This window comes from Parasteatoda tepidariorum, chromosome 10 (genome assembly GCF_982258835.1).
Source record: "Parasteatoda tepidariorum strain Cologne lab strain chromosome 10, Ptep-v5.0, whole genome shotgun sequence".
Lineage (NCBI taxonomy): Eukaryota > Metazoa > Arthropoda > Arachnida > Araneae > Theridiidae > Parasteatoda > Parasteatoda tepidariorum.
In genome coordinates this window covers 11,114,366-11,173,618 of record NC_141764.1, presented here as the reverse complement: position 1 = coordinate 11,173,618, position 59,253 = coordinate 11,114,366, and the positions used below count along the sequence as shown (strand labels likewise).

Below are 59,253 nucleotides of genomic sequence, written 5' to 3'. Positions count from 1 at the left end.
ACTATGCGATTCAGATAAGTGTGGAATGCGCGCGAAGCCCAAACCACAAAGTTTATGCTCGTATTGTTTGACAATGAGCAGATCAACTGACAGAGAATAAAATAGTTCGATCATACTCATCCCTGTAGCTATTGATAATGACGTCACGCATCCAAAAAACCGGCTACTAAAGGCATCAGATTCATCGTCTGCTTTTTTGTTTAACAAAAATAAATAAATAACTTTTTCGCTTGAATTGAAAAGAGTGAAAGCGAAAACTATCGCTTTCTGCGCAAGTCTGTTCTAGCAACTAATTCACGTCACGAACTTGGGAACCGCTGGAGCAAACGATTTAGAATTTTTTTTCCCTCTCCATCACTTGTCCGCAAGCAGAGATCTAAACGGTGTGTGTTTCTTCAAGAGAGATTGTTGACAGCTGGTTGTCATGGAAACCTCGCGATATTACATCCTCATCTGCATCATCTTTGGAATGCACAAACACTTAGGATTCGCAAGTACACATAAAGTACCAGCTGCAGGTATTTTAATAATATTTTCTATCAATATGTTTAAATGCGTGTGTATTTATATTTAAAATTAAGTTTTATTAAATACCCATAAGCATGCATATTGGTTTGAGAATCAATATTGAATAACAATATAATAAACTTTAGTAGTAAATTTGAAATTTTAGTAATTAAATATGCGTTATTATGCGCATGGATAAATATGCGTTTATCCATGACTCAAAATTTTAGTTTTATTTCCCCCTCTTATAATTAAAAAATTAATGAAACAGATAATATTATCTTAATCTAAGATTAATTTTCTTAATATTATTTTCCTTTATTTTTCTTTACTGGTTGTTGGCCTTAGAGGTTAACAAAGCCTTGTAATAGTCACCTTCGCTTCATTGAAAATTTGAACAAATATTGACAAAATATTTTTATCATACCTATTTTTTATCCTAAGTTTTATATTTAAATTTTTCAACAAAACGTTTGCAGATCAAATCAAATTCCAAAATAGTTATTGAAAAATACTTCGCTTTCGAAGGTTTGTTTTGTATTCCTGAATAAAAGCTTTCAACTCCAATTTAGAGTTGCTTGTTTCGCTTCATTTTGTTCTATTTCCAAAAAGTTTGCAACTTTAAATAAGTGTGTATAAAACTGCATTTTATCGTTTGTAGCGAATATCATATCTCCTAGTGTATTAAAAACATTTTTTACACTGATTAATTTTGTTAATTATAGAACTACTTTCCAACATATTTTTTATTACTTTTTTTGTTTAAGGGAAGAGATATAGTTTTAAACTTAACAAATTTTAAAAAACAAATTGAGTAAGGAAAAGATACGGTTTGCAACCCTAAAAAATACGAAACTTTGTTTTAAATTATTGTTAACAAAAAAATTTTGCTCTTTTAAAATAATTTAAATTAAACTTAAATTATTTAAGTTCATTTATAAACACTAGAATACAGTGCTCACCTATCCCTGTAGTGGCTTCTCATTCATATTTATTTATTTATTTATTTATTTTTAATCTTAAAAGTCTGTACTTAAAAACAAAGTAATTATGTTTACAAAATATACAATGTAATGAAAATTGAAAAATGGAAAAATGTGCAACGTATTGAAAAGAAGAAAAAAGTGAGAAAAACCACAAATAAACTTCAAATAATAAAACAACTTCAGAATAAAATAGGATTTCAAAGTAAATAAATAAAAAACTCATGTTAAATTCATTAACAGAAAATGGATTTTTCAATATCTCAAATTTCATTTTCTATCTGCATATCCATGCCCATAGAACAACCAACTTTTTTCAACTGTTTATTTCAACAGAGAATATTTATTTTCAACTATTTTAACAGTAAATAGTTCTCCAACTAATTATCAAATGTTAAATTCTTTATTCCATTGTACTCTCTATACATTTTTGAATTTTCTACATAACTTCGCGATTTTAAGTTTATGTTGTTGTTGGTGGTTTACGTCTCACTAGAGCTGCACAATAGGCTATTGGTCTGGGAAACATCCCTGAGGATGATACGAAGACAGGGCATCGTATGTTTTTTATCCTCTGGAGAGGGGTAGGTTCCTCTGCTTTGGTAGCCCGACGACCTAAGCGCGAAGTTGAGCACTTTACTGTAGAACAGTTTAACGAGGACCAATACCGTGCACCCTCTATCCCTACGCAAGTTGATCAAAGAGGTTGTCCACTCGGTGTTCTACTGGGAACCGTGTCTTTACGATCAGTCCACTACGGGACTATTTCATGGTAATTTTGTTATACAGTAATATTGGAAGTTTTTTCGTTATAATTTATGTGCAAAAAAAAAGAAGAAAAAAACGCTCAGAAGTTCCTTTCAAGATATGTTTTCTTCTTCGTTATATTTTAGCATATAACATTTTTTTCAAACTTATTTAACTGTTCAAACGTATATTCTTATTTATTTAAAATAGTTTTGAAACTTAAACATTAAGACGAGTTTTCCTTTAAATAAGTTATAATAAACTTTTTTTTTAGCATTTTTGAGTAACTGGATGGTTAATTTCAAGCTAAGGATATCGTGTTATATAGAAAGGATATCAAATAATAGTCAAAATGGAAGTTTTGAGCAATAATTAAATACCTTGAAAATGACGATACCTTAAATACATTTGGAAATAAGTACAAAAAAAGTTTTGAGATTTCTAAGGCATTTAGAACTAATACAGTTAATAACATGAGAAATATTATTAACTATGAGTTATACAATATTTTGCAGCTTTAATTTAAAAATGAATTATTTGCTAAAATTTTGATTTCTGAAACTGAAAATTTTAATTCTATAAAATAAAATTCTTTCGGTCAAAATATTTAAACTGAGTATTATTCAACTATTAATAAGTTTTTAAAGAAGTAACTATTAAGATCTGTTAAAGTTTTGATGTTAATCCATCAGAGTTATAAAAAAAAAGGTTTAATCTCATTTTACCACTTTTTTAAACTGCAAGAAATTTTTTTATTGTGCAGAATTTTCTGAGTTGTAAATTATACCTCGTAATACCTATTTTTATTTTCTAAAAGCTCAGATTTCTTTTTGATTTTGCTAACATGAAGTAGTCATATGAAATTCCTTATTTTCCGGACTTTAGTTTGCTTTAAGAAATCATGTGATCCCTTAAAATTTTAACGTCCAAAATTGTACATTTGTTTTAACTTTCTTAAACAAAGTTATCTGGTAATCTTTTTTAATGTAATTTTCCAGTTACTTACACGAAATTTATCGTTAATTTAAGCACCAAACGACTGGAAACTGCAATTACACATTTGATATGTTAAGAAATAAAAATAATAGGTTTCCCATTTTTCGTATCAAGTTCTAATATTCTGAGTACCGCAGTGGACTGATCGTTAAGACACGGTTCCCAGCAGATCACCGAAGTCAAGCATCGGTCAGTGTGCGGGTGGGTGAAAACTTGAATCAGTCTGCGTAGGGACCGACGATGTGCGGTATTGGTCCTCGTTGAATTGTTCTACCGTAAAGTGCTCGACGTCGCGTGCAGGTCGTCGGGCTACCGAAGCGGGGGTGCCATCCCCTCTGCAGAGGATCAAAATTGTGATGGCATGTCTTCGGATCATCCTCAGGGATGTTTTCCAGACCGTCGCCAATAGCCCATTGTGCAGCTCTAGTGCGACGTAAATGAATTACAAAAACTCTAATATTCTGAAACAAAATGAAATTGCGAATGATCTAAAATATTTTAAAGCGTTATCAATAAATAAACTGTCGTGTAGTTTTTTTTTATATAACCGCCATATAACAGCCGACCCAATTTCGCATTTACAACTACCAATGCTCAACTCCGTAACCTCGTAATTTTTAACCCAATCCAGAAGACAAGGGAAGTCCTGGATCAAATATTGGGAGAAATTTTGCCTTCATGGAGGACATTTTTATGGAAGAGGAAAACCACAAAAAACTTCCACGGTTAGCCTCTAACCCATGATCCGTCTATCACTGAAGATAATTTACGTCAGCACTATGGTCGATGCGAGACGGATGCGGAATTCGTATCGATCAGCCATCGCTTGGATTCGAACCCTGTTCACCTCATTGGAAAGCGAACGCCACTGCAGCTAGCAGCATATTTTTTAGTATTTAAACAATGATTAATCTCAATTTCTAAAATTCGACTACCTCTGGTTTCGGAAATAATACTGAAAGTCTCAACAAATTACCCTTTTTATCTTATACTGACAAATCAAAGTCACTTTATTTTACGCGGCCCTTTATTTTTTAAAAGAAGCTCTTTGCTCTAAAATTCATTATTTATTCAGGTCTTAAAAAACGTTAGTTTAACACAGCCCGATTAATATCGCGTTACTCATAAGACCTCATCTGATAAATAAACAATGATTGAAATATTTTAGACCATGTCTTTTAAGAAAGATAAAAAATTGTTGTGATTTTATTTTTTAAGCTTCACGAGTCTTATAAATTTTTTTATTATTTATTAAAAATTAGTTCAAGTTTTTTGCCTTAATGTTTAATAAAGGGTGATATTTTTTATATATTTTTTTCAGAATTTGCATATATGCATTAACGTTAATATTTACAAATTATCGGGATTTTTTCTTCTAACATAAGGCTATTAATATTTTTAGAAAATGCAGTTGGACCTCGATTTAACGAATTGATTGGAACCGACAAATCCGTTCGTTAAATCGAAGCAATTCGTTATGTCGAATATCAGTTTTTGTAAAGAGTATGGTATAAAAAATATCAATGCATTATACCCTTAGATATACAGATAATGAACAAAAAGTGATTGTTTACTACTAGCTTAAAAATTATAAGTTATATGTTAGGAAATCAACTTTAAAATGATCTTAATTCTTCAATATTACTTGCGTTTAAAATTTAAAATATAATACATACATAATTACACACTTCAGTTTTATGTGTGAATATTTTTTCAGCGAATGTTGTTCGTTAAATCAAAGCTTAAGATTAGTTAAATGGGAGCATTTAGCACCCTTTTTGTCGAGATAGAAAAAACATTCTTTAAATCGGAGAATTCGTTAAATCAAAGTACGTTAAATCGAGGTTCGGTTGTATGTTCGTGGTAAATTTAACACCACCCACTGCTCTAAGTATGAAGGGGAAAAAATTCTAATTTTCACTTGTTAATGCGACAGAGAATCTCTATTTTGTAAACAACTGACATTTTTTTATTTATTAAGTCGACATGTTTTCGATCATCTCAGATGAGACATGAAATTTAGATGTTGGCCTCAATGTGTCATTCTTTTGAACTCTTTACAATACCCATTGATAAATGCTGAACAAATCAATTGGTATTGCTTATGATTGGCCATCATCTCATGAAAAACACTTTCTGTTGCTAGAATTCCTTCACCCCAAAACTTTTTTTTTCTATTATTATCATTTCCATTTTGACGACATTCTGTTTCTTGAGCATTAATGGAGTAATACTTTTTAAAATTTAAGAAAAAAGCACTTTTGAAAATTGTTAAATTGTAGCACAGAGTTTGAAGGTGAGTTTTTTGAAAAGTAAAAATTTGTAATCAGATGACACTTTGGGAACAGCAGCGTTAAATGTTTATCTGCTCTAATTATTTAGTTATTTAATGTCTTAAAAGCAATAATAAAAAAATAACATCCGTATTATTTGCATATTTGGAATTTGTTTTTTCTCTTTTAGGCATTTTTTAAGTCTTTGAGGTATTGTTTTTTTTATTATTTCTTTGTCTTTTTTTATTGTTTTAAATTTATCAGCAGTAGATATTGAAAGAAGGTTCTCTAAGTATTAAATTTTACTTTCAGTAAGTATTTACATTAAAACTAAAAACAATATCTAAAAATATTCCATTGTAGGTAAGTAGGTACTTTACGTCACTCTAGAGATACACAATGGGCTATTGACGATGGGCTAAATCTATAATATAGAAAAGTCCTGTCATTTCTTTAAATTTCTCCCAATAATAACATTTTTGCTTTAAGTGCGACAGCCAATCTCAGACTTGTATTTGGGAGGAGTTCTCATGATGGCTGGAGAGTACAAACATAGTTCCTATTAAATAATACTGACTTGAAAAAAATTATCTTTTTTTACTCATAATTTGCATTTATTGCCAGTTTATAAACAAACACAAACTGTTTTAGTAGCGGGTACGAATCCTTTAAGGGGTAATAGAATACAAAGGGATGGTCCTTTTTGCTTAAGAACATGGAATAGTGTATGTTTTTTTTTATAACCGTCGTTGAACAGCCGACCCAATTTTATGGGTTTACGACTCCTAGTGTTGATCTTCGTAGCCTTGTAAATTTGAACCCAATCCAGAAGACAAGGGAACTCCTGTATCCAGTATTGGGAGAAATTTGCCTTCGTGGAGGGCTTTTTGATTGAGTCAACTTGCATTTGCTTTACATGGAAAGGAAGACCACGAGAACCAGCCACTGTTAGCCTGATGGCAAAGGGTCTTCCGTCTACCACTAAGGATCTTTCAAGTGAGCCCTGTGGTCAGTGCAAGCGGGACGCTCTATCCTCTGAGCCTTCCCGGATCATAGTGTATGGTTTCCAGTAATTAAGGAAGGAAAACAGTTGTAAGTTTCGGCCCCTGAACGTTACTTTAACTTTAATCACACTGAATAGCAATAAGAGAGCCGTATTATGAATTCTCATTTCTTAAAAACTATTTGAACTATTTCGTATATATTTTGAATTTTGTCTTTTGGACATAACTAGTTAAAAAAAGACGTAAACCTTTGAAACTTTATTCAAAAAAATTTTTCGATCACTATCGAATTAGATAATAAATAATACTAATACTATTTTGGATACTTTAGATGAACGTACTTTACATAAAAGAGCGAAAATTTGTTTCTGTAGCAGACACCGTTTATATTTGCTGCATTATGTTTAATTTCTTATTGTTGTCATCGAAAGCCATTACCGCAGTTGAGAGGTTCTTGTTTTCTAGCGGCGCCATCTATGGCCACGAATTCGACTTCTCCTACACCCATGCGTCACGCACCCGTTTATAGGGCTGACCCATTCATACATCCATTCATTCATATACAAATCGTAATTTTCAATTGAACCAGCGAGCGATCCATCTCCGATTCAGTACTCCCAGAGGTATAATTTGGAACATGGAGGACTTTGTGACCCGACAGATTTGACGTGCGCCAGTCACCCGTTTACTACACAGGGAGTGTTCATCCGGCTGGATTCGAACACCCGTCCTCACGAACGTGAGTCCAGCGCCCTACCAACTAGGCCATGCTTAATTTCTACCCGATATATATGCTTAAAAATTACACAATAAAAATATATAATGTTATTGATAAAAATAACATATTTGTTCTGAAAAAAAAGGCGAAATAAATGAATCATATAATTGATCTCATTAATTTCTGTGCGGAATTTTAAATATTTTTTTCTGAGGGGGGGGGGACGAAGGGTACCGCAAAAAAGGGCATACTCAAAAGGCCTTGGAATGGGAAGATATTTTGTCCAAGGCCCGATAAGTCTAACAACGACCCTGAGAGTAAAGCAACTATTTGTTGCGTGTTTTTCCCTTTACCATCGCTATTTAAAACAAAGTATTGAAGTCACAGCAAAATGAGATAGATTTCACGCGAAGTGAAGTCAAACTAAGCACGCGCGATTTCGAAGATTGATATGTGGTTCCATTCACTCAAACTTTGCTACAATTTGTTCCACTAAAATGCTATTACACACGCGATCTTTCAGAGATCTCTTATTTCACGGAATATTGATTTATTTCCTTCTAAAAAAAACATCCATCTTCATATCTCGCTATTGATCGATTGAGATATAATTTAAGATATATTCGTGTCAATTTAATTCCTGATATCAAGTTCTTTGCTCGTCGTATATTACAGTGTGTATATATTAATATTTTTATTGTGTAGAATTCCAATGTTTAAAAAAAAGCAAAATGCTATATATAGGGGAGAGTCGGGTAGCACCGCCCAGCGGGTACCCCCGCCCACAGTCAATTTCATGTGTATAGAATATTTTTTCAAGTCAATGGGCCATCGGACATTAATTGTTATATTAAAAAAAGATTATTTTCAAAGTTTCAAGCATTTATGCAGCTGGTAACATGGTAAGCAATAGTTTTGAAAATATGTTGAATACAGAAGTCATGAAATTAAGAAAAATTGATTGAATGTTTCGATTAAACTTCATTTTAATACTAAAAAAATAATTTTTTTTATACATACAGCATTAAAGTATGTAGTCTTAAGTTTAATTTGCACAAAGAAAGAAGTTTGTATGTAAAAAATTGTTCTAGTAATAACAAATTTACAAAAAAATTGGATTTCGGGTAGCCCCTCCCAGTTACAAAAATTGTGTTTTTTGGCTATTTTTTCAGGTGTAAATGAGAATGACCAATGTATTGACAATAGATAAACCTTATTTATCATTTTTATCACAAAATTATCTTATTTATTACATATTTATATACTTTTAGTGAATTCTATCATTTAATAACAACAAATGTCATACCTTTTATCATTATTAATGTATTATATTAATATATTATAATATTAATATATATTTATATTAAATATTTAATGAAAATAATTTAATTTAAGTAACAATAATTAATAACAATAGTTGTTTTTCAATATAAACTTATTTGGTTGATCTCTTCTTATAAACATAATATAAAATACTTCTTATAAAATTACAAATTCACTTTGTATTTTGATTGCATTCAAATGCTTCTGTAGATTGATTCGTTAACAAATGAGTGAAAATAAATAAGTAAGCAAGTAGCTTATCATAATATTTATGATTTCTTGATATTAAATTTAATTTGGATATATCAATTACCAATATGTTTTAATATTATATGAAACATAAATTTATCTATTTAAAAATGCAAAAATTTATATATTTAAAAATGCAAATTAAATATTTTTAAAATGTAATTGATATATCCTAATTAAATTTAAAATCAAGAAATCATAAATATTATGATAAGCTATTTGCTTACTTATTTGTGAACGAATCAATCTACAGAAGCATTTGAATGCAATTAAAATACAAAGTGATTTTGTAATTTTATAAAAAGTATTTTATATTAAGTTTATAAGAAGAGATCAACCAAATAAGTTTATATAGAAAAACAACTATTGTTATTAATTATTGTTACTTAAATTAAATTATTTTCGTTAAATATTTAATATAAATATATATTAATATTATAATATATTAATATACATTAATAATGATAAAAAGTATGACATTTGTTGTTATTAAATGATAGAATTCACTAAAAGTATATAAATATGTAATAAATAAAATAATTTTGTGATAAAAATGATAAATGAGGTTTATCTATTGTCGATACATTGGTCATTCTCATTTACACCTGAAAAAATAGCCAAAAAACCCAATTTTTGTAACTGGGCGGGGCTACCCGACACATCTTGAAAGGAGCTAAAAAAACATGTTTTTTTAAATTTCTATTTTTTTAAGTTAAACTATTCTTTTTTTGGTTTATTCTTTTTGCATTATTTAACTAGATGGTAAAACAATAGAAACATACAAAAATATTGATTATTACTCAATATTATACAGAAATATAAGCAAAACTCCTTAGGTGGGCGGGGCTACCCGGCTCTCCCCTACCTGAATATTTAAATAAGTATTACTAATATGTAATGAAACGAGCCACATTTATGGAAATCAGTTTTAAGAGTGTTTTGTTCTAAAATGTTGAGTTAATTTTTAATCAGAACTCCCTTTTTAAATTGAGTAAAAAAAATTTTACATTTGTTGATGGATTAAAGACATTTCTTTGATGAATTAAAGGTCTATCACTTTTCAAAATTATGAGTAAACATGATACATAACATTTCAACTATATTTTGTGTCAATCATAACTGGAAAATACTCAGTTTTTCTAATTTGAGGACTATAAGAATCCCTAAAATTCCCTACGTGCAAAATATTTAGTTAATTATGCAAACGATTATTATGAAATTTATATTATTTCGTAAAACCTACTTGAATTTTTTCCTATACCATGTTGGAATCGATGGACTAAAATAATTTTTTTCATACTTGGTAACACTTTCTGTAGAACAATTCTTTTAACCTCGCATATTTTATGGTATGGGCATTCTAACCATGCAAATTAGCCAGAAATGCGACGCGCTTCGACCGTCAAGCAAAAGCTTCTCACGTGAATACTCCAGCATATTCCAAATAAATAAGAAAAATGGAACAATTCTCCAAGTTACAACGAATTTAAACTGTAATTATCCCTTGTGAATATCTCAAAACTCCTTAAGCAAGCAGTCCACACACTTTACTCTCCACGGTTGCCTGCTTCCGTTATGGCACGCATTCTTACCGCGCCCCCTCCCAGAACATCGACATCTCATCTTTCGAATTCTTCACCTGCCACTTCGAGAGAAAAAAAATTGTTCTAAACCCTTTTATTTTTGTACAGAGATTAATGTTCCCATTCAATGAGCCAATTAAAATGTTGGATATTAAAAGCATGCCAAATAAATTGTGAGGGGGGGGGGGACATCCGTTGTAAATTAGAACAATCGAAAGTTCCACGCGAATGTAATATTTAGTACAACGGGTCCTTGACGGTCTCCCACGAAGAGTATTTAATCTTTCTCTTTGGCGATTGCTGGACGAGATAAATATAATGGATTGTAGCTACTATGCTTATTTGCAAGTATTTAGTCTCTGTTTTCTAATCTTTATTTATATTTTTATTGTGGATAAATATCTCAAATCAGAAAGAGGGATGGATAAAATGTATATATATCTATTCTTGTTTCGGAACACTTTCTTTTCGTCATGCAACAAAAGTTCTTTATTTTTTCTGATGAGAAAAGCCTAACGATGCGAGTAAAGTATGCTGTGATTTCGTTCTATTTTGTCAACGTGGTCGTTAAAAAATAATCAAACATTGATTCTGGCGGTGAGCACGAGGACAATGTTTGTTGTTTGAAAACGCACGCTTTGAATCATATTAGCACCACTTTGGAAGTTTGATTCGTTTGTTTATTATTTTATTTTTAATGGAAAACAATATTATTGCGATTTTTAAATACAAGTTCAAAAGGGGAGAAAACGTACAGCAATCCATAAGATTTTCATCAAATACTCTAATATCAAGGATTCTTAACCACTTCCTCTTATTTTACTTTAATTATCAATATAAATTTGAAATTATCTATACAAATCGAGCCCTATAATCTATTTGTTTTACACATATACTTTAAATACAAAGCATAAAATTAACGTAGTTGTTTAGTTTATGAAAAACAGTATAGTTAGCAATATCTTATATTAGATAGATAGATATTGTGGACACGACTATGAGCTATGTTATCAACGGATGCATTTTATGCCTACCTCAAATAATTTTATAAGCACCGTTGAACAGCCGACCCAATTTTTGGGGTTATGACTATTAATGTTCAACTCCGTACCCTTGTAATTTAACCCAATCCAGAAGACAAGGGAACTCCTGGATCAAGTATTGGGAAAAATTGCCTTCGTGCCGCATTTACCTTACAAGTTGAGGAAAATTTCCCACCGTTAGCCTGACGGCAAGGGGACTCTAACCCATGACCCCTGGGGATATTTTACGTCAGCACTGTGGTCGGTGCGAGCCGGTTCCTGAATTCGAATCTCAGCCATGACTGGGATCGAACCCGGGTCACTTTGTTGGGAGACGAGTCCTCTATCCCCTGAGCCTCCACGGCTCTACCTAAATTGATTAAAATATTTAAGTGAAATGCATTAGTGAAGTATCGAGAGCCGATTAATTTTCTCTCTATAAAAAAATTGTAAGGATCTCCTTCGACACTGTTTTGGGCCTTCAAGTTAAAAAAAAAACATTTTGTTTTCGTAGGTGGAAAAACTATGAAACTTGAAATTATTACATTGTGTAGGAATATGAACGAGAAGTAACATGGAATAAAAAAAACAGATAGATTCGATAATTAGTTCAAAGTTTATTCGAAACTTGTGGAAAAAAAACAAAAAAAAAACAAGAATGTTAGACATGTTTTTTTATGAACCTAACACGATCATCTTTTTTTTAAAAAATTTCAATTTGTTCGAAAGTTATTGCAATTGTAAGTTCCTTTCTTGCGAATTTTTTCACTTTTTTTCTTTCTTTTTGCTTTACATCGCATTTTGTTTCGTTAAAAAAAGCAACTGCGCAACTTGAAACTACGTAGCGTAGAAAAATGTAGAAGGAGAACAACTAACATTTGATAATTAGTTTGTGAACTATTATATGAAGTAAAAAAAAAATTATATGTAAGCCATTCTGCGGTCCGTAAAAATTCAATAACAACGTTGAAATTTGACGCGCCAAAAGATGATATTTTCCATTATGAACTTAATTTGTTCGAAATTCAATGCAATTTAAAGCTCCTTTTTCAGCAAATTTCTTCCCGCCTTTTAATACATAAAATAACAGCTATTTATTCATTCTAGTACAAAAATGTCATTCTTTGGCAATCATAAGCTCACGCGTGACTTGTAGAAATAAGAATGATAATAGAGTGAAAGTTAAGATGTCCGAGATCTAAACATTTGTATCGAAGTTTAAATGGTCCCCAAATATCTAACGAAATGTAGTACATGCTCTCCTTTTCATTGAAGTTTGAAATAAATATTATATGCTAAAATAAAAAAAGAAGAAAACATATTTTGAAAAGAAAAACGGACCGCAGAATTAAATTTTAAAACGTATTATTCTATTAACGCTTAAGAAACAGAATGTCATCAAAATAGAAATGATTACGGTTATTTAACCATATTAAACTATACGGTTATAAAGCAATGAAATTCCTTAGTCCTGGTTAGTTAATTGTACTAGGTGTACACGGTTGCAAAACCGTTAGTTTTGTTACCATGTTTTTTTTAACCGCTTTTGTTGTAAACTGTTTCAAATCTGTAAAGGTAAAGAAATTTTCTCAACCTTAGACTTTATGATTAATTGGATGGAAAGACTGCGGCCATTTATTTTATCATTATTTTAGAAAGAAATTTCTAACAATGCATTTTGAGTTGAGTATATTTTCGAAATCTACAGTCACTGATCAAATTATTAGATACACTCTAAGATTCTGTGTAAAATCTTAATTATCAGATGATACTATACAGTTTTATTGTTTTTACGCGGTTTGTATTTGTTTACGTTAGTGTATCAGTTGGTTAACATTGTAATACAATAAGTTAAAAATAAATACAAATAGGAAATATATAAAAATCTCCTGAATAAAAACCCATTACATGTATGTTTAAATATAAAAGTATTGCCTATAAACTCGTGCAAAGCATGTCATTAACACTACAGTGCGTCTAATAATTTGGTCTAATTATTATAATATGCTAATATAATACATGATATAACAAATATTCTTATTTATACAATATATCGTTCAATTTATCCAATCGTAGAATTTATATTACATATCGTCGAATTTATATTATATATCGTCGAATTTATATTACGTATCGTCGAATTTATATTATATATCGTCGAATTTATATTACATATCGTCGAATTTATATTACATATCGTCGAATTTATATTACATATCGTCGAATTTATATTATATATCGTCGAATTTATATTATATATCATCGAATTTATATTATATATCGTCGAATTTATATTATATATCGTCGAATTTATATTACATATCGTCGAATTTATATTACATATCGTCGAATTTATATTACATATCGTCGAATTTATATTATATATCGTCGAATTTATATTATATATCGTCGAATTTATATTATATATCGTCGAATTTAACCAATTGATGCACGAATGTAAACAAGTACAAACCGGTTTCAGTTGCGTAAAAACAATAAAGATGTATAGTATCCAGAGCCTGACTAAGGCAGGGGCATACGGGGCAGTTGCTACGGACCCCCACATCAGCTGGACCCCCCATATCAAATAGAAAATGTATTTTACATTTTCTTCTTTAATGAGCTTTTTTTTAAACAAAATATCAGTACAGTGTAAAATCCGTCAATTTTTCTTTAGCTTCTTCGTTAGTCTATATTTCGTAAATCCATGGCTTTGTAGGACACAATTCAGCTAAATTTCCGCAATCACAATGGAAAAATTTGGCCAATCCAAAGCCTGCATTTTTACGTCTCGCAAAATGCAATATGTTAACAAAAATAGAGGCTTTTGATTGGCTTAATTGTGCCATCGTCATTGCGAAAATTTAACTGAATTTCGCCCTAATATCAACAAGGATATGAATTTTTCCCAGCTGGATGACAAAGTTGACAAAATCAGAAAACTGCATTCGTGATGATGGACATTGAATTGTCAGAAAATCAATAAAATGGGCAGAGCAACATCTCATCTGCCATTGAAGAGAGGGGGGGGGGGACATTTTCATAACTGGACTCAGACGAGTGAATTTGATCAATAATGGCATTATTGGTATGTAATATTTACAAATAATAAGTCAAAACATACCATGCACAAAGTAGCCCCCAAGTGGGGCTACTTTGTGCAGCGATAGGAATTCAGTTTAATAATCATGTTTTTAGTAAAATATTGATATAAAATTGTTAAAAAAGTTAATTGTTGACATTTTAATAACAAAAACATCGAGATATGTAAAGATATTAGTTTGAAAATAATTTTCAGCGTTAAAAAACCACTTTTTATAAAGAATTTTTTCTTAAAAAGAATGTTTATTTCAAAACATTTGAGTTTAGACAAAAGGAAACCATATACATTTTTGAACATTGAAATGGATGAAATTTCAAAAATAATAATTATTTCATATTCATTAACATTTATAATATTGATAAATTTGAACATAATATGCTTGAATGAACACGACAGAACTTGCTCTTTTGTTTCTGTCAAAATCACATGATGTCCTATGAAATATATTTTTATGTGTTAAATCGTTTGATTAATTCATTAGAAAAATCTTTGTAGAAGAAAAATAATAGTTTACCAGCACGTTTCACGTGTTTCTTGTGAATTTTATAATAGATAGTATTTCTGTGGATTTTGTACTTCCGAGAAGCTTCTGCAATCGACATACCACCACCAACTGCTTGCAAACATTGTTGCAGCTTTTCTAAAGTGTAATCGCGGTAATTTCTCGTTTGAGGTATTTTTTTTTATAACGCGTGACAATTTTTCTGTTGAAAAAAAAACGCATGAAACTCTGCACAAAGTAGCCCCACAGTGCATTTTTTTTCATTGTCCGTTTATTTGTTATTAGTTTTAAAATTTTTTAACGCTAATATAATATAATTGTTTATTAATGTACAAATAAAAAATTTTGCACTTGCGACAATTGTTTTGTCAACGTCTTTGCATTTCACAGCTAAAGTTTCCACGCACACTTTTCGACGTCCGACGTTCTCGGAAAGTTGTTAACATTGGATAAACGAAACACTCTCTGAGATTGCTTTAAAATTCGAAAAAATGCTCGTAGTAATAGAGGAGACTTCTATCTTCAAATTACACCTTTTTTAACGGGGAAAAAAACATAATGATGAATAACAGCACTTGAAAAGTGACAAATTCGAATTTGTACAAAGTAGCCCCACTTGACGGTACCCAAATAAAGTTCGGTTCTTCATTACTGAAGGGAACCCCAAAGACGTTTTTGTCCCGGGCCCAATTAGGCTACGTCGGGCACTGATAGTATCCTCTGATAATAAAGATTTTACATAGAATCTTATAGTGCGTCTAATAAATTGGCAAGGAACTGAATGTTTAAAATAAAACGCTCGCTGTTTCAATAATTAGAAGATATCGTCTTTGTAATATTTATAAATTGTAAGTAATTTCCAATGAAATGTTTATAAATTGTGAGTAAGTTCCAATCACGCTATTTAAATAATCCTAAGTTGTTTCTTTCTTATGATAGTTAAGTATTTTTTCGTCTAGGAAAAATAAAAAGGCTAGACGGGAGAAAGTTAATGGTGTAATAATTCCTGTCTGAAAAAAAAATGGCTTCCATTTCAAGCGGAAATTATTAGCAATTGATTCTGGGTTACGTAATGGTTAGATAAAAAGGACGATTGTCTTTTCATTTGTGACGATGAATAACTAAAATGATACGTTTCAAGTATTTTGCATGCGAGGGCGGAAAAACGAAGAAATTGAACATTCTTTAATCTTTTTTGTTAACCAAGCGTTCCATGTTGACCTGGATTTTGCTTTTTTAGACAAGAAAGTTACTAATTCACGCGAACAAACATATTCTTCCGACATTTTTTGTGTGATTTATTTAACTTCGCGGGAATTTAGATTACTTTGTTTGGTACCGAATCGTTATTTGAATAATGTGTTCGCTGGGAGGCTTTTAATTAAAAATATTTTTTTTTTCACTTCAAGGTAATTTATATTTTTAAATTAGATTTATAAACTATAAAAACATTACGTTGTATAAACTATAAAAACATTACGTGTAGTATATGTTTTTATAGTTTATACAACGCAAGTATACTTTTTTAATAAAAATTGAACAAAAGGTGTTTCGTGATGAAATTTGTTTTTGGTAGGGAAAAAAACTGTGAGCATGAGGAAAAGGACAGTAATCCGATTCCTATCCCATGGGCCGCGGCTCATCAGTGGGCCACAGGCAACGTGGTATTGAGCCATTACTTGACTGCAATAAAGAGGCTTTAAAGTTGATTTTTTTTAATATCCGTCGTTGAACAGCCGACCCAGTTTTGGTTTTACGACTACTAATGTTCAACTCCGTAGCCCTGTCATTTTGAACCCAATCCAGAAGACAAAGAAACTCCTGGATCAGTACCCCCAGAGGTATAGATTTATTATGGGAACATGGAGGACTTTGCGACTCGGCAGATTTTAACGTGCATCGGTCACCATTTACTACACGGGAAGTCATCGACCGGCAGGGATCGAACTCTTGGACATGGGCCCAGCGCCCTACCAACCAGGCTATCCCGGCCCTCTTTTAAGTTGCGTAAGTAAAACATACCAGCGCCTCTGGTATGTTTTACTTAAAAGTCCTCCACAAAGACCATTTTCTCCCCAATACTTGATCCAGAAGTTCCCTTGTCTTCTGGATTGGTTTCAAAATAACAAGGCTCCGGAGTTGAACTTAGGTAGTCGTTAACTCGAAAGTCGGGTGGGCTGCTCAACGAAAATAAAATAAAATGCTTTTATACTATATTTTTTCTACTTTCGAATTTCATAACGAGCATTTTAATTATTACTTTTGACGTGTTTTATTTGTGCTGGGTTCGGCAATCAGTTATTTTTCAATCCTTTTTATTTTTTACAATTGTTGTTATGCTTTTCCACTTGGTATTGGAAATACTGTTATTTTTATGACGACGTGCTTGTTTTGAATTTTAATAATCATTTTTGACCCTTAGGTTATGTAATTTGTGCCGATTTAATCATCCGTTCAAGTTTTTTATTTTTCTTCCTGCAATAATTGCTTCGTTTTTTTTTTCTTCAGCGGTTGGGAAAATCTCGATATTTTTTATATAATATTATTTTATGAATTACGAGTTTCGAATTACTCATTTTATTAATCACTTTTAATATTTGCTTTTGTTGTGTGGATTTCATCGTCAATCTATTGTACAATCGTCTTTCTTTCTTTCCTTTCTTTTTTTTCAGCTGCTGTTGCTATTTATTTCCACATAGTTTTGTTTGCGAAAATCTCAATATTTTTAATATATTACAACACGCGAATTAATATATTACAATACGCACAATTCGAAAGTAGTTGAAAAAACTGTTTATTTTCTTAAATTTATGTTTCTTGCAAACTTGAAAAACAGCTTTAAGATTTAAGATTTTTAAAATAATTTACATTTATATAGCTCAATAAAATATTGATTTATTTTACATATAACACAACATTCCACAAACATTTAAGTTTATTTACTTTTAAAAACCTGTGTTATGTGATGTAATAAAGAAAACATTACTTTTTCCCCAACTTTATTTATTTTTATTTTTATGAAAAAAAATATAGTAGTATCAGTTTTTTATTTTTCCGGTTAGAATGAATTTTAATATTTAAAAGCATTTAAGTTTGAGAAAATGCATTACTTAGCTGACTGATAAAAGGAATGATGATTAGGCAATAATTACCACAATTGCAGTCTCACGTGTCTAAAGACTTGAACATGCGGCCCTACATGGCTGCTGTACAAGTGGCCCTTCACTCAACCTGCTGTACAAGTGGCCCTTCACTCAAAATGGTTGTGCATGTCCACCCCTATATTTTATTTTATAACCGTCTCTATCCCATGATCCGGATACCACTGAGGGTATTTTACGTCAGCATCATGGTGTCTGTCCGAGCCAGGTGCTAACCCAATTTTTTGGGTTTATGACCTCTAATGTTCAACTACATAGTCTTGTAATTCTGAACCCAATCCAAAAGACAAGAACTCCTGGATCAAAATTGGGAGAATTTTTACGACAAGGGGACTTTAACCAATGATTCGTCTACCACTGAAGATATTTAACGTCAGCACAGTGGTCTGGGAAAACCGGATGAGGAGTTCGTATATACCAGCCATCGTTGAGATTCGAACCCGGGTCACTTCAATGGAAGACGAACGCTCTATCCTCTGAGCCATCACGGCTATGCACTCCTGTATCAAACTAAAATAGAAAATAATCGAACGGTTCTGTCTTCTCTTTTGCGAGTTGTTTACCTTTACGGAAAAATCGAGGTATTTTTCAATGGTCTAAAGGAGGTTGTTATTTAAATACGTCATTAGGTTGAAAAGGGTGCAAATTAATACCTCAAAATTTACCTCACATTTACCTCCAGAGATATATACATCCATCAACCTGAGATATTTCATCTTACATCTGTGGAGAGGTATATATTTACTACTTTAAGGTGTTACGTTTTCAACCATAGGTTATTACTTATCAACCAGAAGTATACTTTTTTGCACATGTAGAAGTATTTATTCAATAACCTATGGTGTTTCATTTAACACTTAGGGTTATTTTTGATTTACCTCAAGTGTATTTCTTGACAGTTGGAAAGGTAATTTTTTAAGGTTTTTTATGTTCTACCTCAGGTTATTATATTTCAACCTCAAGTATAAATTTTCATGCTTGTAGTGATATTTTTTTAAAATCAAATTAAGGTGCTTCAGTTTATACATCAAGTTATTATAGATCAACCTCAAGTGTATTTTTCGACGGTTGGATTTTTTTTTTCTATGAAAGTGAGGTGTTCGATGATCTAACTTCAGGATTATTATTTGTAATTTGGTTTGGGGTCTATCGCAAGTCTTGGGCCTTTGACATGTGCCTTTGGGAGATAAATTTTTTAGGAAAATTACATCTTTCGAAGATTTAAAGTTTCAATGGGAGAAGCGTAGTTGGAACTCTAGTGCATTGCTTTTTATTGCAATTGCTAATTTTTCAGCTTGAATATGTTTTATTGTAAATTATTTAGTTTGTAATTACATAAATTATTTGATTATGAAAAGCTTTTTTCATCGTTGTGTTAAACCGTCAGTGTAAATTTCAGTTAAAACTATTCGAATATTAAAGTCCTTTCTAAATAATTTCATCATACCAGTGATTAAGGAAATGTTTCAAATTTGAATAAAATAAGGCGTGTTTTTATCTTGAAAGGATTGGATTCATTTTAGTACAATTTAATTTCATATTACTTACGGTGTAAGTAATAATCTTTTTCTTTTTTTCAGTCGTAACGACATTCATCGTATTCATCACGAACACATTAAATATTATATTTCTGTGTATTACGGAATTGTTACGGAATGGGTTTTTATTCAGGAGATTTTTTATATACTTCCTATTTGTATTTATTTTAAACGTATTGCATTACAATGTTAACCAATTGATACACGAACGTAAACAAGTGCAAACTGGTTTCAGTTAAGTAAAAACAATAAAGCTGTATGTATCACGTGATAATTAATATTTTACTTAGAATCTTACAGTGCGTCTAATAATTTGGCCAGATACTGTAGAAACTTCCATAACACTGAAAGTCAATAACCCTAAAGATACACGACATTGAATACTTCCTAAAAACTATTCTTTTCGATTTTTAATACCACTTTTTATTTTAAAAAAAATAGAATGATTCATGAAAAGTGTCACCCATTATTCAGATTTTGGAATTTCAGGAAACATCTATATCATTTATGCTACATTATGCATTCACTTTCAAGAGAAATATCGAATAGAATAAAATGATTAATGCGATAACATCGAGATGTTCTGGTTCAGCAAGTTCTCCCGCTGTCACCACCAATCTCACACACCTAAACAACACTTTTGGTGCGCACTTGCCCCTATCGTTTGCCAAGTCATAGAACAATATCTGCTAAATCGTTTCTATCTTTCCTAATCTGGGCTATTGACACCACTTTCACGTTCGATGGAACAAAGTGGAACGGGTCCCATCCGATGCAACATGTGACCTTCACATTCTTGTTGACCTTTCATTAAATGTTAAAAGATCAAAGATTCGATTCACTTTCTAATGATCTAGAATCACGCAACCCTTCTTTGCTCGTAACGGTATTTAAATAAAGATGTTCGAGTCGATCTTTAAAAAAACATCAGTTGGAGGCAAGACCTGTCAAGCTATGTTTCCATTCAGAACCCTTAAGCGCTGTTAGAAATTCTCCGGTAAAATGGTTAAATGACAATTTATTTAATTGTTATTTTACCATTTTCAAACAAAACAGTCAAATAACCGTAAATAAGATGGTATTCAAACTGTTAACTGTGAGAAAAATCGTTAATTAACTGATTTTACCTAATGCCGTTAAACAGCCAGAATTTTATAGCCCTACCTAATAAAGCTACTTAGTTCCTTGCTGTTGGGTACATATTATAGCCGAGATGGCTAATCTGTCAATCTCATGACCGATAGAACAGGGCCAGTGTCGATATTTCCTCCATTCCTTTCAACAATGAAGAGTTTGCAGTACCTGCACTCCCCAATTTGTGATCTGGTCTAGGAGTGTACAATACTCTGATTTACGCATAGATGGCAGCACTATAAAGCTACTAAACTATCACCAAGTCAAATTAAATTTCCTTTTTCTGGTTTTGAAACTATGCTAGTAGTAAATGGTTTAAAAACGGTCAAGTTTTATATTCGTGTGTTTTTTTTTTTTAACCATACTAGTTGTAAACTGTTTCAAAACCGTAAAGATAAAAAAAAGTTCTTTGATGTAAACTTTACGGTTAATTGCATGTACAGACTGCTGCCGTTTATTTTACCATAATTTCAGAAGGAAAATTCTAACAGTGTGTTTATAGTATTTACACTTGGATGCTCCACCCCCTGCTCGCTCCGATCACCAAACCCCGTAGTTGATTCTCATTCCTCATTTCCTCTTAGACATCAATATTTTCATAAAAACACAGAACGTTTTGGTTTCAAAATATACAATTATTGTAGTAAGAACATTTTGTTAATGGTAATGAAATAGTCAATTACCTAAATTCGAAAAATTATCATCTGTACTGCCAAAAACCTGGTGAATACAGGATTATGAGATTCAATAAGAATAAATTTACTCGTTGAAGAATTTTACAACAATTCAAATAGGAAACTGTTTTTAATGTTATTCATAAAGTGTTTTTTTTTCTTTTTCAAAAATTTCACTATGATCACTATGTTAAGATTTATATCTGGTATCATATAATCTCTCTCTTTTGCTACTTTTAATTGACATTTACTAGAGCGTGAATTATATAAAATAGAGATCTCGAGAGAGAAAAAAAGAATTCTGCGAAAATAGATAAATAGTCGATATTTAAGTAGGAAAGAAAAACACTTAAATTTGCAATAGTTTAAGAACAAATAGGAATTTCGATAGAAACTCTCTTTAAATTATAATACGAAATGGTCATATCATCACGTCAAATTTCGATGACCAAAATCTTTCTTTATATAACAGTTATTTAGGTCAAAATTTAAGTTTAACAGTTGTTAATTCATCAACTAACTATCGAATCGTAAATTTTTTTATTCTATTGAACTTTGTACATTTTTCTACACAACTTCTGAACTGCAGGTTTCTATGTCTGATAGATTTGCAGCAAACCAAAATGTAACTAATAACATCTTGAAGAACGGCGCGTATGGCATTTTTTTCCAACAAGATTAACAGTTAATAGTTCTCAAACAAATTATCCAATGTTAATTTAGTTTTTATTCCATCTTAATTAATTCATCTCTTTACATCACATTCCATCGTAATTAATTAATTTATTTCCATCATATTCCATCGTAATTAATTCATTTATTTTCATCACATTCCATCGTAATCAATTCATTTCTTTCCATCATATTCCATCGCAATTAATTCATTTCTTTCCCTCATATTCCTTCGTAATTAATTCATTTCTAAAATGTGCAGTTTTGTATGCAGCAAAACAAAATGTAACAATAAGTTGAAAACCCGAAACAGCAGTGGCGGCGCCCCTTATGATTTTTTTTTATACTAAGAGAAAATTCTCTACATTATCAGGGGTCTGTCCAGACATTTTGTGAAAGGTCCGTTTGTCGTGAAATTGTATAAAAATTACTCACATTCTTTCAACCAGGGTCCGCTTTTACAAATTTGTGCAAATAGGGTCCGTTTTTGCAAAAAAAAAAAAAAATTCAAGGAGTTTTTAAATTGTAAAGACATACAAGATTGTGCTCAACACTGTAAAATTATAATTAAAAAAATTAAATTTTAAAAAATAAACAACCATTGCTGCTTCTAAATGAGAGATGTAACATACAAATATTTGGTATTTAGCCTATATTGCTGAACGCAGAATATTCATTTCGGACGAATAATGGAAGAAGCGTCTGCCGAAGACAAAACTTAATTCGTTTACATCCATCTTTCTTGTTTTCTGCCCTGGAGAGGGTTTATTCGATTAACAAAACAATAACGAAGATAAACAATTTTGTGAAGGGTCCGATTAAAGCAAAAATCATTTTGTGAAGGGTCCGATTATAAGATATATTATTTTGTGAAGGGTCCGTTTTTATGAAAATATATTTTGTGAAGGGTCCGTTTACGGACCCAAATTTCTTCTAAACAGACCCCTGATTATTAAACTTATTATTAAAAATGTTAAACTTGCTCACTTTTACATCTTTGTAAGAGCAAGAATGTCTATAAATCTTGGATTTTTCTTTTATTTTCACATTTATTTATTGAAAGTAATTTGATTTAGGGAAGAAGGGATGTACGTTATTATGAAGTTTTCAAAAAAATTATTTTTATTAAATTTGACAAAATCAAAAAAAAAAAAAAAACCCAGACATATAAAAATACTTTATATTAACCACGCATACACTTACGTTCCAATATTTGATGTATATAGTCATATGCCTTCCTTTCTTAGTAATGCAGCAGCACAACACAACACATTCATAATCAAGAAACATGAAGTTCGGTCATTTGATCGGCTATAGAAATCGGTATATAGTAAGCTCTGGTATGTTTAGTGTTATGGAGAAAACATAAGAAGATAAATAACATAAGGGTAGACCAGAGAAAACAAAAATTGGAATTTAGTGTTGAAGTATGAAGCAGCCCATATGACATGCTGCATGCAATAAAAAAATCTATAAGTTGAAGAACCTGGTTATGTTTCGAGAGACACAATTTTTAGCCACTTAAAAAAATAACATAAAAAAAGAAAGGAACAAAAAAAAGAAAACCACAAATAACTGTTATGACATCTGTCATTGTTCAAGAAGAAGAAAATAAAGTCGGCCTGCATCATTTTCTGCCACAATTACCTTTGCTTCACTCTATGATTGTCTAAAATGTTTCGCATTTTTCTCGCCAAATTTCAGGCCTCTTTAGAGACAAATTGTCCGGGAAATATTAAATTACTGATCTTTGACAGTAAGTGAAGTCTCCATCGTGTTCCCCTTGTTATTAAATTATTGCTTTTCAAAAATTTCATGCACGATCCACGCCAAAATGGATTTTAAAAAGTCAATTTCTCCGCCCCCTGAAACGTTTTACAACGCCTGAATTATTAGACAAAAGTTTTTTTTTCTTTCTTTCAAGTTGTAAAAGGAGAAAAAAAATAGAAAGATTTTATTACATAATTATGACGAATATATTATTATGTTGTAATTTTATTGACAAATTAACGAACCAACTTCGCAAAAACAATAAAAAAAAATCTTGCAATTCACTTGATCGTGCTAAAATTATTTTCGTGAATTGCAAACGCCGAGAGGAAAATTGTTACATTTCTTTTTAATTTGTTTAAACCTTTTATATTATTCGAAGGAAAATTTTGTTTACTACATTTTATTTTGAAATCGGGAAGTTTCTTCAAAGAAAAATGCGTGTTTAGGTTTAGGTCTCATTGAAATATTTTCAAAATCAGAATCATTGCTTTGAAAATCAAATTTGAAAAAAAAAATTATTATTATTTGCACAGATCTTATATTGTAAACTGGTAATCTTGACTTCCAAATGCTTAATTTGTTTTGCGAAAGGTTCAAATCCATTTTTTTTTGGTTCATTAATACTTCATCTGTTTTAATCAATTTTGACGCTTAATGTTGCGTGTAGCATTGTAACGTTCCTTCTTTATTGTGGCTTATTAAATTTAAAAAGAAAAATGTTTTATATTCTTTCTTATACACGTGAAAACAAAATGGTATCTCTTTTTTAGAGAGGGAAAATTCAAAACACATTGGAAAAATATTTGTAAATAAACAGAAGAAAATATTTATATTCTTATTAGAGTTAAAACCTAATGCCTGAGAAATAGTTTTACTAAATTTAATGTAACATGAAAGGCCTATTTTAAACTTTACTTTCCGTGGTTTTAAGAATCATATAACTTCAAACATTAAAATAAGCCAAAAGTATACATAAGCTCATAATTTAATATAATTTAATTTTTGCAAAAAAAAGTTTTCTGACAACAGTTTTTCTCGAGCAATTTTAAGTTTTAATAGAAATCATTATTTAGAAACTAAAAAACGCAAAACAAAGAATGCTTACGGAAACGATGATACCCCAATGAGGTGGTGCACCATCGTGTTGCGAAAAGACACGTGGCTGAAGATCTTCTAGTTGTGAAAATACGAAGGTATATGTGGGTATCATCGTTCGTAGTTCTTTGAATGACCATTTTCCAGGAAGATGGATTGGGCGAGGAGGTCCAATTCCTTGGCCACCCAGATCACCTGATATAACGCCGCTGGACTTTTTCTTTGGGGATTTATAAAGGACAATGTTTACAGGAGGATCGTGTCGAACATTGATGTCCTAAAAGCCAGAATTACAACCACAATAGCCTCTGTGGATGCCGACATGCTTGCCGCTACCTGGCGTGAAATTGACTATCGACTTGATATTCTCCGTGTGGCGAAGGGGGCACACGTGCAAGTTTACTGACAAGGGTCATGAAACTTTCTGACTCTATCTAGCCACTTATGTTATTAATTTTAATCTATCCTTATTATTTTATGAGTTATTAAACATCAAAATGGGTCCGGGACTTTATAAACACTCTGTATTTCTAAATCTATATAATTTGGAGAACAACAATAAAGAATCATCCGAATTACTTGAAATAATATCATTTATGCTGATTATTAATAAATTTTTATCGTTTTCTTGGTAAGTATTTTTTTATCTTAAATGATAAATTTCAACTAGAATTCAGCTATTCTGTTTTTAAGTTACATACTGAAATTCCTATCGAAATCTTGCAATTATGAAATTTTGTTGTGTGGTATGTTATCTAAAAGTAATGAAGGGATAATCTATGTATATACATATTATTTGACAATAAAGTTTTCAAACGAAGAACATGTCATTTTGGAATTCTCCGGATTTATAAATAAGGTAAATGTTATGATTTTTATAATAAAAAATATTACTTGTAAATAATTTTTTTTTTTATTTGATGATAATTTTCTATCTATAGAAAGGTTTTCTACGTTTCTGAATTAAAAAAAAGCATGAAAGTTTTTTATTTTAGTGTGAAGAATTTTTATAATTGTTTTTTTGTTTCGTAAGCATTCTTTATTTCACATTTTTTAGTTTCTAAAGAATGATTTTCACTGAAGCTTAAAATTTTCCGATAAAAATTGTTGTCAAAAAGCTTTTTTTGCAAAATTAAATTATATAAAATTATGAGCTTATGTATACTTTTTGCTTATTTTAAAGTTTGAAGTAATATGATTCTTAAAACGATGGAATGTAAAGTTCAAATAGGCTTTTCATATTACAACATTAAAATTAACAAAACGATTTCTCAGGTTTTAACTCTAATAAGAAGATACGTATTTTTTTTCCTTTTTATTTACAAATATTTTTCCGATGTGTTTTGAATGTTCCTTCTCTAAAAAAAGAGACATCATTTTTTTCCCGTTTGCATAAGAAAGAATATCAAACATTTTTCTTTTTTAAGCCACAATAAAGAAGGAACGTTACAATGCTACACGCTACCTTAAAGACGGTTCCAGAGTAACTGAATGACTGATCATATAGAAATCACAGGTATTCATCTCATACAACAACGTCCCTTATAGTTCATTGCGATCGCAAATTGGGTATACAATAGCCTACGTCACAGGTCCTGTTATTCCTACTAAATTTAACTATAGTAAACAGCATTTTCTGCGAACCTGATTTCTAGCAACAAGTAAACATTAAATGAAGTGTGTTGTTATAAGTCGTTACTGGGCAGGTTGGAATTGTATTTATCTAGTTCCTTTTGAAATAATTTATTTTGTCACTTTATCTAAGTTTATGAATTTAGTAAACATATTTAGAACTCAGCTTATTAATTAAACTAAAAGGTAAATGCTATTCCTAGTAAAATTTTCGAAGTGGAAGTAGTTGTGTTTTTTTTCATATTATACCCAATTGGGTATACTATAGCCTACGTCACAGGTTGTGTTATTCCTACTAAATTTAACCCATGAACGGCATTTTCTGCGAGCCTAACTTCAAGCCACAAATAAACAAACGAAGTGTTTGATCGTTTAAATAGCTGCTCGCCAGATTTTATTGCATTATAAAGAAAAGTAATTGATATTCGATTTTTGATTAATAATTGATTTATGTGGATAGTGGCATTTATGTGGATAGTGGCATAGAATTTAGCATTGCGTCATGGTAAATGTTATTCCTACTAAGTGGAAATAGTTGTGTTTTTTTTATATTATACCCAATTGAGGATACAAAAATTTTTATAGAAAACCTTTATGACTTTTATTAATTTTATGCTGATGACAACCAAATCAATATGTAAATGAACGTGGAAAAAACTGGATCCTACCACGTGATTTTACGGCCAATAAAAACGCACGAACAACAATGGAAAACTGTGACATCATAATTATATATAGTGAGACATATTGCTTGTACACGAATTCTCACTTTTCTTACGTTTAGATTCCACAGAAGGCGGCTAAGTAATGTGAAGTAAAAAATATGTTGTCACTTATTAGCAATTAGTTAAGCTTTGGGATTTCAAATGGACCACCAACGTCGATGAACTGTCATAACAATGAAAAAGAAAACATAATTGTACGTTCTTTAACATCGGCACCGTATGTATAAACGTTTTTTAAATGTAACTTTTATTCGTGTTACCTGGGAAAGATGCTATTAGTAGTTTTTTCATTTTTTTTTTCATTTTTTTTTCTAAGCACAATGAAACGTGGAAGCTGTCATTGTAACATGTTTTGAAATCATCTCTTGAAAACTGTAGAAGCCTGTGAATTTTAAAACTGAATGTCAGTTTTTTTAAAATTTAATATATTGTTCCCATTCTTTGGATTCTAAAACTATTATTTTGTTGTTGTTATTGTTGCTGTTCCTCTTAATCTGACATGTGTCAGATCAGCTCCAAGACTCCACTGATCGCAAGAAAATCAGCAACAAAAAGTGGTGTAAGATCTACCTCAGAAAATTCAAAGCAAATTAAAATATGCTCGGCGAAGCTGGTTGAACACAGAATATTTTGCAAGTAGGGAAGATCTTTCCGCCTCCCTCAAAAGTAAGGCACTTAAAATAGCCACTTGCAAATCAGCTCAATAAAGTCTAGGTTCTTCGGTTGCATTTTATAGTTATTTATCTTGATTAACTCTCTAGGGTTCCCCGCATTCCAGCTTCTAGTGCAAAGAATTTCACATGATTTAGATTGGAAGAACTGTGGTGGCTCCGTGTTATAGAGTATAAAACGTTCGCCTTCAGATGAGGGGCACCGGGTACGACCTAGCCATGGCCAGTTGATTCGAATTCCGCACCCGGTTCGCACTGACCACGGCGCTGACGAAAAATATCTTCAGTTGTAGACGGATCATGATTTAGAGTCCCCCTTCCCGTCAGGCTAACCGTGAGAGATTTTCGGGGTTTTCCTCTCCTTGTAACGCATATGCAGGTTAGTTTCATCAAAAAGTCCTCCACGAAGGCAAATATCTCCCAATTCTTGATCCAGGAGTTCCCTTTTCTTTCTTGATTGGGTTTAAAATGACAACGGTATGGAGTTTAACATCAGTAGTCGTAAAGCCGAAAATGGGTAGCCGACGGTTATAAAATAAATAAAAAATTTAGATTGGAAATATATCAATGTAGAAAATACCGGATAATGACCCTCGTACACTTAAAACTCATCAGTGTAAGTAATACCCGGCAAGCTTATACCGGAAAGTGACATTTTACCTTAAATCAAACATCAGGGATGAGAATACGATGCATATCTCAAGTTTCTAAACCTACAAAAGAAAGGCAGCAATCAAAGCCTCATCTGCCTCATAGGGATGCAGCTTGGAATTGAAAGAGCAGCGTTGCACGCTTGTAATCTTGCGTCCCGTTTGCTCATAATGCGTCCTATACACATATAAAATCTTTATTTTAGTAGCAATAAAGATGAATGCATGGCAAACAGATTTATATTTCTCAATACCAGCATTAAATTAAGAAGCCTATTAACGTACAGATAATAAAGATATCACTATGACGTTTCAATTTAACAACAAAGCATTTGACAGAAAGAAAAAAAAAAGAGTGGCGTGTATCTATAAAAAAAAAGTTTCAAAACTTTTATTGATATTCTTGGTACAAAGTTCAATGAACCGCATCCCTTTGCAATTTAATGATTGGAAACAATGAGGGGTGTCATGGCAGGAGCACGCAAAACCTTCGTCTTGAGGTAGATTTGAGGTCTTTATTTAACTATTTATTTTTTTTAATGAAATCATTCTTTTGAGGTAATAAAGAAAGTATTTTTTTTCGCATTACCGATTCAAATGCTTCTTTGATTTTTTTTTGGAGGAATTTGTTTTACGCTTCCTGAATCGATTAAATGGTCATTAAAGCTCTTCCCCGGCTGACTAAAACCTGCATAATGAGCTGATTATAGCGAAATAATAGTGAAGTAAAGAGTTGAAAAGAAAGATATCTCTTTTTTTTTTTTTAACAATATGTGAACAATAATATTTGCGGAGACTTTATATCCCATTTTAAGAATACTATAATTTTTTTTATGCAATTAAGTTTTATGTCAGATTGCATCATTTTTCTTTCTCTTTTTTTTCGTTTTATACAAATACTTTTTCTGTTGATAGCATCATTGTAATTATCACAGGAAACATGCATACTTAAAACGACAACTTCATTTTAGGATTGTGGAATTTTTATTTATGAAATATTTTAAAAACAATCCTGCCCTGTTACTTCATTGCTAAATTATCCCGTATTCAATAACGAGTTATTGTTACTGTTATTACGATTATTCAAGGTTATTTACAAGCAATATAAATAACCTTGTATAAATAAACCCTTACAAGTTAATTAAAAAATTAATGTGTAGAAAGTTTAAAAATCTTTAATATATAAATTATAAGTATAATAAAAATACTTGTTTATTACTGTTTGCTCTTGTTGCAAGTCGGGCACCATCATACGTTAGTGTTAGCATATTCTTTGAGCAGCGAGATTAAGTTCGTTATACAAATAAAATTTCCAAGTTTGTATATTGTTAACAAGGTAAGACGTGTTTTATAACAATTATTTTTTTCAAATGACGATTCTTACGTCTTGAAATGAGAGTTCTTCAAATGACGGTTCTCACGTCTTGAAATGAGAATTCTTAAAATGACGATTCTCACGTCTTGAAATGAGAGTTCTTCAAATGACGATTCTCACGTCTTGAAATGAGAATTCTTCAAATGACGATTCTCACGTCTTGAAATGAGAATTCTTCAAATGACGATTCTCACGTCTTGAAATGAGAATTCTTCAAATGACGATTCTCACGTCTTGTAATGAGAGTTCTTCAAATGACGATTCTCACGTCTTGAAATGAGAATTCTTCAAATGACGATTCTCACGTCTTGAAATGAGAGTTCTTCAAATGACGATTCTCACGTCTTGAAATGAGAATTCTTCAAATGACGATTCTCACGTCTTGAAATGAGAATTCTTCAAATGACGATTCTCACGTCTTGAAATGAGAATTCTTCAAATGACGATTCTCACGTCTTGAAATGAGAATTCTTCAAATGACGATTCTCACGTCTTGAAATGAGAATTCTTCAAATGACGATTCTCACGTCTTGAAATGAGAGTTCTTCAAATGACGGTTCTCACGTCTTGAAATGAGAATTCTTCAAATGACGGTTCTCACGTCTTGAAATGAGAATTCTTCAAATGACGATTCTCACGTCTTGAAATGAGAATTCTTCAAATGACGATTCTCACGTCTTGAAATGAGAATTCTTCAAATGACGATTCTCACGTCTTGAAATGAGAATCCTTCAAATGACGATTCTCACGTCTTGAAATGAGAATTCTTCAAATGACGATTCTCACGTCTTGAAATGAGAGTTCTTCAAATGACGGTTCTCACGTCTTGAAATGAGAATTCTTCAAATGACGATTCTCACGTCTTGAAATGAGAGTTCTTCAAATGACGATTCTCACGTCTTGAAATGAGAATTCTTCAAATGACGATTCTCACGTCTTGAAATGAGAATTCTTCAAATGACGATTCTCACGTCTTGAAATGAGAATTCTTCAAATAACGATTCTCACGTCTTGAAATGAGAATTCTTCAAATGACGATTCTCACGTCTTGAAATGAGAATTCTTCAAATGACGATTCTCACGCCTTGAAATGACAGTTCTTCAAATGACGATTCTTACGTCTTGAAATGAGAGTTCTTCAAATGACGATTCTTACGTTTTGAAATGACAGCTCTTCAAATGACGATTCTTATAACGATTGTTCTTTTAAACACAAATAATAAATCGGGTAACAAATACCCGTATACAAGAAATGCTACTCAAGAGAGTCTCAAAACACAATGACGACGTTGGCTTCAAAACACACCGAAAACGGTAACCCGGAAGTATAGGCAGTCAAGAGTTTGCAGCGCTCCCTAGTGCCGAAAACGCCATCTATAGGTTTTAACAAAATGATTTATTTCATCCTATCGTTGATTGACTGAATATGAATAATAACAAGCTTCCTAAAATCAGAAGAAATTAAGAAAGCTTCCGGTGTATCCCTCCGCTTATGTTAGGCTTACGAGGCGATATGTGAACAGGCTTAATATTCCAGGAAGTTTTATCATTGGGATTTATGTTTAAATTTGCGCGTCATTTTAACATTCATAAGAATTTTCTGGAGTTTATAAATTCTAACAGGACACGAGCCTAAATCAAATTGAACAAAATTAATATCACAGCATAAATGAAGTTCAAGGTTAGCCATGTTTTGAGTGTTATCCCTTATTTGGCTATATTTGTGTAATACAGCATCATTTTGCTATTGTTTGAGTAGCATCATAGTAAGCTTCCGCAGTCTTCATTTGTTGCTGCTTGTTTCGTTGAAAGTCAAATTGAAAGAGTGTTACATTCAAAACACTACGAGTATAATAATATTGAGCAGTATATTTTTTCAACCTTAGGCATAAAAAACAGTAGAAAGTAGTATTTCGAAAATCTTACGGTGCATTTTAAAACCCTAGCGCCATCTGTGCTTAGCTTTACACTGTCTGGCAGGAATAGCCTGATCGGTTGGACCCATGTCAAAGAGTTCATGGGTTCCCAGTCGGCCATGGGTTCCATCCCAGCCGGCCGAAGACTCCCCGTGTAGTAAATGGTGACTGATGCACGTTAAATTTGTCTAGTCACAAAGTGCTCCATTATCCCATAACAAATCAATACCTCTGATCCAGGAGTTTCCTTCTCTTCTCGATTGGGTTCAAAATTTCATGGCTACGGAGTTGAACATTAGTAGTCGTAAACCCACAAAATTGGGTCGGCTGTTCAACGACAGTGATAAAATTAAATAAAACCATTTATATTTAGAGCGCTTGCCTTCCAATGAGGTGAACCGCGTTCGAATCCCAGTGATGCCTGGTCGACGCAAATCCGCATCCGGTATGCCCCGACCAAAGTGCTGACATGAAATATCCTCAATGGTAGGCTGATCATGGGTTAGAGTCCCTTTGGCGTCGGGCTAACCGCGGGAGGGGGTTCTCGTGGTCTTCCTATCCATATAACGCAAATGCGGGTTAGTTCCATGGAAAAGTCCTCCACAAAGGAAAATTTCTCCCAATACTTGATCCAGTAGTTTCCTTGTCTTCTGGATTGGGTTCAAAATGACAAGGCTACGGAGTTGAACGTTAGTAGTCGTAAACCCAAAAAAATTGGCTCGGCCGTTCAACGACGGTTATAAAACCATCTATATTGATTTTGTTGTTATTTTGCAGAGGAATCTCCTACTTTCTGGTTCGAGATGGGACAAGCAGATCTCCAGGATTCTCTGAGGATCTATCCGAATATGAGGGTGGCCAAGAATATAATCATCTTTGTGGGAGATGGTATGGGAGTGAGTACCGTCATGGCCTCCAGGGTGTTTCAGGGTCAGAAAGAAGATCGTCCAGGGGAAGATAGTCAACTGAGCTTTGAAAAATTCCCCTACGTGGCCCTCTCAAAAGTAAGAAAATGAATATTCAAATTCGATAAAATGCATTTCCGAATGTCTTCTTTTTTTTAATCGTATTCTTTTTGCTTGTGATGAACAAAGTATTGTAATAGATATTCATATACAGTGTACTCTCGTTATATCGAACTTCGATAACTCGAAAGCCTTGTTATGTCAAAAATATATTTTTCCTCATGGCATTATGTATCCACCTAACGTTAGTTTGAATTCCTATGTCGAAGGTTTTATTCTCAAAACTTTTCTATGTCACTTTTTTTAAATATAAAATTAATTTTTTCGGAAAAAATCACAATATAAGCTCTTTTTAAACTAATTCTTTTCTATTTAATGCATTATTGTTTCCTCTTACTTTTAAAAGTAAAATTATCATTGTTGTAGTTAGACTTATAGTCAACTATCATTCCATTCATATTTAATAGTAATTATTCTTATGTTTCTTGATTCTACTTTTTAGAGTATTTTAAAATATATATATTTTTTTGTTTAACTTTTTAGAACATATTTAGTTCTGAATTTTATCTCGAAAACTCGCTATCTCGAAATTTTTTTAGCGTCCCTTCAACTTTGAGATATCGAGAGTATTTTGTATTTAACTTTCTTAATCTAAATTGATGTGGATCAGTTGCTCGGCAACAGTCCAGGAACTTTCTGGTTTCTAATGTTTTAAATGCATTTTAATTATTTATTCTTGTTGCTATTGTCAACCAAATGGGTTGTAGCAAAAGTAAGACTAAAACAAAACTTGGGAAAGCAAATCAGGATTCAAGATTTTTTTTTAAACTGCCGTAATGCGGACAGTAATCTCTAACCAGACCTAATGAAATGTGCCTTAAAATCTAAAAGTTATTTAATGCGAAAAAAATCCTTAATCTGATCACACACATTAGATATCAAAAGTTAAAAATATATGTTAAATGTTGGAACAATACTTCATGAACTGTGCAACTTTGTACAAACTACAACAAATCCTTCTATTAATAAAGCACACTTTATCCTTGATTGTGAAATGTTTTAAATAGTTTCAAAACTACTCTACAGCACTATTATGTATCCCTTTTTTTAAGCTAAGATGATTTTGAAGTTTTGTATCCTCCAGGCTAGTGTTCCCCAACCTTTTTATCACCGCGGACCTGTCAACGCTTGATAATTTTAACGCGGACCGCTGGAGGGGGGGGGACGTTGATTGTTTATATTTTAGATTATTTTAATTTATTAATTTTAATTTAATTGTATTTAAACATGCCTTCAAAATAAAATACTGTTATACACCAAAAAATAAATATAAAGTGATTTAACATTTTAACTTATTAGAGCGTTAAGTCAATGAGAATCCTGAGATTGTTTCTTTGCAATGAGACGGTTCCATCTGGGGGTAATCGGAGACAATGACACACGAAATGTGTTGATTATGTCCAGTTTATTCCGTTGCTTTGTTTTGATTGCTGTTACTGCTGAAATTTTAATGGAACACAGATATTTTTAATTTGGGGTGAAAACCTAGGAATTTAAATTCAGTTACAATGAAATGGGAGGCCCGGTGCCATTTGATCCGCCGACCGGGGGTTGGGGAACACTGCTCTAGGTAGGGTGTTCCAAAATTATCTTTACAACTTCAAAAATTCATAACTTCGAACATAAACAAGATATTTATATTCTGTCTTTTGCATGTATTACTGCAACTAATAAAGTTTTTTTTCAGTAGGCTGAAAAGTTTTAAGTGAGGATGTGGACACCACAACAGAAAGCTCAATGCGTCTCATGGCCGTATTCGCTCCACATTTTCTGGACTTGTGCTTGATCATCCGGCTCCACTTTTATGCAATACTGATCCGGTGCTCATGAAGCTTGTGTGCCATGCACGGATGGAGGGTCTGGATGGTGGGTCTCTTTGGAAATTTGTCCTGAAGTTCCGTTGAACCTGTGTATCTGATTTCGTCTCTATGAACCATGAGACGCATTGAGCTTTCTGTTGTGGTGTCCACATCCTCACTTATAACTTTTCAGCCTATTGAAAAAAAACTTTATTAGTTGCAGTAATACATGCAAAAGACAGAATATAAATATCTTGTTTATGTTCGAAGTTATGAATTTTTGAAGTTGTAAAGATAATTTTGGAACACCCTGTATAAGTATTGAAAAACTTATACTGTAGTATCCTTTAGGTTTTTTAAAGCATTAAAAAGGATGGGATTATTTCAGTAAATTTTCATAAATATGTTAAATTTTTTTTGCAACTTTGAGATTTATTTGCGTTGAAAAATAAACTAATCATTTCTTCGATGACATTGAATTTTCTTTTGTATAGACGTACAGTGTGAGCCACCAGGTTCCCGATTCGGCATCCACCGCAACGGCTCTATTTACGGGGACCAAAACTAACTCTGGAGCAATTGGTGTTTCGGCCAGAGCCAAGATCAACAACTGCGATTCCTCCATCGGGAATGAGCTCCCCTCCATTCTCACTTGGGCACAGGAAGCAGGTGAGAATTAATAGTTTCACTTCAGTATGATGTTGTTTTTTTCCCTTTCATGTTCTTAATCCCTTAATGGCTCTTTTTTTTTCTTCAATTTAACCACATAAGGAATAACCCTATTTTGCTAGTAATGATCAGAAAATAATAAACTTTTTCGTATATTCTTAAACATAAGCTAACACATAAATATATTCTTAATATAATATATTCTATATAATATAATATATAATGCATTCTTAAACGCAACCACGTATTATATTACCGGGTACTAGTGTACCCTACCAGAGGAAATAAATATAGGCCTATTAGGGGGCCCTATAGGTTACTAAGTATGTACATAAAAGCGTGTTGAATAGCGCTAAAATGAAGAAATTTGATGTCAATATTCTGTAATACAACATGGGTCTATATCTTCCCTTAATATTGATCCATAACATTCAAACTGGACCAAGTATTATATTACAGGGTACTAGTGTACCCCACCAGAGGAAATAATTATAGGCTTAATAGGGGGACTACAATTGTTCTAAAATTAACCATTTTATAATCGTCGTTGAACGGCCGACCCAATTTTGCGACTACTAATGTTCAACTTCGCAGCCTTGCATTTTGAACCCAATCTAGAAGACAAAGGAACTCTTGGATCAAGTATTGGGAGAAATTTGGCCTTTGTTGGGGACATTTTGATGCAACTAAACCGCATTTGCGTTACATCTAGAGGAAAATCACTAAACCTCCCATGGTTAGGTTGACAACAAGGGGACTCTAACTCAAGATCCGTCTACCACTGAGGATATTTTACGTCAGCATTGTGGTCGGTGCGAGTCGAGTGCGTAATTTGTATCAACCAGCCATCACTGGGATTCGAACCCGGTTCACCTCATTGGAAGGTGAAAGCTTTAACCTCTGAACCAACACGGCTCAAATGCAACATTAAATGTTATAAGGCAAAAACTGAAAAAATGCCTAAACTTTTGCAGTTTTTTGAATCACAATAGTTTAGCTCACAACAGAAACTGTCGCAAGCTCATATTCTTATTTGAGATGATCTAAGTTTAATTCAATCATTTCCAGCTTTCTGGGAATTAATTCGAAACAGAAGTCTACTTTGACTGGTTCATTTCAGAATGGGGTACTAATGACGAGATTATATCTTTTTTTAAAAAAAAATTTTCCAATTGTTTTTTTTAAAAAAATGTAAAATTTTCTAAACTAATGAATTAAGTTTGTGAATAATTTTTTCCTCTCATTTAAATGTTTTTAAATACTTTAAAACTTTCTCCATGTTTTCTCTATATTTTTAACTCCGTCACCAATAATTGATTTGACAGAATGCAGCACCATAGCACCGTTTATATTTAACTAATAATTCAGCATTACTTAAATTATTACCTAAAGCAATCTAACAAAATGTAATAACTATAGTGTTTCCAATGGATACAGAAATAACGGAGTCTATGAGGCCACGCTAGTGATAAAATATACATAAAAAGCATAGATAAAAAATATAGTTAAAAAAACGTAATATAAGCTCTTTTTTGCTCAAGTATAGAATTAAGCTAGCAAACATTACTGATGTTATCTTTAAAATATTTGAAAAAATAGAATCATCTATAGTTGTAATAAATAAAACAATGGCAATCAAAAAATTTCACAGATCAGAAAATTCCATTTTTCGAACGGCTCTCATGGCTTTCTATATAAAAAATTCGAATAGCATTTAGAATCGGGGGCTAGATTTTCGCTTTCCGTCGCAGACTAAATTTCTTTCCTGACGATAGAACAAATGGTCCTAGATAGAACAATTCAGAAAATTCCATTTTTTGAACGGCTTTCACTGTTTTCTAATTGAAAATTTCAAATAGCATTTAGGATCGGGGGCAGATTTTTGCTTTCCATCGATGATTACATTTCAGGACGATAGAACAAATGATTCTGAAGTTATAAGAGGCACATTTTATAATAATAGATAAGTGTAGCATGACAATTAAAAGCTCATAAAAAGTTCTTTTTCCAGGTAAAGACACGGGACTGGTGACTACCACACGAGTCACTCACGCCACTCCAGCTGCCCTCTATGGTCACAGTCCCCACAGGGATTGGGAGAGTGACACCAAAATGCCTAAAAACGCTACTCGCTGCAAAGACTTGGCGAGGCAACTCGTGGAGGACTTGCCCGGACGTGACCTCAAGGTAAAATCGGTTCGATTTACTAATTCAATCTGATTCAACTATTATTCCAACGAATAAATAAACTCTTAAAAGGAATAAATGAATATGTTTAAACATACACAAGCTCTTTACAGCTGCTTTATTAGGGACTGTGGCGTAGCTACCCTCAAGTTAAATTTTTTGATGATCCCATTAAAAAAATCTGATGGTTTATGATCAGTGCTATTCATGATGGATCAACATCTTTTGATGGCCACCATAATCCAGCATTTTCCATTATGCGTTCATGGTTTTTGATATGATTACAAACTTCCATCATTTCATTATGGAAAATACTACTTTAATACACTATGATGGTTAACCCTCATGAGAATTTTGATTCTCTTGGACATAGACCCCAACCGATGGTGATCCGTGATGGTTCCAACTATGTATTTCCATGATGGTTTAATGATATTTCTTGTTGGTTTTCAGGAATAAAGCAACCAAACAATTTGTTTCTTATGTTGGTCCATCATAAATCAGTCCGAATTCCTACATTGGGGTGATGGTGATTCATGATCGTTCAAACATTTGATTTTTAAGAAACTATGATAAAAATTTCTGATGGTTCAACATCAACAAACCGTCAAAACAAGTTTCTATTCTTATGTTGGACCACCATAAATCAGTCCGAATTCCTACAATGGTTACTAATGTTGGTTACCATCCCAAAATATAATGGTTCATGAAGGAATTATTCATGGTTGCCGTCAAGACTATGTTGATCCATCAATGGAAAACCATCAAAAATTTTCACTTGTACTACTACAATTATTAATGTCTGTAAGATATGCTAACTCGATTCAATCTTTTTTTACCGTTTGATAGATGTTGATTGGCATAGTCGAACGATCCTCTCCCCTCAGGGATACTTTGAATAATTCTATTATATACCTGTTCTGTTATTAAAATTTCTTAACTGTTTTTAGTTTAATAAAATTGTAAATTGGGACCTCTCAAATGTTTGATTTTAAGGTGGGGCTGTCTTTTCATGCTAAGAATGAAATTCTTTATTGTGCTGAATCCTGCTACTGAAACTAAATCATTTTATACTCGTAGAACAGAAAATACACCGCATGCGAAATGTTCTAATGTAATACTATTAATGAGTTGTCACTCTAATACGATCTATTATATTAGCTTCGCACTAGAGCTACACTAATGAGCTAATCACTGTGGTCTAGGATTCGTATTTTTGTTTTATTTTATTACCGTCGTTGAATAGCCGACCTAATATTTTGGGTTTAAGACTACTGATAATCAGCTTTGTATCCTTGTAAGTTTGAACCCAATCCAGAAGCCAAGAGAACTCCTAGATCAATTATTGGAAGAAGATTGCCTTCGTAAAGGACTTTTCATAGGAACTAACCCCCGTTTGCTTTACATGAAGAGGAAAACCACAAAAACCTCCCACGATTAGCCTGACAGTTAGGAGATTCTAACCCATGATCTGTCTACTACTGAGGATATTTTATGTCAGCACTGTGGTTAATGCGAGCCAGGTGCGGAATTCATATCGTCCTGCCATCGATGGAATTCGAACCCAGTTCACCTCATTGAAAGTTGAAAGCTCTATCCCTTGAGCCATCACGGCTCTGGGATTTTTATTTATAGAGATCTGAGACAAATGCTGGTGTATGAGTACACTAATCTATCAAACGATTGACGGAAGAGCAGACTAATCACCCGACCTCCGCAATACGTACACGTTTTTCTGCTCTAAAACTAGTGGAGACCATTAGATTGTATTTTAAGACATTCACGATTGAACATCCACGATTTAGCTCTGGAAATCGGGGCCTTGGCCAGGTTATTGCACGGAAAGACTTCATCCACCCCTCTGCCCAAACGACTCTTTGTTTTATTGGTTAAGCACACATTATTCTAACACCTCATTTATACGAGGACTGAAAACAGACTTCTGACGTCAGAATCCCAAAGGAAAAAAAAAGGTTTGTCAAATTTATACCATTTCTGATGTTAAGAGCTCAAGGATACCCAAGTCAAACTTTTTGATGGTTTATGGTGGTTTCAGTGCGATTAATGATGATCCAACATCATTTGATGGTAACCATCATCGATTATGTGAACATTTTCCATTATGTGTTCATGGTTTTTGATATGTCAACAAATTCCCTTCATTTCTTGATAGGAAATGCTATTATGATGGTCCATCCAGAGGAATTGGATTCTCACGGACCAACAATCCATGATGGTTTCAACTATACATTTCCATGATGATTTAATTAGAATTATTGTTCGTTCAGCAGGAATATACCATCAAAACAAGTTGCTATTCTTATGTTAGATCGTCATAAATCAGTCCGAATTCCTACATTGAGGTGATGATTACCACGTTGGTTACCATCCAAAAATATAATGGTTCATGATGGAATTATTGATGATTACCATCAAGATCATGTTGGTCCATCAATGGAAAACCATAAGAAATTTTGTCTTGGACAGGCGAGTAATTACGTAAGGGGCTAATCAACCATTGAGTTTAGTGCAACCGTGTCGATCAAATGGAAGGTTGCGACTAAATGTAAACAATAACAAACTTCCTACAAACCAGAAGAAATTTAGAAAACTTCCGTTTTATCACTCTGCTTATACAGTCAACCCCCGTTATAGTGAACACGGTTTATAGTGAACTCCCGGATATAGTGAACGAAATGTTCGGTCCCGTGCCTTGCTATACCCATATAATGTTATTTTTTGTGGGTATAGTGAACCAAAAAAGTGATGAAGTTGGATATAATGAACTTTTTTCTGTCTTTGACTGATTTTTCTTCATTTTTTTGTAATAATTTTGAAATTTCTACTTCAAAATAAATACAGATACCGATTTTTATAACCATCTATAGTGGAGAAGGTAGCGATAGGCATTTTTTTCTTGTTTGCTTCTTTTATCTTACTTTCCCATCCCTTAACAAATCAAGTAGAGGTTTCCAACCCAGGCAGATGATGCACCTGTAAGGTGTCAGTGGGATCAATATGCATTTTCTGTCAGAGGGAATGAGTAATTATTCATTATTGGTCAAAGGGTTGGACACAGATATGTGTTGATAAGGTCCTCATTTCAACTCCTTTTTGCTCTCAGTGCAGTTAAAAAAAAGCCTGCAAGCAAGTGTCTCAAATTTAACTATGGCGAGCAGTAAACGTGAAATGTTCTCCATTGATAATGAAATGGGCATAATCAGAAAAATTGAAAATGGATGTAATCAAGCTGATATTTGCAGGGAATATAAACTATCCAAATCTACAGTTTGTAACATATGGAAAAATAGGCAATTAACAATTTCTGCTCATGAAAAAAATTTAAATGGCAGTAAAAAGTTGAGAAAAGCAGATCACAAGGATATTGAAGAAGCATTACTGAAGTGGTTCAGCATTCAAAGAAGCCGCAATCTTCCAGTACCTGGACAAATGTCGATGAGTTTGCTAAGCGATTTTATGTGCTCGACAGGTTTAAAAAGTAGACTAACAGAAATTCAGTAAAAATTATTTGAGAGTCGGGAAATGTTTCCATATCTGATGTTGAGGACTGCTCAACAGCTAAAGATTACTAATTTTTTGTACGCAGGACGAAGAGTAATAAAAAATAATAAATTTTTTGCTACTACATAATATTTTTCAATCATTTATTTGAATAACGTGTAATAAAAGGGAAGAATTTGGGAGCCATTAGTTAAGTTGTCCGCATAACGGATATAGTGAACTCCCGGTTATAGTGAACCAAAATCCCTTGTCCCTTGAAGGTTCACTATAGCGGGGTTTGACTGTAGTATGCTAACGAGTCGTTGTTTGAACAGGAGGAAGTTTTACTATTGTAATTTGTGTTTAAATTTACTCGTTATTTTACCATTCATAAGCGTTCCTTGTAATTTACAAATTCTAATCGATTCTGAGCCAAAAACAAATTTAACGAAGTCAATATCAAAACATATAAGTGTAAGGTTTGCCGTGTTTTGAGTGTTATCCCTTTGTTGGCTATACTTGTGCAAATTATTTACTAAAGAAGCTGCCTGGTCTCTTTCAGGTGATATTCGGCGGGGGACGAAAGCAATTCAGGCCTTCCACTCACTTGGATCCAGCGGCCAACAAGACTGGATCGAGAATGGACGGCAAAGATCTCATTGAATACTGGTTAAAAGAGAAGAAGAGCAGAAATTCTCGAGCAAAGTTCATCACAACAGCGACTGAATTAGCATCACTCAACAAAGTTCCCGTAGATTATGTGTTGGGTGAGAAACCATTTAGTTTGAAAATATCATAAAAATGTAAGAAAATAATATGGGTAGAGTTTTTTTTTCAGGAAATGGCTGTCGTTTCTACGGTCCTATAAGATTCTATGTAAAATCATAATTATCAGGTGATACTATACAGCTTTATTGTTCTTACTCGGCTGAAACAGGTTTGCACTTGTTTATGCCATGTATCAATTGGTTAACATTGTAATGCAATACGTTAAAAATAAATACAAATAGGAAGTATGTATATAAAAAATCTCCCGAATAAAAATCCATTCCATGTTTGTTTAAATATTAAAGCATAGCCTATAAACTCATGCAAAATATGTCATTATTAAAAAAAACTACAGTGCGTCTAATAATTTGATCTAATTATTATGATATACTAATATAATGCTTGATATAATAAATATTCTATATTTATATAATATATCGTCTAGTTTATCCAATCGTCGAATTTAAATTATATATCGTCTAATTTCACCAATTTATACGCGAACGTAAACAAGTACAAACCGGTTTCAGTCGTGCTAAAGCAATAAAGCTGTATAGTGTATCACCTGATAATTAAGATTTCACATACAGTACGTCTAATAATTTTACCAGGGACTGTATTTCCGTGTGTTATTTGACATCGAGTGTTGATATAAATTTTGAAATAATATTGATATCTTTATACGAAGAAAATTAAAAATAAATACACACATATGCACGCAAGCCAACTGGAATATGGTTCGCAGTACCCACAAAAACAAATAATATGTGCAGGTCTCTGACCAAATTATTAGACGTACTATAAGATTCTATGTAAAATCTAATTTATGAGGTGATACACTATACAGCTTTATTGATTTAGCACGACTGAAACCGGTTTGTACTTGTTTACGTTCGCGTATAAATTGGTGAAATTAGACGATATATAATATAAATTCGACGATTGGATAAATTAGACGATCTATTAGATAAATATATAATATTTATTATATCAAGCATTATATTGGTATATTATAATAATTAGATCAAATTATTAGACGTACTGCAGTGCTTTTAACAATTGCATGCTTTGCACGAGTTTATAGACAATACTTTTATATTTAAACATACATGTAATGGGTTTTTATTCATGAGATTTTTTATATACTTCCCATTTGTATTTATTTTGAACGTATTGCATTACAATGTTAAACAATTGATACACGCACACGGTTTCAGTGATATAAAAACACTAAAGTTGTTGAGTATCACCTGTTGATTAAGATTTTACATAGAATGAGCCGGGATAGCTGAGTTGGCACGGCACTGGACTCACGTTTGTAAGAACGGCAGATCGAATCCAGTCCGCCAAAGACTCCCCGTATAGTAAATGGTGACTGATGCACGTAAAATATATCGAGTCACAAAGTCCTCCCAGTTCCCATAGCAAATCATACCTCTGGGTGTACTGAATTGGAGATTGATCGTTCTCTGATTCAGGTCAAAATTACGATCTATGGATGAATGAATGTACGTATGAATGGGTCTGCCCTATAACCGGGTGTGACGTTTGGAAGCAGAATTCGTGGCCATAGTTGGTGCCACTGGAAAAGAAGAACAATTGCAACCCTTGCCTTAATGGCCTACAACAACAATGATGCTTACAATGACGAGTAAAAAAAACTTAAGCAGTAAAAAAATACCATAAAGTTCATGAATATTGAGTTTGTATTTCTTCGTTTTAAATTCCCTTTATCCTTGACTGAGTATTGAATGAAATCATTAATCCTGCTTTCTTTTTAAAGGTTTGTTCAATCACAATCACATGCAGTTCGAGGCGGACAAAAAGAAGGACCGACACGAAGAACCCTCCATAACAGACATGACAAAAGCAGCCATCAACATTCTCCAGAAGAACAATAAGGGTTTCTTTCTAATGGTCGAAGGTATACAACAGTGCAAACTAATGTACAACTTACGTGAATAAACTAAGATAGTACACTAACTAAAACACCCTGTAGTTTGTCTACTCTAAAGTAAGAACTCCCCTTGCCATTCTTCTGGGCCTGTGGCGGTGACTATGGTAACGGGGTACAACTATTTCAAGTTTTGACTCGGAGGGACTCTTTTTTTTTTCTCTATCTATTGTGTTAGCCCTAGAGTAAAGAGAAGCTACCCACCCTGAAATGCGCTGTTCTTGTTTCCATAGCAGCAGAGGGCCTCTGACTTTGTGGCAGAAGGAGTTCTTATCGTAGACAAACTATAATGGATGGTTGACTAAATTTAAACAATGGATGGTTAACTGAATGTAAACAATAACAAGCTTCTTAACACAGGAAGAAATTTACAAAACTTCCGGTGCATCCTTCCACTTACGTTATGTTTACGAGGCAATGTGTAAACAGGCTTAATATTCTAGGAAATTTGTGTTTAAATTTACGCGTAATTTTACCATTCATAAGAGTTTTCTGTCATTTATAAATTCTAACAGGTCGGGGACCCAAAACAAATTTAACAAAATTATTATTACAACATAAATAAAGTGCAAGGTGTGCCATGTTTTGAATATAATCCCTTATTTGTCTGGATTTGCGTTAAATAGTAATGTTTGATATTGTTTGTGTAGCATCATGCGAAGTCTTCCGAATTCATTTGTTGTTTGTTTTGCTGAAATTTAAATTGAAAGGACGCTTTTTATTATAAACATTATTAGTGCAATAATATTAGATGGTGCGCTTTTTCAAGTTTAGGCGTAAAAATAAATCGGAAGAATTAACCAGCAAGTCTTACAACGAATATTAATCCTTAGCGTCACAGCTTTACACGGTCAACCCACCGTAGGAGGGTCGGGATTGCCTGCTTGGTAGGGCACTGGACCCGTGCCCAAGAGGTCGTGGGTTCGATCCCCGCTGGCCAAAGACTCTCCATGTAGTAAATGGTGACTGATGCACCTTAAACCTGTCGAGTCACAAAGTCTTCCGTATTCCCATGACAAATCATACCTCTGGGAGTACTGATTCAGGAGTTTCCTTGTCTTCTGGATTAGGTTCAAAATTACAAGGCTACGGAGTTGAACATGAGTAGTTGAAAACCCAAAATTGGATCGATTGTTCAATGACGGTTATAAAAATAAAAATAAAGAAATATCCATAGGCTGGTATCTTAAAATTCTTGAAAATTTTCGACATAGGCTTGTATGTCCTTCAAAATGAAATCACAACTATATCTCTTCCAAAGACATCTGACCTTTCAATTTAATGACTTCCTCGACCATCTACTTCTTTAGTGGGTCAATTTCTTGGATAGTATTAAGTAAGTGAACGGCCCCTCCAAAGTTCGAGAAATTGTCAAGTGGGAATTTGTTCAATTTTTTAGGGATTCATTTGGTACACATAGATGTCAATTCGTATCTAGAGTTTTCTCGATTTCTGTAAATTTTTGTAATAGTAGAAATAGAATTTTGTAGTATAGAAATTTATGCAAATTTCTGCCCTTGATCCAACAAAAACTATTTAGCGCACATTTCCTGTAAAATTTTTGTTTTTAATTTCATTTTTTTTTCTCCATATTAAACACAAAAACCAAGTTGTACCTTAAATTGTGAAGGACAATGAGTACTCAAATTTCAAAAAAATCGTTTCCTTAAATTTTAATTTCTGAAGGACAACTGAACCAATTTAGAATCAAACCAATTGAACCAATCTTTGAATTTTGTCATTTAAAGTGTTGTTGTTTGAGTTCATTTTATTAATTTGTGCACCTTTTAAGTCTAAAAGTTTCTGACTATTGTTAACTTATCAAAATTTGTGAACGGACATGGTCCATACACAGCCTGTAAAAAAACATAGGTAACGTTCAAAAAAATCATTTTTATCTCTGGAAGATCGAATGCTTTCTGTTCATTTCTCAAAGGGTGCAACTCTGAATCAGTATTGAGTTATAAAAAAATGTTAGGTGTATTTTTTTTTAATTTTGTTTTACCTTTAAATAAGTAGGTACTTTATTTACGTCATACTAGAACTGCACAATGGGCTATCGGTGGTGGTCTGATAAACATCCCTGAGAATGAGCCGAAGACATGCCACCACGATTTTGATCCTCTACAGAGGGGATGGCTCCCCTGCTTTGGTAGCCCAACGATCTGAACGTAGAGTCGAGCACTTTACAGTAGAGCAGTTTAACCAGGTCCGATACCACGTACCCTTGGTCCCTGCGCTGGCTAATCGAAGTTGTCACCCACCCACTTACTGACAGCAGCCAGTGATTCTTGACTTCGGTGTTCTACAGGGAACTGCGTCCTTACGATCAGTCCACAGCGTGACATTTATCTTTAAATAAACGAGTTTTATTTACAATTTCGTCAAAAAAAAAATTTTTTTATTTGCTTAAATAGTTCCGAAGATATGGTGAAATATGGTAGAGTTAATTTTAAGGGCTTATCTAACACTTATCTTCTGGCTAAATATGATAAAGATTAGACCCGATGAAGGAGACGTAATTTCTATTAACAATTGGGTATACTATAGCCTACGTCACAGATCGTGTTATTCCTACTAAATTTAACTAACAAACAGACTTTTCTGCGAACCTGATTTCTAGCAACAAATAAACATTAAACAAAGTGTGTTGTTATAAGTCGCTACTCACCAGGTTAGAATTGTATTAGTCTAGTTTCTTTTGAAATAATTTATTTTGTTGTTTTATGTAGGTTTATGAATTTAATAAACATATTTAAAACTCTGCTTATTAATTAAATTTAAAGGTAAATGTTATTCCTAGTAAAATTTTCGAAGTGGAAGTAGTTGTGTTTTTTTCATATTATACCCAATTGGGTATACTATAGCTTACGTCACAGATCGTGCTATTCCTACTAAATTTAACTAGTAAACAGCATTTTCTGTGAACCTTATTTCTAGCAACAAGTAAAAGCATCAAACGAAATGTCTTGTTATAAGTCGCTACTCGCCAGGTTGGAATTGTATTAGTCTAGTTCCTTTGGAAATAATTTATATTGTTGTTTTACCGAAGTTTATGAATTTAGTAAACATATTTAAAACTCAGTTTATTAATTAAACTAAAAGGTAAATATTATTCCTAGTAAGTGGAAGTAGTTGTGCTTTTTTCATATTATACCCAATTGAACTGAAATCAAAAAACTCAATTGTGATTGTTTCTCGTGATAGTAAGACTTTTTGTGTACTTTTCTGCCTATCGGGTATTTTCATTCTTAAATCCTGCTTGTGTGAATGTCTGATGTAAATGTCTGATTTATGTAATGACTTGATGTAATATCTAATTCTAGGTGGAAGAATAGATCATGCTCACCATTTCAACAATGCAAAACGAGCACTCTCCGAAACTGTCTCCTTGGCAGACGCTGTGCAAGCAGCTGTCAACATGACCTCACCCAAAGACACTCTCATAGTGGTCACAGCTGACCACTCTCACGTCCTGACCATCAACGGGTATCCTAAGCGAGGCAATCCTATTCTCGGCTTAGCCGGTGTCTCCAACAAGGACAATCTCACCTACACGACACTCATGTATACCAATGGTCCATCCAATCACATAGTGAACGGGAAAAGGAGAAATTTGAACGAAACAGACACTGGTAAGATATTCTGTACCTACACAGGCATTTATATTCTCTGATCTTACATAATATTTTCTTGATCAAGCATATTGGATTTTCACGTACTAAATTGCAAGTCTTAATGATTTGAAGAATATACCAAATATGCTAAGTAAATAGTTATGAAACCAGACACAAGAACATGTTTTCTCTAAATAAACATATATTTTTTCTTCGACTGATTCAGGTATTTTAACTTTGAAGTAAAAGGAAGTCGTAATATTTTATTTTATAACCGTTGTTGAGCAGTCGACCTAATTTTGAGTTTACGACTATTATGTTCAACTTCGTAACCTTGTAATTTCGAACCCAGTCCAGAAGACAAGGGAACTACTGGATTAAATATTGGAAGAAATTTGCCTCCGTGGAGAATTTTTTGATGAATCGCTAATCACATAAAGTGGCGACTTAGTGGTTTCAGTTCTTAATATGAATGAATCGGCGCAAATCGCCTGCATTTTATTCAATCTTAAATTCACGTCCTATTTCGATCGTTTTTCCAGGATTTTTTTTAAAATTCAAAATCCAGGTATTTTTGATGCGATAATATGACACGTGAATATCTAAGCATGACTTTTTATTAATCACTTTTTCAAAAACTGCTTAATTTTATAACCGTCGTTGAACAGCCGACCCATATTTGGGTGTACGACTACAAATGTTCGACTCCGTAGCCTTTTAATTTCAAACCCAATCCCAGAAGTTAAGGGAACTTCGGGATCAAGTACTGGGAGAAATTTGCCTTCCCGGAGGACTTTTTGATGGAATAACCCAGCATTTGCGACACATGGAGAGCAAAACTACGGTTAGACTGACGGCAAGGGGACTCAATATCATGATCCGTCTACCACAGAGAATATTTTACGTCAGCACTGCGGTCGTTGCGAGCCGGGTGCGGAATTCGTATCAACCAGTCATCACTGGGATTCGAACTCAGTACACCTCATTGGGAGTCGAGCGTTTTTTTTTCTTTTTTTTGCTAAATTGATTGAGATATATAGTTAAGAAGTTATAAGGGCTTTGTGTACAAAAAGTACTATCTTCTACTTGCACTTATATGAGCAATTCTACAAGTAAACGCCAATTAGGCGGCCAAAAAAAATTTTAAAAATTTTTGGGGGGCACACTATTTCTACATGAATTTTCTTCTTTTTTACACCCTAAAAAGGCAAGAAAAAATCGTGAACATGATATTTTTTCTTTGTGACATACTTTAAATGTGACATACTCAGATAAATCTGAGCCATTTATTCAGATAAAACGATTTTTACATAAATATAATATTATTATACTCTCTAAAATGTATTTATAGAGATTTCATACTATAATATTATATTTTAGCATAAAAATTGGCGTTTATTTGTAGAATTGCTCATATCGTCACTTTGAAACTAAACCGTGGTAACTCAAAAAAGCAAGTTTTTCAGGAGAGCAATTTCTAACTTTCCGCGCTAATGCTAATCGCGCCAATGCGATAACGATTTATCTGCTCTCTAAATTAATTTTATGGAACTATGAAGATAACACTTTGTTTCTCTAAAAGGGTGATTTTTTTTTACACAAAATGACCCAAATATCTCATTTTTCGATTTACTACGGTTAGTTTCAAAGCGACGATATGAGCAATTCTGCAAATAAACGCAAATTAGGCGGCCAAGCAAAAATTAAATATTTTTTTTTTGGGGGGGGGGGACATGCTATTTCTGCATGAATTTTCTTTTTTTTTCACCCTGAAAAAGCAGGAAAAAATATTAAACATGAAATTTTTTCTTTGTGACATATTTTAAATGACAAAATACCAATTTTAAATTTTTCCCGATTTTTTCAATTTAGGAACTTTGATTAAATTTTTTTATTTTTGTTTTTTATACTAAAATATAATCTTATAGTACGAAATCTCTATAAATACATGTTAGAGAGACATTATAATAATATTATATTTATGTAAAAATCGTTTTATCTGAATAAATGGCTCAGATTTATCTGAGTATGTCAGAAAGAGTATGTCACATTTAAAGTATGTCACAAAGAAAAATTTCCATGTTCACGATTTTTTCTTGCCTGCTTAGGGTGTAAAAAAGAAAAAAATTCATGTAGAAATAGTGTGCCCCCCCAAAAAATTTTAATTTTTTTTTGGCCGCCTAATTGGCGTTTATTTGTAGAATTGCTCATATATGCATCACATATTTGTATGCAGACTAGAGAGTTTTTGTCTCCGATGTAGTTTATCTCACTTAATCAAGTGAAAAAAGTACGCGTATTTCAAAGGTCGCGATGTAGTTTTTTTTTTTCTTTTTGTACAAACTAAAGACTATTGCATACCTTCATTCAATTCATCGCATAAAACTTACTTACGAAATAATGCGTTTAGATAGCAATACCAGATGCGTAAATAGGTACAAATACAAATTTGTACATTTTGTACATTAGGCCGATATCACTTGTAAACTATGCAGTTCGATCATCTCGTTATTGGTTTCATTCCATTCAACGTAAAAAAATAAATAAATCGGAAACATTGCCTCGCATGTTTGGAAGAAATTGAATTTTCCTGCTCGCTTCTCAGTTCATCCCAATTACCCGAAAAAAGGGAGCTTACAGAGAGGAGTAAGGGAGTCTTCTGGCATCATTTATAATGACACAACTAAACTTTGTCAAAAAATATTTTTGGTGTTAATATTTCCAAGGGAACTTTTTTTTATTATTTCTATAATTACTGGACTAAAATGTATTTCATCGAAATCACAAAAAATGGACCATTACCGACAATTTTCTAAAAATTTTAATGCATTCAGAATCCCTCAAAACTCCCAGAAAATATTTCATTACGTTCCTAAGAATGCTATTTATTAAGCTATTTTTAAGCAAAAAACTCTTACTTTCTTTTTCACCTGGGTAAAGTAGTCACGTGATTATTCACGAACTGACGTCACGCGTGTTCATCTGCTGTTCATTTACAATCGCTGTGCTGTGAAAGACAACACGTTCTTGCTTTCGTTTGAACTTTCGTAATTAAATCCAACTATTTTAGATAGTCAATAAATAACTATCAGTATAATAAACTGTGCCCTAATGTAGCTTAATGAAAATGTATGTTTAATATGACGTATTTTTTATATGCTAAATTTCAATTGTAGTACATTATACATTGTTAATATAAAAAAAAAAAAAAAAAAAAAAAAAAAAAAAAAAAAAAAAAAAACATTGTTAATAGTTGACGAAATTTTCGACGAAAGACGAATGCCCGACGAATTGACGCAGAACCCTTATAACTATTCATCCTAGTCAACATACAATCCTTGGCCAAATTATTAGTCTCACTAAAAGAATCTATGTAAAAATCGTAATTACCAGGTGATACTATACAGCTTTACTGTTTTTACGTAAAGGTCGGGATAGCCTGGTCTGTAGGGAGCTGGGTCCATGTCCGAGAGTTCGTGGGTTCGAAGTCAGAAGGCCGAAGACTCCCCGTGTAGTATAGTGACTGATGCACGTTAAATCTGTCGAGTTGCAAAAGTCCTCCATGTTCCCATAACAAATCACTACCTCTGGGGGCACTGGATTGGAGATCGATTGTTCTCTGATTCAGGTCAAAATTACGTTCTGCGGATGAATGAATTGATGTATGAATGGGTCCGCCCTAGAAACGGGTGTGACGTATGGTGTGACAGAAGTCGAATTCTTGGCCATAGATGGCGCCACTGAAAAACAGGAGCAATCGCACCCCTCTGCTTAAACAGGCATACGTCAACAGCAACATTGTTCTTACGTGACTGAAACCTGTTTGCACTAGTTTACGTTCGTGTATCGATTGTATAAATTAGAAGATATATAATATAAATTCGAAGATTGGATAAATTAGACGATATATTGAAAATTTATTATATCGGGTATTATATTTGTATATTATAATAATTAGACCGAATTATTATAATGGCAATTATATTATAATGGCATGTTTTGCACGAGTTTATATGCAATACTCTTTTATTTAAACATACATGTAATGGGTATATTATTCAGGAGATTTTTTATATACTTACTATTTGTATTTATTTTTAACGTATTGCAATACAATGTTAGCCAATCGATACACGAACATAAACAAGTGCAAGCAGTCGGCTAAAAACAATAAAGCTGTATAGTATCAACTGATAATTAATATTTTACATAAAATCTTACAGTGCGTCTAACAATTTGACCAGGGACTAAACATTCCGAAAACATTGTCGCAATGCTTCTTTACCAAATTAGAAATTATGGATTCCACTTCCTTATTATTATGAAAGAGTCAAACGATTTCCACCACTTTGATAAATATCTAAAAGCAACACATTATTGTTTTTTTTTCCTTCTTCAGCTTATCAAGAACAAAAATATAAGAATGAAAAAAAAATTGTTATTCTCTCTTATGAATTTGACTGTTGGGCAATGATACTTCATTAGTTTGTTGACCCTGAATCAACACTTCTTTATTCCTGTTTCTTTAATCAGAGACGACGGAAGAAAAGAAACCCGAGAGAATTAGTTCTTGTTCTTTATTGAAACGTCAATTACGTCTGCCGGTTTGTCATAAATATATCTTGTTAGATGTGCTAAGATAACGAATATTAGTCGGTAATTTAATCATTATACATGCTGCATCTATCGATTTATCATAAGCACTATTGTAAGTAATGTAGAAAATAGTGTAATGATGTTTAGGAAATAAAGGCGCGAATCTTAATGTTTTGATTGTATCAGCAATTATTCTTTGCCTTCCAAACAAAACCTGTTTTCTACAGATATTGGCGCGTATTTAGTTTAGTTTTTTAAAGCAGCTCAATAAAAAAAAAATTATGTTTTCTAAACAGCTTCCTTTATCAATTTTTTTGAAGAAAAAAAATGCATAAAATCAACATATTTTTTTTATTTCCTTAATAATTACAAGGAACTAAAACAAAACATAATACACAAGTTCTAAGTTGAACTTTTAATTTTTTTTATGTGTAAAAAATATTTAATTTACCATTAGCTCACTATCCCAAATTATCTCGGGCAAATGAAAAAAGTTAAATATTAGTCTTTGTATATGTTTACATTTTCATCATCTGAAAAATCTCTTGCATTACTTTTTACTTTATTCGATTGAACTTATATTCGATTGCACAAAACGCGTGTGCAGTTCCACAAATAGCAAAACTCCCAAACAGAAATTGGCAAACTTCCAAGCACAGCAGATTATCAATATGTTTTTGCTTTGCTTGCCGAGTAAAAACGTGATAAAAACTAAACGTATTGACGAATTCTGCTATGCACGAGTTTACTCGGGATTATAAATATTTGCGATGTATACATACCCGAATTCACTCGGGATAATCAGAGAAGCAGTTAAAGAAAATTATCTTTTACACTTTTTGTAATTTCAGTTTTCATTAAATTAAACATAAGATTCTTGGCATGGAGTATTTTTTTGCGAAGTAATACACGGTACTTTTTATGTTTTTAAGCGTGCTTACTAATGGCCGGGTTGGTAGGGCGTTGTGATCATCTCCAAGAGGTAGTGGGTTCGATCCCCGCCGGCCGAAGTCTCCCCATGCATCAAATGATGACTGATGCAAATTAAATCTGTCGAGTCTCAAAGTCCTCCATGTTCCCATAACAACTCATACCTCTAATGATACGGATCCAGGAGTTTCCTTGTCTTCTGGATTCGCTAGAAAATTACAAGGCTAAGGAGTTGAACGCTAGTTGTCGTAAACCAAAAATTGTGTCGACAGTTCAACGACGGTTATAAAATAAAATAAAAACGTGCTTACCACGAACAGCCTCGTTGCATACGCATTTTGCCAAACTGCGTTTCTTAGATGTATACAGAAAGTACTGTGTTTGTTCGTCGTATCTTTCTGTGTGCTTTCCAAGATATCTTAGCAGTTTATTATTGGGGAACTAAACATTCGCCTGTTAAACGATGAATACAGTAAATTTCGAAAAGTGTATCTGGGAATGGCTGAAATGGGTGACTGTTCACTTCCACCGGTGAATGTTGACAATCATATAGTCACTTTTTTGTGAATGTCCGAAATATTTGTTATATCCGATTTGATATTAATTAAATCGTTGATATTATAATTTTTAATATCTGCTGAAGATAAATTGGGAGAAACGCAGTGTTTGGATTACCGTTTAACTGAGCAGTGGCACTTGACCTTACAAAAACATTGCTGTAGGGCATACCGGGAAAACGTGTATCAGGCAGTGGCACTTAACTAAACCTTATATATATTTCGGATATTTACAAAAGTGACTATGCTTCTTTTATAGCCGTCGTTGAACAGCCGACCCAATTTTTTTGGGTTTACGGCTACTAATCTTCAACTACGTATCCTTGTAATTACGTAGTTGAACGTTGCCGTGATAGCTCAGAGGATAGAGTGTTTGTCTTACAAGGAGGTGAACCGGGTTCAAATCCCAGCAATGGCTGGTCGATAGGATTTACCACATCATTAAAATCAATTCAACCATTAAAATCAATCAGTTCGGAGATGTTTCTCCTGAAGACATCATATTCAATGAGGTTTCAGTGGTTTTGTTCTCATTGCAACGCAAGTGCGTGTTAGTTCTATGAAAAAGTCCTCCTTGAAGGCAAATTTCTCTCAGTACTTGATCCAGGAGATTTCTCTTGCTTTCTGGATTAGGTTCAATGTTACAAGGCTTGAATATCAGAAATCATAAATCCAAAAAAATTGGATTCACCGACGGTTATAAAATAAATAACAATTTTAAACTGCATTATATTGTATGTCCTGTGATATTTCGATTGATAAAAATAAGAAGAATACCTCTTACAGGCTCCAAGAACTTTTTCCAAGATGCGCTGGTTCCCATGTCCGATGAGACCCATGGTGGTGAGGATGTACCGATCTACGCTACAGGTCCCATGGCTCACCTGTTCAGGGGAGTTGTAGAACAAAATTACGTGGCTCATGTCATGGCTTACGCAGCCTGCATTGGTAGAAATAAGCAGCACTGCCAGAGGATCGGTGACAGGCTGCCGCTCACCGCAACCGAAAATAAAGCTGCTGGACGAGTGGGTGTTTCCTATTTGTTCTTTGCTGTTGCGGCCGTTGCCTCTACTGTGCGCTATATGATCGCTGGATTTTAAATACCTCAATATGAAGTCATACAGTGAGACAAAAGAATCATCTCATCTAATTTTCTGTCCAATGATGAGATTTTTAACGTTCTAAAAAGCAATCGAACTGGTTTAAAGGATACACTTGAGCAGAGTGATCTAAGTGAATTTGAGTATAGTTCGTTCACCAGGGGTTGGCACTTGGCGAGAAACATCTCCGCACTTGAAATTGAGACAACCCTTATTGCGCTCCAAACGCAAACAGTGAATTTTTTTTCAGTCACTTTCTTACTTTATCATCTGCTATTATACCTTTCGTTACTTTAGATAATTAAACATATTCTAAATTTAAAAACTGCTGTTTTCCAAACAAAATGTCTCAAAAAAGACAAATTATTCAATCAAAAGAGAGAAATATTATCAAATTTATGAAATATAAAAAGTTAAAAAAAAAATCACATAAAGATAATTATTTTGATATAACATTTTGATGAAGATAAATAAAAAAATAAATATCTCCAAATAGCAACATTGTTCAGGATTGTTCACATCCTTCTCTCAAAATTAGCGATATGGTATCGTCGTATACAACGTGAATGAAGACTGAGCCAAGTGCCAACTTCTGGTGAACGAACTATAACTGAGCATTTAAGTTTTCTACGTTAACAGTAGTAAATGAAGGACTGTGCCTTACTTTAATTTTTTGTTCGCAATCTTCCAGCATAAAATACCTTATTTTTGCAAAAGATATATGTTATTTCCAGAACTGCTGTAAATTTCTAACAGTTATTAATAACTGTTAGTTCAATTTGGTCTATCTTAAGTTACAATTTCAAGTTAAAATTTGAAAATGGCGCAAGACGCCATTATGAAGAAAAGCCATAGTTTTGTGAAAATGAAGTCTTTTTTTATCTTATGTTATACTTAAAAAGTCACTCTAACGTTCCATTATTTACGATCACAAAAATTTGCACAAATTAAGTATTTTTCTATAAATTTGATCCTTTTCATCTAGGGGGTGGGGGATTTTTAAAAATTTCCTAACTTTTAAAATAGGGACATTATTTGCTTCATAGAAACTGCGTATTCCGCATTTTAATTTGCTCCCAAAAGACAGGTTTTCTTAAGTTACGGAACGACCGTTTCATGCCTAAGACGCTTTGATCATTCTTCCCTTAAAAACGATCAGAGACTATCATTTGGATCCGTAATTTATTGAGATCTAGGAATTAGAAGACTAAAATAAGAAAGTTCTCTGATTAATCTGGATTTTTTTTAATTTTTATTTAAATATATCAGGTTTTCTTTTTTTCAATTTCTTTCTCTTTCTAAAACCACATCATTAGTTCCAACTACAGAAAAATGTCGCATTTTAAGTGAACATTTAGATTTATTACGGAATCGTATTGTATTTAATTATATTCATTTTTTTTTCATTCACACATACACACATTCATTCGTTTACATCTGGCAGCTCTAATTTGCAGCTTTTAATTCACGTCATTTTCATTTCAATATTTATAGTTTCATCTACATTTGATAGTTTGACTCTTTAAATTCACTGCTAAACTAGTTGAAACCAAAGTTTTAAGTAAACAAAATTGCGAAATTTAAACAAAATCTGCAAAATCTCAAAGTGATTAAAAAAATTTTGTTGAATAATTTTGATTTATATCTAATTATTTAAGCTATGTAAAGACTTGTATAATAAATATTTTTATTAAAAAAACAACAACTTATGCATGAACTAGTTACATTAGCAGTAATCTTTTTTTAACACTTTTTGATAAGGAAACCGTAGAAAATAGTACAGTAAGTCAATATCAGATACGGCGCAGAAAATATGCATCTCGGACAAAGAAAAACTATGAAGTTGCCAAATAAGAAATATTTATAACTATAAGTTTTCTAAAATATCTTTTTTTTTTTTAATTTATAAAAATCGACGAAACCTTTTTAATGTAAATATTGACGAACATAGAGCCAAAATAGACTCAGATCAAAAATTTATATTTAATAATTATTTTTCTCTCAAATATGCACTTCATTTTAATTATTTTTTTAAGAACAGCTTAATTTAAAGTATTTTGAATGCCAACTATTTAGATGTTGAGTACATTGATTTAGAGCATACTCACTAATAACAAATCGATTTTTTAAAAAAACGATGAAGAAAGTGATATGAATGGCAAACAAATGGCGTAGTTTTTAAATTTAAAAAAAAAAGAAACCGAGAAATTGATGAAATTTTGTTTTATGTTCATTTAAAACTGTCTTTGATATTTTCTTGAAAAATAATTTTGTTGATTTTCTGACGCCAGTTATGTTTAATAACGAAAAAGACTACGTCTGTGAATTAGTGTTAAAAAAAAAAAAATTCAACCCAAAACATATCGAAAATTACTTTCAATTAAAGTAGAAAAATAGTGAGATTATTGATTTGATTTGAACTCAAAAATTTAAACACATTTAGACATTTATTAAAAAAAATAGTAACTCCCATTTGTTTTTTCTAGCATTTTATGCCTCAATATAACATATCTTTAAATGCTCAATAAAACTCATTTTTAAATAAACATATTTTCTCGGCATCCAAAATTAAAAAAAAAAAAAAAAAAAAAAAAAAAAAAAAAAAAAAACACGCTTTTTTTTTTCAGCTTACTTTTAATGCTCAATTTTATTTAATTTTTATTAAAAGAATTTAAGACTGTCTTAAAAATTTAATGCTCTCCACATTCCTTTTTGGGTTTTTTAATAGTCCATGCATATATCAATATCGTCTGATTTAAATATTACGTCCATATTTGTATATTTTTCTAACGAACTGTACTTTTTATAAACTACAAAAAAAAATCTTTACAGCTTAAATTTTATTATTCTTGAAATATTGAATAAAATAAATTATTAAAAAAAATACTAAAATCTCCATTTTATCGTAATAAAAAGTTTGACCTTGTATCTAAATCATTCAAACAGATATATGATTTGCTTTTTCTTTTCTTTTCTTTTTTTTTGTCATAGTATTGTACTAAAATTTAGTAAGTGTAATAAACATTGTGCATCATTTCCTCTATGTTTACAAAATTTGATACGCACATATATTTGTAACAAGAGAATGTGAATTTCTTCATCACTATCATTTTCATGTATTTTAATTTATGAATAAAATGTTTTAAATGTTTTGTCTCATTTCGTTGTCCATTTCATTTATTTGATTTTTTATGTACCACGCTTAGTATAAAAAGATATGTATTTTCAAGAAAGAATTTAAACCAATTTAAAGGTTGAATTGATACTTTTTTTTCAATCAGCAATGTTATTACATTGTATATACAGGTAAATGTTCAGTAATTGCGCCCCAGCGATTACGCTTTCTTAAGTCCGAAAACAATTTAAGTTTTAAAAAAAAATTAATAAGTCAATTCTAAAGAATTTTAAACTTACAGTCCCTGGCCAAATTATTAGACACAAAATAAGATTCTATGTAAAATCTTAATTATCAGGTGATATTATACAGCTTTATTGTTTTTTATGCGACTGAAACCGGTTTGCACTTGTTTACGTTAGTGTATCAATGGGTTCAATTAGACGGTATATAATATAAATTGGACGATATTTCATATAAATATAAAATGTTTATTATATCAGGTATTACATTAGTATATTATAATAATAAGACCCACCGTAGTTTTTTAATAATGACATGATTTGCACGAGTTTATAGGCAATACTTTTATATTTAAACATACATGTAATAGGTTTTTATTCAGTAGATTTTTTTTATATACTTCCTATTTGTATTTATTTTTAACGTATTGCATAACAATGTTAACCCATTGATACAGAAGCGGAAACAAATGCAAACAAGTTTCTTCCGAGTAAAAACAATACAGCTATATAGCAACATATATAATATAACGTATACATAATATTACATTATAATATTACGTAGAATCTTATAGTGCGTGTAATAATATGGTACATGCACATAACAGGAAATTTAGTTTTAATCAATTAATAAAAGCTCTCGTTCCTCACCTTAACAAAAGATTTTAAATCACTTAAAATTTAAAAATGACTGTTTCCAACTAATTCAACTGATACAGACCAATTTTTAAGTTAATAGGATGAGTAACTCAGCCATTTAATTAGTATTTTATATTGATTTTAGGATTTTTCAAATGCATAAATAATCTAATATTATTTTGAGAAGTTTTATATTGTTCTCAATTATGATTTTAAAGATAGATTAGAAATGTTTTAATGCATTGAGGGCGCTGGGCCCATGTCTGGGAGTTCGTGGGTTCGAACCCCGCCAGCCGAAGACTTCCCGTGTAGTAAATGGTGACTGATGCACGTTAAATCTGTCAAGTTGCAAAGTCCTCCGTGTTCCCATAACAAATCAATACCTCTGGGGGAACTGGATTGGAGATCGATTCTCTGATTTAGATCAAAATTACGATCTGCGGATGAATGAATGGATGTATGAATGGGTTCGCCCTATAAACGGGTGTGACGTATGGTGTGGCAGAAGTCGAATTCCTGGAGCCACTG

At 32.4% G+C, this 59,253-nt stretch overlaps 1 protein-coding gene across 1 annotated transcript; it reads left to right on the top strand.

Annotated features, from left to right (window-relative positions):
- The first annotated feature begins 313 nt into the window (after window positions 1-313).
- On the top strand, window positions 314-57,888 carry LOC110282386 (alkaline phosphatase, tissue-nonspecific isozyme). Its single transcript, XM_087152620.1, has 8 exons — window positions 314-518; window positions 32,804-33,030; window positions 35,345-35,519; window positions 37,531-37,706; window positions 41,770-41,974; window positions 43,759-43,899; window positions 47,256-47,564; window positions 54,416-57,888. The coding sequence occupies exons 1-8, from the start codon at window positions 425-427 to the stop codon at window positions 54,727-54,729; spliced, it is 1,641 nt and encodes a 546-aa protein (XP_087008746.1). The 5' UTR covers window positions 314-424; the 3' UTR covers window positions 54,730-57,888.
- Window positions 57,889-59,253: the final 1,365 nt, after the last annotated feature.

What these genes read in the sequence shown, in the direction of transcription:
- LOC110282386 (XM_087152620.1), top strand. Translation starts at nt 425, where the DNA reads ATGGAAACCTCGCGATATTACATCCTCATCTGCATCATCTTTGGAATG. An exon ending in CCTACGTGGCCCTCTCAAAA is followed by an intron (nt 33,031 to 35,344) that starts GTAAGAAAATGA and finishes TCTTTTGTATAG; the next exon opens with ACGTACAGTGTGAGCCACCA. An exon ending in TGCCCGGACGTGACCTCAAG is followed by an intron (nt 37,707 to 41,769) that starts GTAAAATCGGTT and finishes GGTCTCTTTCAG; the next exon opens with GTGATATTCGGCGGGGGACG.